This window comes from Carlito syrichta, unplaced genomic scaffold (assembly GCF_000164805.1).
Source record: "Carlito syrichta isolate Samal-C Ts95f unplaced genomic scaffold, Tarsius_syrichta-2.0.1 Scaffold143083, whole genome shotgun sequence".
Taxonomy (NCBI): Eukaryota; Metazoa; Chordata; class Mammalia; order Primates; family Tarsiidae; genus Carlito; species Carlito syrichta.
The window spans coordinates 2,572-74,660 of record NW_007087179.1 but is presented as its reverse complement, the minus strand read 5'-3'; the positions used below and the strand labels follow the sequence as shown (position 1 = coordinate 74,660).

General features: G+C 37.7%; 1 protein-coding gene across 1 annotated transcript; it reads left to right on the top strand.

The window, feature by feature from the left end:
• The first annotated feature begins 33,823 nt into the window (after positions 1-33,823).
• CYSLTR1 (cysteinyl leukotriene receptor 1) lies at positions 33,824-71,544 on the top strand. Its single transcript, XM_008050148.1, has 3 exons — positions 33,824-34,117; positions 57,562-57,649; positions 70,397-71,544. Exon 3 carries the CDS (start codon positions 70,423-70,425, stop codon positions 71,440-71,442), a length of 1,020 nt encoding a protein of 339 aa, XP_008048339.1. The 5' UTR covers positions 33,824-34,117; positions 57,562-57,649; positions 70,397-70,422; the 3' UTR covers positions 71,443-71,544.
• The last annotated feature ends 545 nt before the right edge of the window (positions 71,545-72,089 follow it).

Here is a 72,089-nt window from a genome sequence, read left to right as displayed (position 1 = left end):
TTCCTACCCATGAGCATGATTTTTTGTGTGTCTTCTTTTATTTCTTTGAGCAGTGTTTTGTAGTTTTCATTGTAAAGGTGTTTCTCTTCTCTGTATTGGAGGATGCCAAGGTGCAGCTGTTGTGAATGGAATTATGTTTTTTATTTGATTCTCTGCCTGTTTGTTGCTGGCGTATAAGAATGTGCCTATCTTTTGCACATTGATTATGTACCCTGAGACTTTGTCAAAGTCCTTTATCAGTGCAAGGAGGTTTTTGACAGACACTGCTGGGTTTTCAAGGAATAGGATCATATCATCTGCAAAAAGAGATAGCTTAAATTCCTCTTTTCCTATATGGATACCCCCGATTTCCTTCTCTTGTCTGATTGTTCTAGCTAGGACTTCCAATACTATGTCAAACAGGAGGGGTGAGAGTGGGCAGTCTTTTCTTATTCTGGTTTTCAGGAGAAATGTTTCCAATTCCTGTCTGTTTAGCAATATGTTGGCTGTGGGTTTATTGTAGATGACTTACTATTTTGAAGTATGTTCCCTCTATGCCTAATGTTGAAGGGTTTTTATCAAGAAGGGATGTTGGATTTTATCGAAAGCTTTTTCTCCATCTAATGATATAATCATGTGGTTCTTGTTTTTACATCTGTGGATGTATTGAATTACATTTATGGTCTTATGGATACTGAACCACCCTGCATCCTGGGGATGATGCCAACTTGGTCATGGTGGATGACTTTTGAGATGTGTTGTTGGATCCAATTTTCTATAATCTTTTTGAGAATTTTTGCATCTGTGTTCACCAGAGATATTGACCTGTAGTTCTCTTTCTTTGTTGGATCTTTACCCGGTTTGGGTATCAATGTGATATTAGCTTTATAAAATGATTTGAGGAGAGTTCATTTTTCTTGATTTCCTGGAATACTTTCAATAGGTCACACCTTGTAGTTGTGACCCAAGCACCACTCTCTTGGCTCATGGCAGAGGGGAGGGGACTGTGACCTCTAAACCTGTCCCCATGCTCACCATGCATGCAGTCAGGGGAGGCTACAAACAGCCCCAACTGATCCACCTGAGTTCAGCCTTTCCCTGGTGTGCTGATGAGGATGCTCCCTGCCTGGGTCACACACTTGTGAATCTCAGGGAAAAAGGAGTTGGGTCATTTTAAAATTCACCCCCACGCTTCTGCTGTGGTTTGAGTCCTTCCTCTCTAGTTCCAGTCATAGACCCGCAAAAATTAGAAGGATGAAGTGCCTGGGTCTCTTTATCAGGGTCTGACCCTCCGGGACTACTGTACTTGGGGTATTCTCTTTAGGATGGCAGTGATCAACCTCAGAGAGGTGTTGCGTTCACCCTCAGTCTCAGGAAGTAGCCCCACTATTCGTGTGGGCAGGCCGGAGGCTGTCTCTACAAAGGCAGTAGGGACATCTTTGCATCTTGTCCTTTCCTGGGACTCAGCAACTACTTCTGCCAGTGGATTATCTCCACAGTCACTACTACCAATGTCCAATCTGGTGCCAAAGGCTGTGGTGGCAGGTGGTACTGGCGGCAGGTATTTATTACTGCCTTTCTGGGTAGGGTCTGGTGCTGGGATCCAAGAAACCACACTGGAAAGCTGCTTCGGCAGGAAAACTCAGGCCACTTGTTCCCATGTCCCCATTCAGACACTCACTCACTTGCTAACACACTTGCATGCATGCTCATCCCTGTGCCCACTCATTTATGCATGACTCACCACTCTGACCAACTCCATTGCCTTCTGGGAATCATCTCAAGGTGATTCTTCATACCTCCCACTCTTCCCACCTTCCCCCTTGTGAGTCTCCAATGTCCATTATACCACTCTGTATGTCTTTGCTGATCCTTAGTTTCACTCCCACTTGTAAATGAGAGCATGTGGCATTTAGTTTTACATTCCTGTGTTACTTAGAATAATGGTTTCCAATTCCATCCAAGTTGCTGCAAAAGACTTTATTTCATTTTTTTTTTTTGGCTGAATAGTGAGGGTACATATATATATCACATTTTTATTATCTATATTTTCTTTGTTATTCAGTAGATGGGCATTTAGGTTGATCCCATATCTTTGCAATTATGAAATGCACTGTGATAATCATATGAGAGCAAGTGTATTTTTTTGTATAATGACTTCTGTTCCTTTAGGTAGATACCAAGTAGTGGAATTGCTGGATCAAATGGTAAATCTACTTTTAGTTATTTGAAAAATCTCCATACCAATTTCCCTAGAGATGGTACTAATTTACAATCCCACCAACAGCGTGTAAGTGTTCCTTTTTCACCACATCCTCACCAACATCTTTTTTTTTAAATGATGGCTATTCTGACTGGTGTAACATGGTATCTCATTCCCTCGATGATTAGCTGTATTGAGCATTTTTTTTATGTTTGTTGAGCATTTGTGTATCTTCTCTTGAGAGGTGTCTACTTAAGTTGTTTGCGCACTTGTTAATGGGATTACTTGCTGTTTTCTTGATTTGTATGAGCTCTTTGTAGATTCTATATATTAGTCATTTGTCAGATATATAACTTGAGAATATCTTCTCTCACTCTGTAGGTTGCCTATTTACTCTGTTGATTAATTTTGCTGTGCTGTAACTTGTCAGTTTAATTAAGTCCCACTTGTTTATTTTTGTTTTTGTTGCATTTGCTTTTGGGGTTTTAGTCATAAATTATTTGTGTAGGCTAATGTCCAGAAGAGTTTTTCTTAGGTTTTCTTCTATAATTTTTATGGTTTCAAGTCTTACATTTAAGTCTTTAATTCATCTTGAGTTGATTTTTTAAATTGTGACAGATAGGGATCAATTTTCATTTTTCTGCATGTAGCTATCCAATTTTCCCAGTACCATTTGTTGAATAGGTGCCCTTTCCCCATGTATGTTTTTGCCTGCTTTGTTGAGGAAAAGCTGTTTGTAGGTATTTGGGGTTGTTTCTGAATTCTCCATTCTGTTCCATTGATCTGAGTATCTGCCCCTGTATAAGTATTATGCTATTTTGGTTACCATAGGTTTGTTGTATAATTTGAAGTCAGGTAATGTAATAGTTCCAGCTTTGTTCTTTTTGCTTAGGGTTGTTTTAACTATTCTGTCTTTTTGTTGGTTTTATGCTAATTTTAGGATTTTTTTTCTAATTCTGTGAAAAATGACACTGATAGCTTGCTAGAGGCTGTGTTGAATGTGAGATTACTTTGGGTAATATGGTCATTTTAAGAATGTTGATTCTTCCAATCCATGAGCATGGATGTTTACAATTACGATTTCTTCCATTGGTGTTTTGTAGTTTTCCATGTTGAGAGCTTTCATATATATGTATGTGTGCATGCATTTTAGCTTATTGACAGCTATTGTAAATGGAATTGAGTTCTTGATTTGATTCTCAGCTTGGTCATTCTTGGTGTGTCATAGTGCTACTGACTTGTGTGTGTTATAGTTAAATCTTGCACATCTGTTACAAAATCTTAACAGCCTTCTTTCTCTTCTACACACATTTTTTCCCTCTTTATAAAGATCTACTTGGATTTTTTGTATTATTTTGTTGATTTTTTAAATTTTTTTTCTTGTGGTAAAATATATGACATAAAATTTACCATTTTAACCATTTCAGTGGCATTAAGTAGATTAGGACTATTTTGCAACCATCAGTATCACCTATTTTCATAACCTTCATTTTCCCAAACTTAAACTCCATTCCCATTTAACAATAATTCCCCATTCCTCCCTTTCTTCAGCCTCTGATGATCACCACTCCACTATTTCTAACTATTCATTTCACTACTCTAGGTAACATATAATAAGTGGAATCATACAGAATTTGTTCTTTTGTGACTGGTTTATCTCACTTAGTAAAATGTCTTCAGGATCCACTCATGTTGTACTATGTATCAGAATTTCCTTGCCTTTTAAGACTGAATAATATTGCATTGCATGCATGTATTACATGTTGTTTATCTATTCATTCATTTATTAATTCATCAGTGGACACTTAGGTTGCTTCCACCTCTAACAGCTATTATGAAAAATGCTGCTATGAACATATGTGCACAAATATCTGTTTGAGATCCTGCTTTCAGTTATTTTGAACATACACCCAGAATGGAAATGGTGGATCATATGGTTATTCTATTTTTATTTTTTTTTTAGGAAACATCATACTGTCTTTCACAGTGGCTGCATCATTTTGCATTCCCACCAACAGTGCACAGGTTTCCAATTTGTCCACATTCTCACCAACACTTATTTTCTGGAGTTTGTAGTTGTTGTTATTTTATAATGGTCATGCTAATGGGTGTGCAGTGGTATTTAATTGTGATTTTGGTTTTCATTTACCTAATAATTAATGATGGTGAGCCTCTTGTCATGTGTTTATTAACTTTTGAGAAGATATACAAATGTCTATTCCAGTCCTTTGCCCATTTTTTAATCAGGTTATATTGTAGAGTTTGTATTGTAGAGTGCTTTATATATCCTGAATATTAACCTCTTATCAGGTATATTTTTTGCAAATACCTTCTCCCATTCCATAGATTGTCTTTTTACTCTTGGTAGTATCCTTTCATGTCAAAAAAGTTTTTTATTTTGTTATAGTCTAATCTATCCACTTTTTTATTGTATTGCCTGCAATTTTGATATCTATCTCAAAAATTCATTGCCAAATTCAAAACTATAAAGCTTTTATTTCATATTCTTTTTTGATAGTTCTAAAATTTTAGATCTTATGTTTCAGTAATTGGTCCATTTTGTTATTTTTGGTATGTGGTGGAAGGTAAGGGTTCAATTTCATTATTTTCTGTGTGAATATCTAGTTTTGTCAATGACATTTGCTGAAAATACTGTCCTTTCCCACATTGACTAACCCTAGCCCCTTGTATATAGCGCCATAGCACCATATAAGTATATATAGTTCAAAAATCACTAAGCCATATACATGAAAGTTTATGTCTGGGCTTTTTATTCTATTTCATTGGGGTATATATCTGCCTTTATGTCAGTACCTTACTGTTTCTTATAGTAAGTTTTGAAATCAGGAAATGTGACACCTGCAACCTTACTCTTTCTCAAGACTATTTTGATTATTCAAGGTCCTTCAAGATTTCATATGAATTTTAGAATGGACTTTCTAATTCTGCAAAACATATTTTTGGAATTCTGATAGAAATTGCATTGAATCTACAGATTTTTTTGACCAGTACTGACATTTTAACTATATTAAGTCTTTCAATCCATGAACACAGAACATCTTTCCATTATTTGTGTCTTCTATAATTTCTTTCAATAACATTTTGCTATTTTCAGTGTACAAGTCTTATGTCTCCTTTATTAACTTTATTTAATATTTTATTCTTTTTTATTTTATTGTAAATGGAATTGTTTTCTTAATTTTCTTTTCACATTGTTCATTTTTATTGGCTAGAAACACAACTGATTTTTGTATGTTGATTTTCTATCTTGCAATTTGTTTAATTCATTTTACTTTTAATCAGTCTGTGTGTGTATATGTGTGGGGGGTGGCTTTAGAATTTTCTATATTTAAGGTTAGCAATCTGCAAACAGAGACAATTTTACAACTTTTCCAATTTATATACCTTTTATTAATTGCTCTTGCTGGGATTTCCAGTACTTTGTTAAATGGAAGTGATTAAATCAGGCATTCTACTTTAGTCTCGACCTTAACGAAAAAGTTTATGGTTTTTCACCTTTTCATATAATGCTAGCTCTGGGTTTTTAATATATAGTCTTTATTGTGTTGAGGTAGTTTCCTTTTATTTCTAGTTTATTGAGTTTTTATCATGAGTGTTGTATTTTTCAAATCCATTTATCTCTATTGAGATTGTTATGTAATTTTTTTCTTCATTCTGTCAACACTATGTATCACACTGATTGATTTGAAACATCTTCACATCCAAGAAATAAATCCCACTTGGTTGTGGTGTACACTCCTTTAAATATGCTGTTGAATTAGTTTTTCTAGTATTTGTTGAAGATTTCTGCATTAATATTCATAAGGTATATTGGTCTGTAATTTTCTTGTTTCTTTGTCTGGTCTTAACATCAGAGTAATGCTGACTTCATAGAACAAGTGTGGAAGTGTTTACTTCTCTTCAATTCTGTGGAAGAGTTTGAAGCATATCGGCGTTAGTTCCTCTTTAAATGTTTGGTGGAAATCAGTCATATTGCTATCTAGTCCTAGATTTTTCTTTTTTGGGAAGTTTCTGGTTACTGATTCAATCTCCTTACTACTTGTAGATCTGTTTAAATTTTGTTTTTTCATGATTTAGTGCTATTAGGTTTCTAGAATTTTCTAGTATTTTGTCCACTTCATCTAAATAATACAGTTTGTTGGCATGCAATTATTCATAATACTCTGATAACATTTTTTTTCTGTTTCTGTAAAATTAGTATTAATGTCCTGTTTTTCATTTGTGACTTTAGTGGAGTTTTCTCTCTTTTTTCTTTGTCAGTCTACCTAAAGTATTGTTCATTTTGTTGATTTTTCATAGACATTCTCTACTGTTTTCCCAGTCTCCATTGTGTTTATCTCTGTTCTAATCTTTATTATTTTCTTTCTTCTGCCAGCTTTGGGTTTTGTTTATCGTTCTTCTTCTAAAATGTATACAAGTAAGTTATTGATGTGAAATATTTCTTCTCTTTTACTGTAAACAGCTATAAACATCCATTTTATCACTACTTTCACTGTATCTTATAAGTTTTGTATGCTGTGTTTTTATTTTTACCTCTCAAAATATTTTTGAATTGCTGAGTTAGCTGATACAGAAACCAATCCCTCAGAAAGCCCACATACAGGTTAGAAAGTTGCAAATTTGATCTTTGCTCTTTCTAGCTTGTGGAAGGGAACAAGGGACTGAGCCAATGCTTCTCCCAAACTGTGCTGCAACAGAGTCAGAGAATGGGGAGTGGACAGACGAGGGTGAGAAAAATTGACATAAAATTTTCTAATGTTTTGAATTTTTTGTTAAATAGTCAATTGCTTGGATGCTGTATATCTTTGACTGATTTCCAGAGCTCATATAAATTATTTTAGTTAGTTTTTTTTTGTGTGTGTGTGTGTGTGTGTGTGTGTGTGTGTGTGTAATGAGGGCCTGCAGCTTCCTAGTCTGCTGTCTTGCTGATGTCACTCCTTCTTTAAGGTATTTTTTATTATTATAAGGATATGGGTTACAATTCAGGGTTAGGCATACAAACATTGACTATGCAGGTACTCTTGTTAATGAGGTGTGTTCCTTCCTCCCCTGGCAGTTTCCCTCAAATGCCAATCCACCTCGCCTCCCTGATAGTTTCTCACTACTGCTAATCCCTTTCTTATAGTATTATAAGTGTTCAAGTTCCACTTATGAGTGAGAACATATAGTACTCTGTTCTTTGTTTCTGTGATAGATCACAGAGTATGATCAACCCTAAATCCATCCAAGTTGCTGTGAAGTCCATATGTTTGTCCTTCGTTATGGCTGATGTCACTCTTATTAGGCAGGTATAACAGAAGGTAGGGTTCTCAAGTCCAGGGTTGACTATTATGACTGCTTTCTTCCTTGTTATGTAGGTTACTCAAGTAGTAGATGAATAAATGGATAACATAATACTAGGTTCAAGTATTTATTACATTAGGAACAAATAAAATTGCTGTACACTCCATCCAAGGATCAGGTCTTGTGTTTGGTGTAATGGTAGCAATATGATCAGAAAAAGCTCCAATGTTATTAGCACATATATCTGTGATTAAAAAGCTGCTTTCAAAATCAAATTCATAAACTTGAAAATTGTCTAGATGGTCTATGGCCTCAGACCAAAGAATGCAATGATATATATGTTCTTATACATTTCATTCTTTTGCTGTTAAAAAATTCCTATTAAACCAAATTCACATAACTCTCTTTTTCACTCGTCTAGTTATTCTTTCTGTACCCATCTAACTTAACACCCTGTTAATGCAAAGTGTAATTGATTTCTAATTGTTTGTGGAAAAGAATCTCAGAAAGTCTAAATGTCTTTTATACATTTCGTAATTTCAGTTGCCTCCATGAAAAAGCGAGTGTATCTACCTTCCTTTGTATTCTTTGAAAGGGCTGTTCAAATTATCATAATACTGTAAGAAAGAGCTTGGCAGTGGCGGGAAACTGCCAAGGGAGGACGTGAGATTGGCAGTTGAGGGAAACTGCTAGGGGAGGGAGGAGTACACCATATCAACAAGGGTACCTGCACAATCAACATTTGTATACCTAACCCTGAACTGCACCCCACATCTTTAAAATAAAAAAGAAAGGGGTGTTCAAAATGGGACATTTAATCTCAGTCATGTTTCATGTTTTCTACAAGATAAACTGAAGAAAAGACAAATGAATTTTACTTGAACTATTTCAGAGCATCCCTGGTGTTTATTTTTATTTTTCTTATTTTTTTTATTTTTTTTATTTTTGAGTTGGAGTTTCACTCCATCGCCCAGACTGGAGTGCAGCAGCCGCTCCCGGCCACTGTAGCCTCGACCCACTGGGGTCCGGTGATCCTTCCACCTCAGCCTTCCGAGTAACCAGAATTACAGGCGCGTGCTACCATGCCCGGCTCATTTTTATCTATTTTTAAATGAGGAGTCTTGAGAAAGTTTATTCAAAACATAATGATAAGCACATCTAGATTCCTCAATAGAGATGAAGAACTTATTATTTTTTAAGTTTTGTTATAAAGATGTAGGGTACAATTCAGGGTTAGGTATATCAACATTGGTCACGTAGGTACCTTGTTGATGAGGTATGCCCCTCCCACCCCTAGCAGTTTCCCTCAACTGCCAATCCCACCCACCCATGACAGTTTCCTACTACTGCCAATTGCCCTCTAATAGCATTATAATTGTTCAAGATCCGCTTATGAGTGAGAACATATGGAACTCTGTTCTTTGTTTCTGTGATAAATCCTGTTCTTTGTTTCTGTGATAAATCATGGAGTATGACCAACTCCAGATCTATACAAGTTGCTGCAAAGTTCATAAATTTGTCCTTATTTATGACTGCATAATATTCCATTGTGTATATGTACCACTTTTTTTTGTCGAGTCCAGCTTCAATGGGCAACATTGTTGGTTCCATGTTTTTGCTATTGTGAATAGAGCTGCAACAAACATACGTGTGCAGGTATCTTTTTTGTAGAATGATTTCAATTCCTCTGGGTATATCCCCAATAGGGGAATTGCTAGGTCATATGGAAGGTCAGTTTCGAATTCTTTCAGAAATCACTACACTATCTTCCAAAGAGGTTGTACTAGTTTGCATTCCCACCAGCAGTGTAGAAACATTACTTTTTCTCCACATCCTCGCCAGCATCTGTTGTTTGTTTTATTAATGATGGCCATTCTTACAGGGTTTAGGTGATATCTCAATGTGGTTTTGATTTGCATTTCTCTGATAATGAGTGATCAAAAGGCTGAGCACTTTTTGATGTGTCTATTGACTGCCCATATATCTTCTTTTGAGAAGTGTCTATTCATGTATTTTGCCCATTTTTTGATTGGACTGTTAGTTTTCTTCCCTTTGGGGCATCTGAGTTCCTTGTAGATCCTAAATGTTAGACCTTTGTCAAATATAAGGATGGCACATATTTTTTTCCTATTCTGTGGGTGCTCTCCCTGCTCTCTTGATAGTTTCTTTTGCTTTGCAGAAGCTCGATAATTTGATGAGGTCCCACTTGTCTATCTTATTTCTTAAGGAATGGGCATTTAGGGTTCTGAATAGGAATTGGTTGCCAGTTCCCATTTCCATAAGGGTGTCTCCTGTGTTTTCCAAGATTCTTATAGTTTGAGGTTTTATGTTTAGGTCTTTGATCCATTTAGAGTTAATTTTTTTATATGGTGATAGGTAGGGGTCCTGTTTCAATCTTATGCATGTGGTCAGCCAGTTTCCACAGTTCATTTACTGAATAGGTTCTCCTCTCCCCAAGGGTTGTTGTTGGAGGCTTTGTCAAAGATGAGCAGGTTGAGGAATTGAGGTTTTGCTTCCAGAATCTCTATCCTGTTCCATTGGTCTATGTTCCATTGGTCTTGTACCAATACCAGGTTGTCTTGATTACAGTAGCCTTATAGTAAAGTTTGAAGTCTGGAAGTGTGATCCCTCCTACTTTGCTTCTTTTGCTAAGGATTGTTTTGGCTATTTGTGGTTGTTTATGTTTCCATATGAATTTCTGTATTGTCATTTCCAGGTCTAAGAATAATGTTGGCAACTTAATGGGTATTGCGTTGTAGTATTGGTATTGGTAATCTGTAGATTACCTTTGGTAGGATGGTTATCTTAACAATGTTGATTCTTACTATCCATGAGCATGGAATATTTTTCCATTTGTTTGTGTCTTCTTGGATTTCTTTGACCATTGTTTTGTAGTTCTCGTTAAGGTCTTTCACTTATCTGGTTAGGAAGATGCCAAGGTATTTTATTATTTTGGTGACTATTGTGAAGGGGATTGTGCTTTTCATTTGGGTCTCCGCCTGCCTTGTCGTTGGTGTATAGGAATGCAACCATCTTTTGCACATTTTTTTTGTACCCTGAGACTTTGCCAAATCCTTTATCAGTGCAAGCAGGTTTTTGACAGATTCTCTTGGATTGTCAAGATATAAGATAATTTCATCAGCAAAGAGGGATAACTTGACTTCACTTTTCCTATTTGGGCACCCCTGATTTCCCTCTCTTGTCTAACTGCCTGAGCTAGGACTTCCAACACAATATTGAACAAGAGGGGTGAAAGTGGGCAGCCTTGTCTTGTTCCAGTTTTCAGGGGAAATGATTCTAGATTCTGTCCTTTTAGCAATATGTTAGCTGTGGTTTTATCATAGATGGCACTTACTATTTTGAGGTATGTCCCTTCTATGCCTAGGTGTTTGAGGGTTTTTATCAAGAGGGATGCTGGATTTTATCAAAAGCTTTTTCTGCATCTAATGAGATATTCATGTGGTTCTTGTTTTTACATCTGTTGTTGTATTTAATGACATCTGTGGTCTTGAGAATGTTGGACCAGTCCTGCATGCTGGGGATAAAACCTACTTGGTCATGGTGGATGATTTTTTTTTATAATCAATATTTTTTATTATGATATTGTGGGGTACAGTTAAGGGTTAGGTATACAAATACATTTCATTCAGGCACACTTGTTGATAAGAGGTGTTTTCCCGTCCCCAGACAGATATTTACTACCGTTAATCCCATCTCCCTCCCCGCCCATAGTTTACCACTACTGTCAGTCATTTTCTTATAGTATTACATTGGATGTTCAAGGTCCACTATATGAGTGAGAACATGTGATACTCGGATCTTTGTTTCTGTGAGAGGTCACTCAGAATTATAGACTCTAGTTCCATCCAGGTTGCTGCGAAATTCATGATTTTGTTCTTTTTTATGGCTGCATAGTATTCCATCATGTATATGTACCACATTTTTTTAATCCAGTCCTCTTTTGATAGGCAGCATGGTTGCTTCCAGGTTCTTGCTATTGTGAACAATGCTGTGATAAACATACATGTGCAGGTATCTTTTTTATAGAATGATTTGAGTTCTTCAGGATATATTCCCAGTAGGGGGATTGCGGGGTCATTTGGGAGGTTGATGATTTTTGAGATATGTTTTGGAATCCAACTTGCTAGAATCTTGTTGAGGACTTGTGCATCTATTTTCATAAGGGATATTGGCTTGTAGTTCTCTTTCTTTGTTGGATCTTTTCTAGGTTTGAGTATCAGTGTAATGTTAGCTTCATAAAATGATTTGGGGAGAATTTCATCTTTCCCATTTGCCTTGAATACTTTCAATAGGATTGGTATCAGCTCCTCATTGCACGTTTTGTAGAATTCTGCTGGAAAGCCATCCAATCCAGGGCTTTTTTTTTTTTTGTAGGTAGTTTTCGTATGACAGAGTCAACATCCTGGGTTGTTATTGGTCTATTTACTGTCTTAATGTCTTCCTGTTTTAATCTAGGGGGGTTTTGTGATGTCAGAAATTCCTCCATTTCATCTAGTTTATGAAAATTGTTTCCATATAGGTGTGCATAGTAATCTCTGATAATTTTTAGTATTTCTTCAGGGTCAGTTGTGATTTGATCTTTTGTATTTCTGATTGTGTTTATTTGGGCCTTTTCTCTCTTTTTCTTGGTCATCCTGGCTAAGGGCCCATCAATCTTGTTAATTCTTTCAGTGAATCAGCTTTTCGTTTTGTTGATGTTTTCTATGATATTTTTGTCTTCTATGTACCATATTTGGGCTCTTATTTTGGTGATTTGGTTTCTTCTACTAAAGTTGGAGTTTTGGTGGTCTTCTCTTTCCAGGTCCCTTAGGTGATTTGTTAGGCTCTTCACTTGTGATCTTTCCGTTTTCTTGATGTGTGCTCATAGAGATATAAATTCCCCTCTTAAAACTGATTTCATGGCATCCCAGAGGTTTTGGTAAGATCTTTCTTCATTTTCATTTGTTTCCAGGAATCTTTCAATTTCTTCTTTGATTTGTGTTGACCCAGTCGTTGTTCAGCATCATGCTGTTTAGTGTCCTTGTCTTTGTGGGCTTTGGGGGAATGTTGGTTTTGATATTTATTTTTATTCCACTGTGGTCTGAGAATGTGCATGGCAAGATTTCAACCTTATGGAATTTGTTTATGCTTGAATAATGGCCAAGAATGTGATCATGTGGTAATGAGTAGAATGTATATTCTGTGGTTGTTGGGTGGAATAATCTGTAGGTATCTGTTAAGTTCATTTGGTCGAGTGTCAAGTTTAGATTCTGGATCTCCTTGTTGATTTTTTTGCCTCAATGATCTATCTAGGGCTTTCAGTAGGGTATTTAAGTACCTTGCTATAATAGTGTTAGGGTCAATATCTTATTTTAGTTTATTTAGTAGTTTTTCTTAAATGCTGGTGCTCCTGAGTTGGGTGCATATATATTTAGGATGGATATTTCTTGTTGATGAATTGAACCTTTTATCATTATGTAGTATCCTTTTGCATTTGTTCTAATTTTTGATAGCTTAAAGGTTGCTTTGTCTGATATTAAGATTGCAACTCCTGCCTTATTTTATGATCAATTTGCCTGGAAATTCTTTTTCCATCCTTTTACTTTGAGTCTGTGTGCATCACTTGTAGTGAGATGACTCTCCTGGATGCAGCAAATAATGGGGTCATGGTTTCTTATCCAGTCCACCATTCTGTCTTTTCAGTGGTGCATTTAGTCCGTTCACATTCAGTCTAATTGTTGAAATGTGGGGGTTTATCCCCATCATGAGATTTTTATAGAGTTGTTTTTGTTCCTGTTTATTTGTGTTGACTCGTGTGTGTTTTCCCTCTTTTCCCTGTACTGTTGTGAAGAACATTGTCATTCTTTTCTCCTTTTCTTCTGTGTTTAATACTTCCTTAAGTGTTTCTTGTAGAGTTGGTCTGGAGATAGCATAAGTTCTTAGGGACTGGATGTCTGGAAAATATTTTAATTCTCCATCCTTGCTGAAGATTAGCTTGACTGGGTATGTTATTCTTGGTTGAAATTGTTTATCTTTCAGAACTTTGAAGATCGAGCTCCAAGCTATCTTAGCCTGAAGTATTTCTATAGATAAATCTGCTGCTATTCTGGTTGGTCCTCCCTGGTAGGTAGTCTGACCTTTTTCTCATGCTGCCTTTAGGATTTTTTCTTTTATACCTACATTGTTTAGGTGAATTATTATGTGTCTGGGAGTTGGTCTTCTCATTTTTGTCTTGCAGGAGTTCTCTGAATCCCTTGTGTTTGAATTTTTGCATCACTGATGAGATAAGGAAAGTTTTCTTGAATAATTTCATGAAATGTTTGTTCCAGTGTGGTTTCTGTCTCTCTGCCTCAGGAAGTCCAATTACTCTTAGGTTCTGTCTCTTGAAGTAATTGTTCATGTCTTGAAGGTTTTTTCCTGTCTTTTAAGCTTCTTTTCTATGTTTTTGACAGTTTGGGTTAGTTCTGTATTTTAGTCTTCAAGCTCTGAGGTTCTTTCTTCTGTTTGGCTAATTCTACTTTCCATGCTTATTAATTTGTCATTTATTTCAATCACAGTATTCTTTACTGCTGTTATTTCAGTTATCAGCTCCTTCTTATTTTCCTCTTGTCTCTCCTCAATTCTTTTTATTCTCTCTATTAATGTCTAGATGTCTGGATTTGTTGTATGTGAGCCATCATTCTGGGGGCTCTTAATTGTTTGAATTCCAATGTCTGTTTTCTCAGTGTCTGACCTCCCAGGAGTCTGTGTGAGACTTATATTCTTCTTTTAGTTTTTCTTCATTTGTGTAGATTTTACTCCCCATGTTTTCCCCCTCCCCCCCCGTCTTCTTTAATTCTGTTGTTCATGGGTGGAAGGGTTGCTTTTACTTCTATTTGTTCAATCTCTTAATCTTCCTTATGTATACCTTCTGACTTTGTTCAATTCTGGAGCTGAACTGTAGGTTGGGGATGATCCTTTTTTTCAGTTTTGAGATTTAACTGAAGGGGGAGATGTGATTCAAAATTGATCTGCAGATCCCGGTATCTACCAAGAGATGTATGGATAATCTGTAACCCACTTCCCACTGCTTTGCAATCTGTCCGTGCAGTGGGGTTAGGGTTTACTCCTTGAAAGCAAAATGAAGTAAGAAAAGGGAAAAGAATTGAACAGAGAGTGGGGGGAAGAAGGAGGTGGAGAGAGAGAAGAGTAAGAGGGAAAACAGACAAAAGTACTGACTAACAAATGAAAAAAGACACAAAGACAGATATGAGTAAAAGGAAAACCCCAACAACAAACATATGAAAAAACTAAAACACACAAGACATACAGACATACAAGCTAACTAACCTCCTTATTGGTGTACTATTTGCCATACAAACTTGGGGTCTAAAGGGAAAAAAAATAAAATAGAATAGACTAAAGTCAGTAAACTAACAGAACCAAAGCAAGTATGAAAATGGTATTGATAACAGTAAGAAGAGAGAGAAAAGGGAAAAAAAGATGGGCAAGACAAACAGAAAATGAATAAAAAGAAATTAAAACAAGGGAACGAAACACACTCTGAAATTTTTCCTTTAAGCCCAATGTCCTTTCAGCTCTGATTTCTAGCTCTCATTGCAGGCTAGAAGGACTGTTCACAGTTAGGGTCAGTTGCCCCTGGCCTGCTGAGAAGAGGGGTTCAGATCTGGGTTGCCTGCCATATCTGCCACTCAGATCTGGCCTGTGTCTATCAAGCAAAAGAGAGTGGTCTTTGTCCCTCCTATTTTGATGTTGCTACCTTGGATCCCAAGTTGGGAGATGGGCTGAGGTGGCCGGAGCTGGTCTCATGGCTCCAGCAGATCTCTTTTTCCAATGTAGCCCTAGACTGATGGGCAATGCAGGCCAGCTTAGCACTGGGGTACTCAGGCCAGGCTGGGTGGAAGTTAGAGGCCTCCCAGGGTGGGTGGAGGGAGCAGGCAATGGTAGTGGTGGTTGCAGCCGCTGTTTCAGCAGTGTGTAGGAGGAGCTCCAGGAGCCTGGCTCCAGGTGAGGGGTGAGGCATGATAGTGGCAGCAGCGGTAGTGGCTTCAGTAGTGCGGTGCTTGGAGGAGTGCTTCACGGGTCCAGGAGCTGTGGGTCACCTCAGGCAGGGATGAAGTGATGGCAGTGGTAGCATAGCAATGGCTGAGACAGAAGCTGAGATGGCAGCCAAGCAATGTGTGAAGAGCCAGCTGGCAACAATGAGAGCCGCAGTCCCTGGGGGAGAGCAAGAGTCTTTATGGGTGTTCTCTTTCACGAAGGGTCTCATGGTCCAAACTGCCCTTTCGCCATCTTGCCAGGAGTCCTGAATGTTGAACTTTAGAAGAATGCCCACAGTTAGTAATGGAGACAAAGAGCAATCAGAGACAGGAGAAATTAGATAATAAAATGGCTCAGAAAGTCAAGAAATTTGGCAAGCCTTCCTGGATTCACCTATTATATAATGTTGATTAAGGTAAAAAGGCTGATTGCAGCATTCCAGTTTCCTCTTAGCACCATTTCCAAGAAAAAATCAGCTTGCCAGAAACACTTAGTTTATTGTTTTGAATTGTTAATGGGCAACAGCAAATTTTAAACAGATTTGATTGTTTACTATTTCTAAGATGTCTGAAAGATTATTGTGTCAGATGGGGGAAGTTCCATTTGTCAGGTAGTAGAAGCACTTCAAAACTAGGTAGAGATATGAGAACATAGTCAAAACCAGATACCTGAAGGAGTATTCAACAAATAAGAGAGAAGTTCTGATGCAGATTCTCAACACCCTGCCTACCCCTTTTCCCAATACATCTAACAGCGTTAGTTTGGCATAGGATACTGCAGAGATTAAAACAGTTGCTGCCGGAGTCCAGCTCCAGCCGGGTTCAGGGTACCCCAAAGGTGGAGACAGTGTCGGCGATTGGGGAGAGGGAGAGAGAGAAAGAGACTGGACTCTGGTCTAGTGCAGAAGTGATGTGTGTGATATTGGGAATTACAATGGGTCTTTTATACACAAAGTCAAATGTGGGAGGGGCATCCCCCACCCACCAGAAACCTTAATCCATGAAAACTTAATCAATGATTACCTTTAAACCCTTTTCATATGATAATCTTAAAATCCCATAACAAAGGATAATGTAATCTGTGACTGACATATTCTGTAAACCTTTTTCATCCTAAACTGATTGATTTATGCCAAGTTAAACAATTCTATAGAAGATTAAGTATTTACTTTCAAAAGAAAGTGGCCCATCCCAGAATGTTTGGAATGTGGCCCAGTCCAAAGTTCACAGTGGGCTACCTGCAAGTAACCCAGCCGCATTCTTTCAACAAAATGGCTGTCTTCTAAAATTATATTCTACAATTTACACCTTCAATAAATCCTAAGATCATGACCCAGAAGCCTGTGACCAATACTAAGGCTCTTAAATGTGACACGAGTTTGAATTGTAAGTTATGTGAAAGCCAAAACTGCAGTTTGTGGAAGGATGGGAGCAATGAGCTTCTAAAGTTAGCTTGGGTTCATCCCAGTCTCAGAGTTTTTATGTTTTGAGCTCACAGGAGCTTAATCTGGTTAGTGCTGAGTAGAAAAGGGGAGGAAATGGGGTCAATAGCTCCCGAACGCATCCTAGTGGTCTCGGGGTAAATGGCCCTTCCTGATCCCTAACGCTCAGTGGGCCTCCATGGCTGGCTCCCAACAAGTTGTTAAATAACCTTACCTGTTTTCCACATTTCTCAATCCTCAGAATCAGTGAAAAATTTCTAATAAAGCATTTCCCAAATGAAATGTGGTCGTATACTTCTGGCATAAAATACAATCTAAATTTATCTGTCACTCTGCATTTTGGGATCTCTGCATTTTGGGATCTCTGCATTTTGGGTAGATAATGCTTTGCCAGCAGAAGCTGAATACTGAGTACACAAATCTACAAGAAACAACTTGTTTAACCATATGGATTGCTCTCAAATTCGTTCACCTTGTCTGATGATTTTTCCAGGATGCTTTTGTTTTATCATGCACCCATCAAGGCATCTTGGCCTATAGCATTAATAAAATCTTGGCCAAAGCTACACTCATATCCCTTTACCTTCTTCTAGACACATTCTGACAAGTTACTGGCATGCTCTTACTATCTTTGTACCTAAGTCATTTAAAGTGCTGTAGCATCATGTTAACAATACCAGGATTTAATGCAATTGAATGGTCACTTCTTCAACCATCTGTACTCTAAATCCAGTCAACCATCCTCTAAAGATGAATTATAAATCACAAAAGAAACATAGTATAAGTCATTGAAGAAACAATTGTAAACATGCAGCCTATTAATGAAGAATCAGGAATATCATCTCTGTACATCAAGAACAGAATACTGGTCTAGAATTATCATGTATTTATAGTTTCACTTTTCCAGTACCAACCCAGTTGTGATGTTGACCTTGGAAGAGGTAAGGGGAACACCACTTTAGCATTCTCTACTGATTTCCTGTACTCTTGGCTTCACTGTATTCTTTGTTTTTATTTTTAGAGAGCTGGCCAGGATTCCTGACTCCATTGTCATTATCCTCAGGCTTGTGGATTTTCTGTATGGCCACAAACTACAGAGTATAGCAATTCTCTTTGATTCTCATAGGCAACAACACTTTTGTACCAAACTTTGTCCCCTCAATCAATCTGTATTTATTGAACTCTTACTATGAATATAATAGCATCCTAGCAATCATAGGGTAAGAGCAAAATGTTCTTACCTTTGAGGAGTTTACAATCAAGTATGGTAAAAGTATATATGGGTCACAACCAAAGAGTATAATTTCTAGAAACTCATTCTAAGAAAATAGAAATATACACAAAGACGTGAGTACACTGATGTTGATTGCAGCATTATTTATAATAAAATTTTGAAAAAAGTCTAACTCTTCAACAATATGGACTGTTTAAATAAATAATGCAAATTTCAAAAATAAATAAATAAATAGTGATATATCTATAGGATAAAATAATAAAACATTATAAAAATTATATTTTGTGGCATTTTGTGTAATATATACAAATTTAAAATAAACAAATGTCCACAAATAGGAGACTTGCAAAATGAATTATGACATAGCTATGCAATAGAATAGACACAGCTGTAAATATGGAAAAGAACCCTTCTAGATATTGCTATAAAAAGACTCATAAGATATATTGTAATATAAATAAAAATGCAAAACAGCACATTTAGAATGCTATGTTTTGTTTTGAAAAAGTAAGATGGGACTCTGGCTCTCTCCCTGGGGGCTGCGGATCCCAACATGGGCAGCCTGCTCTTCACACGGAGCTCGGCGGTCACCACCGCTGGGGCATCACAGTGGTCTGGACAGCCACTGCAGCTGCAGACACAGCAGCCACCACACCACCGCAGCCTCCGTGGCAGCCATAGAGCATAGCACCACCCATGCCTAAAGCGATCCACGACTTCAGTCCTTGAAGCCTCTGCAGGCAAGATCTGCTGGGATCACTGCCATCTCTGCTGTCACCATGACATCCTGCCGGTCGTGGGTCTCCTCCTGTGTGCCCTGAGTCAGGCTCCCATCTCTGGCCTCTGCCCGACTCCCATCCGGCTCCACCCACTTTGGGGCAAGCATCTGAGATAGCACCACCTGCTGGCAATACAAGGTAACAACACCGAAACAGGAGAAACAAACTTGAAAAACAGACACAGGCCAGATTTGAATGGTGAACTGAGGGTGATCTGAACTGTCCTTCAAAGCAGGCCAGGGGCAACTGACCCTAACTGCGAACTAGCTTACCAGCTTGAAAAGACAGTTAGAAATCAGAGCTGGAAGGACATTGGACTTAAACGAAAAGTCTCAGAGTGTGCTCAATTGGTTCTGTTAGTTTAATGACTTAATTCTATTCCTACTGTTTTGTTCCTTTTTTGTCTTTTCCTCTTCCTTTTCTTCCCTTTTCTCCTCTCTGTAAACCATATCTTTGTATAGAGGAATAGCACACCAATAAGGTAGTTGGTTAGCCTGTATGTTAGCATCATTGTATGTTTTATTTTTTTTTGTATGGGAGTTGGTAAGCCTGTAGTCGTGGTCTATTGTTTTTATCTGTTTAAGTTTAGGTCTCTCTCCCCATTAGTTGGTACACTCGTCTGTTTCCCCCCCTTACTCCTCTCTCTCTCCATCCCCTTCTTCCCCCCACTGTCTGCTCCATTCTCTTCCCTCTGTTAACCACATTTTATTTCAGGGAGTAAACCTACATCCCCACTGCACTGACAGATTCCAAGGCAGTGGGAAGTGGGTTTCAGATTATCCATACACCTGTCGGCAAATACCAGGACCTGCAGATAGATTTTGAATCACAGATCCCCCCTTAAGTAAATCTCAAAACTGCAAAAAGGACCAGCCTCAACCTACAGTGCACCTCCAGAATTGAATAAAGTAAGAGGGCATAAATAAAGAATATGAGATTGAACAAACAGAAGTAAAAGCAATCCCTCTACCCCTGAATAACAGAATTAAAGAATATGGTGACATGCAGGGAAGGAAAAAGTAGTTGGGGGGAAAAAACTGCACAAATGAAGAAAGACCAAAAGAAGAATATAGGTTGCACACAGACCCCTGGGAGATCAGACACTGAGAAAACAGATTCTGGAACACAAACAATGAAGAGCCCCCAGAATGACTGGTCACATGCAACAAACCCAGACATCAAGACATTAATACAGAGAATTTAAAAAATTGAGGAGAGACAAGAGGAAAAGAGGAAGGAGATAATGTCAGAAATAAAGTAGTAAAGAATACTGTGATGGAAATAAATAACAAATTAATAAGCATGGAAAGCAGAATTAGCCAAGCAGAAGATAGATCTCAGAGCTCGAAGACCAAAATACAGAACTAACCCAAACTATCAAAAGCATAGAAAAGAAGCTCAAAAAGACAGAACAAAACCTTCAAGAGATGAATGATCACTTCAAGAGACTGAACCTAAGAGTAATTGGCCTTCCTGAGGCAGAAAGAGAAACAGAGGCCACACTGGAATGAAATCATTCAAGAAAACGTCCCTCATCTCATTAAGGATGAAAAATTTCAAGCACAAGAGATTCAGAGAACCCCTGCAAGACAATAAATGAGAAGGCCAACTCCCAGACATATAATAATTCACCTAAACAAAGTAGGTATAAAAGAAAAAATCCTAAAGTCTTCAAGAGAAAAAGGTCAGACTACCTACCAGGGAAGACCAATTAGATTAGCAGCAGATTTATCTACAGAAACCCTCCAAGATAGGAGAGCTTGGAGCCCTATCTTCAAAGTTCTAAAAGATAAACAATTTCAACCAAGAATAACCTACCCAGCCAAGCTAAGCTTCATCAGTGAGAGAGAATTGAAATCTTTCCCAGATATCCAATTCCTAAGAACCTACACTGCCATCAGACCACCTCTACAAGAAACACTTAAGAAAGTAGTGAACACAGAAGAAAAGGAAAAAAGAACAACAACATTCTTCACAAGAGTACAGGCAAAAGATTAAAAACACACATTATCCAACTCTAAAACCGAAAGAAAGACAACACACAAACAGGAAGAACAACAACTCTGTAAGAACATTATGATAGGGATCAACTCTCACATTTCAATAATTAGCTTGAATATGACCAGACTAAATGCACCACTGAAAAGACATAGAATGGCAAAATGGATAAAATATCACCAGGCAACAATTTATTGCCTTCAAGAGAGTCACCTAACTAGAAAGGACACTCACAGACTAAAAGTAAGAAGATGGGAAACAAATTTCCAGGCAAATGGGACACAAAAGAAAGGAGCAGTCGCTATCTTAATCTCAGACAAAATACCCTTTAAGCTATCAAAAATTTTAAAAGATACAGAAGGCCACTACATAATGATAAAAGGTTCAATCTATCAACAAGAAATATCCATCCTAAACATATATGCACCAAACATAGGAGCACCAACTTTCATAAAGCAGCTCCTAGGTAAACTAAAAAAAGATATCGACTCCAATACCATCATAGGTGGGGAATTTAATACCCCACTCACAACCCTAGACAGATCATCAGGACAAAAAATCAGCAATGAGACCCGAAACCTCAATGTGAACCTTGATCAAATGGACTTGACTGACACCTACAGAACCCTCCATCCAAAGACCACAGAATACACATTCTACTCATCACCGCATAGAATGTACTCTAACATCGACCACATACTTGGCCATAAATCAAGTATAAGCAAATTTAAAAGGACTGAAATTTTACCATGCACCTTCTTGAACCACAGTGGAATAATAATAATCATGAACACCAACAAGTTCCCCCCAAAACCCACAAAGACATGGACACTAAACAGCATGATGTTAAACAACTCCTGGATCAATGATGAAATCAAAACAGAGATCAAAAGATACCTGGAAACAAATGAAAATGAAGAAACATCTTATCAAAATCTCTGGGACGCCATGAAAGCTGTAGTAAGAGGGGAATTTATATCCCTACAAACGCACATGAATAAAATGGAAGGATCACAAATTAACAGCCTAAGAAGCCACCTAAAAAAGCTAGAAAAGCAAGACCACAAAAACCCTAATTTCAGCAAAAGAATCCAGATCACCAAAATAAAAGCCCAAATCCAGGACATAGAAGACAAAAAGATAATACAAAAAATCAATGAAACAAAAAGCTGGTTCCTCAAAAGGGTAAACAAGATTGATGGTCCCCTAGCTAGACTGACCAAGAAAACAAGAGAAAAAGCCCAAATAAACACAATCAGAAACACAAAAGATGAAGTCACATCTGATCCTGAAGAAATACAAAAGATCATTAAAGACTACTATGTACACTACTCTCCCAAAATCGTTTTATGAAGCTAACATCACATTGATACCCAAACCAGATAAAGACCCAACAAAGAAAGAGAACTACAGGCCAATATCTTTGATGAACATAGATGCTAAAATTCTCAACAAGATCCTAGTGAACCGGATTCAACAGCACATCTCAAAAATCATCAATTATGACCAAGTGGGCTTCACCTCTGGGTTGCATGGCTGGTTCACCAATCATAAAACCATAAATGTAATTAAATACATCAATAGATGTCAAAACAAAAACCACATGATTATATCATTAGATACAGAAAAAGCTTTTGATAAAATCCAGCACCCCCTCTTGATAAAAACCTTTGAACAGCTAGGCATACGAGGAATATACCTCAAAACAGTAAAATCCATCTACAAGAAACCCATAGCCAGCATACTCCTAAAAGGACAATAACTGAAGACATTTCCCCTGAAAACTGGAACAAGACAAGGATGTCCACTCTCACCCCTCTTGTTCAATATAGTATTGTAAGTCCTGGCTAGAGCAATCAGAGAAGAGAAGGCAATCAGTGGTATTCAAATAGGAAAAGAGGAAGTGAAGTTATCTCTCTTTGCAGATGACATGCTCGTGTACCTTGAAAACCCAAGAGAATCTGTCAAAAACCTCCTTACACTGATAAAGGCCTTTGGCAAAGTCTCAGGGTATAAAATAAATGTGCAAAAACAATCGCATTTCTTTACACCAATAATAAGCAAACAGAAACCCAAATAAAAAGCACAATTCCATTCACAATAGCCACAAATAAAATGAAATACCTTGGCATCTTCCTAACCAGAAACGTGAAAGACCTTTACAATGAAAACTACAAAACACTACTCAAAGAAATCAAAGATGAACAAACAAGTGGAAAAATATCCCATGCTCATGGATTGGAAGAATCAACATTGTGAACATGTCCATCTTACCCAAGGCAATCTACAGATTTAATGCAATACCTATCAAATTACCAGCAACATTCTTCTCAGACATAAAAAAAAACAACACAGGAATTCATATGGAAACACAAATGACCAAGAATAGCCAGAACAATCCTCAGCAAAAAAAACAAAGCAGGTGGTATCACATTACCAGACTTCAAACTTTACTATAAAGCTACAATCATCAAAACAGTTCGGTATTGGTACAGGAACAGGCATATAGACCAATGGAATAGAATTGAGATTCCAGAAGCAAAACCTCAATTTCTCAACCAACTCATCTTCGACAAAGCCTCCACCATCTACCACTGGGGAGTGGAGAACCTATTCAGTAAATGGTGCTGGGAAAACTGGCTGACCACATGCAGAAGATTGAAACAAGACCCCTATCTATCCCCATGCACAACGGTTAACTCCAAATGGATCAGAGACCTAAATGTAAAACCTCAAACCATAAGAACCTTAGAAAATGAAGGATATACCCTCATGGAAATTGGAACTGGCATCCAATTCCTGAACAAAACCCGAAACCCACAGGCCATAAGAGATAAGATAGACAAGTGTGACCTCATTAAACTGACAAGCTTCTGCAAAGCCAAAGAAACCATCAAGAGAGCAGGGAGACAGCCTATAGACTGGGAAAAAGTATTTGCCAACTCCAGATCTGACAAGGGCTTAACATCTTGGATCTACAAGGAACTCAAACATGCTGAAAAGAAAAAAACAATCAACCACATTATAAAGTGGGCAAAAGATATGAACAGACACTTCTCAAAGGAAGACATCCGAGCAGCCAACAGACACATGAAGAAATGTTCAACCTCACTAATCATCAAGGAGATACAAATCAGAACCACGCTGAGATACCACCTAACTCCATTCAGAATGCCAATTATCAATAACTCAAAAAATAACAGTTGCTGGAGAGGGTATGGTGAAAAGGGAACATTTCTACATTGTTGGTAGGAATGCAAACTAGTGCAGCCTCTGTGGAAAACAATATGGTGATTCCTAAAAGTTCTAAATATTGACCTCCTATATGACCCCGCAATCCCCCTACTGGGAATATACCCCGAAGAACTCAAATCACTCTATAAAAAGGATACCTGCACACATGTTTGTTGCAGCATTGTTCACAATAGCAAGAACCCGGAAGCAACCATGCTGTCCATCAAAAGAGGAGTGGATTTTTAAAATGTGGTACATATACACGATGGAATACTATGCAACCATAAAAAATCATGAATTTCACAGCAACCTGGATGGAACTAGAGGTTATAATACTGAGTGATCTCCCACAGAAACAAAGATCTGAGTATCACATGTTCTCACTCATATAGTGGACCTTGAACATCCAACATAATACTATAAGAAAATGACTGACAGTGGTGGGAAACTATGGGGGGGAGGGGAAGGGAGATGGGATTAACGGTAGTAAATATCTGTCTGGGGATGGGGAGACACCTCTTATCAACAAGGGTGCCTGAACGAAGTATATTTGTATACCTAACCCTTAACTGTAACCCACAATATCATGATAAAAATATTGATAAAAAATAAAATGAAATAATCAATATCACAAAGATGAGATGAGATGCAGTATCAATTTTCTGAGAAAAATAAATTGTACAAAATTAAAGTTAATTAATGTATTTTTTTTGGCAAACCAAAATAAGTTTTTAATAAAAATAAGTGCAAATTATACTTGAACAAAGTATGACTAATCAATTAAAATAATTGGAAAAAGCTTTTTCACCTCAGCAAGTGTAAAGTAAGCATTAAAAGTAGTGTTCTAACAAATATTTATTGCTGAAAGAGACAAAAATAACAGAATCACTGAATGCTTGGATAGCAGAAGAGATAAAAGAGAAAAAAATAGTTGCAAATAAAAGAGAAGTAAAGAAGAGTTAATTTCATTTATTCCCTAATTTTCCTCAGAGTTGATCCTTCTGAACTGACAAGACTGGAGTTAATGTCACACATTTGGCAAACAAACCATCCCTCCAAGAAGACATATACACAGTGAAAGAGATATTTCCAGCTCCTCTTCCCTATACCAAAAATATAATATCCTACAAGATACCTCATTTAAACATTTTCTCAAAGATACCCAAATACTTTTCTCAAAAAAAAATTATTTATGGTTAAAAGATGATCCAAGATGGACACCATGGAGCAGCAGACCAGCACTTCTCTCAGGATCAAGACAGAAAGCAGGGACCCAGAAACCAATAGACGCAGACACTCTGAACAGTTTTGGATGGGTGATACACCCTGCACCCAGCAGAGGTTTCTTCAAACACATAGAGACCAGAAAGCAAAGTTCTGTAATGGCAGATGTTGGAGTCTGGGTGTACCATCACCCACTGTGTACCCAGTCTTGAATAGAAACTGAAGTCCTGCCCTGTGTAAAAGAGGGATGAGTGATTCCAGCAATCTCTAGGTCTGTCCCCCACTCCCAGCCACACAGAGTCATTGGTCCCATGTGGGAGGAGACTGGTCAGGGCACAGCAGTGAGCTACCAGAGGCCAAGTAGAACAAGGATCAAAACTGTGCTTGGACAACCCCCTGAGCATGTGCCTTCTGCCAGTGGAGCCTGGTGGCCTGCTCACAGGCTGGGAAAGCTCACCTACAAATTACACTTGGCTGGCACCCACCACCAGCATCTGGCAGCCAAACCCCTCCCAGATCAGGAAGGATCACCTGTTAGTCCCACGCATCCACAGGGCATACTCCTTCATGGCAGGGAGCTCACTCTCTTTCATGTTCTGAGATCAGACTTGAACAAGGAGGAAAAGACAAAAAATACTCAAATCTTTCTTGGCAGGAAGATTTCTGGTCTGCAAATTGCAAATAACAGACAGGGAACCTATCCCCCACCCATTCCCCCATAGTGTACTTGAAAACAAGCACAACCAGATAACTGCAGGAAAAACTCTAAGGAGAAAAGTCTTTTTCAGAGGCCAGCACGGAGAAGAGGTGAATACTCCTCGTCTCTCACTGTGTGATCTACATTGAATGACAGAAACGCCCTAGAACAGAAAGACATTAACTAACTTCAAAACAACAAAACCAAAGAAGAAAAATAAAGAGGGAAGAGTTGCTTTTCACAAATGAGAAAGGATCAATGAGGAAACACAGGGTATTCCAAGAGTCTTAAAGAGACAGCATCATAAAAAGCAGCTATCAGTACGCAAACAAGGGAAGCTCCCAGAACAACCTGCCCTGGACAACAGTCACAGAATTCAGAGATTGGATGGCTAAAATAAATAAAGAGAACCACGAGAACCTAGAAGCAAAATACACCAAAGTCATACAGGAAGTAAAAGCAGAGATGGCTAATTTTAGAAAGGCCCATTTGAAAGACTAGAAATGAAGAACTTATTTTGGAATTTAAAAACATAATAACAAACATAGAAAGCAGGATCAATCAGCCAGAAAAAAGAATCTCAGAGCTTGAAGACCAAAATATGAAACTAACCCAGTCTGTCAAAACCAGAAAAAAGGCTCAAAAAGAATGAGCAAAGCCTCCAAGAGGTATGGGACCTTGTTAAGAAGTCAAATATATGCCTGATTGGTATCCTTGAGGCAGAAGGGGAACCTGAGAACACCATGGAATAAGCATTCCATGTGGTCATCCAAAAAACTTCCCATATCTCGCTAGAGAGGTGACCATTCTAGCGCAAGAGAGTACCAGAACCCCCACAAGGTATCACATGAAAAGACTATCCCCAAGACACATAGTAATTTGCCTCCACAAAGTAAGTATGAAAGGAAAAATACTAAAGGCACCAAGAAAGAAAGGCCAAAGCACCTACTGGGGAAGACCCATCAGAATTGCTCCAGACTTTGCAGAAACACTAAAAGTCAGAAGGAAGTGGAGTCTTATTTTTTAACATACTCAAAGATAAGCAATTCCAGCCAAGAATTCCCTACTCCACCAAGCTAAACTTCATCAGTGATGGAGAATTAAAAACCTTCCCAGGCATCCAGTCTCTAAGAGAATATGCCACATCCAGATCAGCCCTTAAAGAGATGCTTAAGAAGGTGTTAAACACAGAAATGAAAGAATGGTCATATCCATCACAAAAATACAGGCAATCACAGTTAACAAGGCATTTATAAAAATGAAAATACAGTAGCAGGAAACTGCCAGGGGGGTGAGATGTAGGATTGGCAGTAGTGGGTATCTGCCAGGGAGCACACCTCACCAACAAGGATACCTGCATAATGAATATTTGTATACTTAGCCCTGAATTGTATCTCACATTCTTAAAATAAAAAATTAAAAGTAAAAAAAAGGAAAAGAAAATACACACATATATAAATACAAAAGTAAAAAGGAAGCAAAGCAATACCTTAAGAGTTCTATGACAAGGATAAACTCTGACATTTCAATAATTAATTTGAACATGAATGAACTGAATGTGCCACTGAAGAGGCACAGAATGGCAAACTAGATAAAGAAGTATGATCCAAAATTCTGTTGCCTCCAAGAATCTTATCTCACTGCAAAGAACACCCACAGGCTCAAAGTTAAATGGTGGGAAATGATCTTTCAGGCAAATGGGAAGCAGAGAAAAGCAAGGGCAGCTATTCTGACATCAGACACAGCAGACTTCAAACATCACAAGTTTTGAAAGGACATAGAAGGACACTGCAGAATGATAAAAGGTTCAATCCACCAGCTAGAAATATTCATCTTAAACATACACCCAACATAGGAGCACCAGGTTTTATAAAACAACTACTAAGTAAACTAAGAGAGGACATTGACACACACAATTATAGTTAGAACCCTCAATACTTTGCTAACAGCCCTAGATATATCATCGAGGCAAAAAACCAAAACAGAGATCTCGAACCTTAACTCAACACTTGATAAAACGAACTTAATAGAAATCTACAGAACATTTCACCCAACAAATATAAAGTATACATTCTACATATCAGCAAATGGACCATACTTTAAGATCAATCACATTCTCAGACATAAATCAAGTGTGAATAAATGTCAAAAGGTCACTGTCAGGGGAGGGGGAAGGAATTGGCAGTTGAGGGAAACTCCTAGGGGAGGGAAGGGCATACTTCATCAACAAGGGTACCTGCATAATCAACATTTGTATACCTAACCCTGAATTGTATCCCACATCTTTATAATACAAAAAATAAATTTTCAAAAGGTCACAATACCATGCATCTTCTCAGATTACAGTACCATGCATCTTCTCAGATTACAGTAGAATAAAAAAAATATTACCATCAACAAGATCCCCCCAAAACACACAAATGCATGGACACTAAACAACATGGTGCTGAATGACTTCTGGGTTTACACAGAAACCAAGACAGAAATAAAAAGATTCCTGGAAACAAACAAATACAAAGCACATATTATCAGAATCTCTGGGATGTCATGAAATCAGTGGTAAGAGGAAAATTCATAGCATAAGCACATCAAAAAAATAGAAAGATCACACATAAACAGCTTAACATCACACCTAAGGGAGCTGGAAAGGCAAGATCATCTAAATCCTAATTTCAGTAGAAAAATCCAAGTCACTAAGATGAAGTCACAATTACAGGATATAGAAGACAAAAATATCATAGAAAGTATCAACAAGACAAAAAGCTGGTTCTTTGAAAGGATAAATAAGGTTGACAGGTCAGATTGACTAAGAAAAAGAGAGAGAATGTCCAAATAAACATAATAATAAATAAAAAAGGCAAAGTCACAACTGGCCCTGAAGAAATTAAAAAGATTTTCAGAGATTACTATGACCATCTTTATTCAAAAAAACTAGAAAATCTAAATGAAATTAAGGATTTTCTGGCATCATATACTCTCCCATGGTTGAAATTTTTTTTAAAAATTGAAACTATAAACAACCCAGTAACTATTCAGGAAATTGACTCAGTCGTTAAAAAAATAAAAATAAAAAACTTCCTACCAAAAAAAAAGTCCTGGACCAGATGGCTTCCCAGTTGAATTTTGCAAAACATACAAGAAGAAGCTAATACCAATCTTATTGCAAGTATTCCAGGCAATCTAGAAAAATAGAATTCTCCCTAACTCATCTTATGAAGCTAATAACATACTGATACCCAAGCCTGATAAAGACCCAACAAGGAAAGGGAATTGCAGGCCAATTTTCTTGATGGACATTCTAGCAAATTGTATCCAAAAACACATCTCAAGAATCATCCGCCATGACCACATGGACTTCATTCCTGGGTTGCAAGACTGGTTCAGCATTCACAAGGCCATAAATGTAATTCAGGACATTAACAGATGTAAAACCAAGAACAACATGATTATCTCATTAGACACAAAAAAAGCATTCAACAAAATCCAGTACCCCTTCTTGATAAAAAACCCACCACACCTAAGCATAGAAGATAGAAGGAATATTCTTCAAAACAGTGAGAGCCATCTATGATAATCCCACAGCCAACATTCTACTCAATGAGCAGAAACTGGAAGAATTTCCCCCTAAGAACTGGAACAAGGCAAGGATGCCCATCTCATCCTTCCTATTCAACATAATGCTGGAAAACCTAACCAGAGCAATCAGGCAAGAGAAGGAAATCTGGTATATCCACATAGGAAAAGAGGAAGTTAAGCTATCCTTCTTTGTGGACAATATGATTCTATACCTAGAGACCCTAGGTAGTCTGTCAAAAGCCTCCTTGAATTGTACCCCATATCTTTAAATTTTTAAAAAAAAATTTTGAGGGAAAAAAGCCTCCTTTCACTGATAAATCACTAAGTATGGTGGTCTTCAACTCCATGTTTTAATTTTATTTCATTATAGAGAAGGCCACTTCTCTTTAATGGATCTGAATTTAAAGGCATCTAAGAGAGAGCCCTCACCATGAGCTACAGTCAAATGCCTGCAAGACTTATGCCAGCAAGTTTTGAGTAGCAAGTAGCAGGAGATGAGTAACTGCAAACTTCTTAGACACTCCTAAAATAACTCTTAGTAGCAGCCTATCTCTAATTACAGTACCATTTTCACTGGGAATAGCACAGTGATTTTTCAGAAAATGTTCAACCATTTTCCTTGGAAAAACCTGAACTTGACATACTATTACGTGCTTATAGACAATCTTTCTAATTAAAGAAAGGTGTAGCTCTCACTGAAGGTCTTTGCCTAATTCTTGTATTACTGGTTCTCTCTTGGAACAAAATATGACGTGAGAGTAAGTTCAATCAGACCCACTTTCTAGGTTTGAGGTTGCTAGCAGATTCCTTGGCAGCACATACCCAAGAGATTCACTGAACTTTCAAAATGACCCATCAACCCAGCCCACTTCCCCACCCATACTCATATCCAGCTGGACTCGGGGGCAAATACTTAGTAGAGGACTGTAAATCCTGAGTTTATCATAATCATTACATCTTCTATTAGTATAACTTTTTTCTTTTCATTGGATCTTTATGTATTTCTTCTCTTTTGGTCCTGTCAGAAGAAGAAGGCAAGAACCGTACAAATTCATACAAGGGCGCTCCTTCATTCATGCTAACCAGATACTCCCCTTCCCCCTCAAAAAAACTTCAAAGCTCACACATAGAGTCACATACACTTGGCATGTTTCAGCCATGCTCATAGATCCACACTGAGTAGAAATAAATATGTAGAGAGTGGAAATAAATCTTCTTACGCTTGACTGAGAGTCCAGAAATCTGTGTTATTTTCCCAACTGTAGTTCTTAAATATATGATCCTATACTAGTGATACCCTCTATCCCAAACCAGGTATTAATTTTAACATCTGTCCTAAATCTTTGCTGTTCAATGCAGTGGCCACATCCACATGCAACTATGCTATTGAGTACCTGAAATGTGGCTAGTGTAATTAAGGGACAGAATTTATTTCATTTTATTTCTTTTACATTTAAGTTTAAGTAACCATGTGTGACTAGTGGCTAACACATGGCTAGAGGTAACAGCACAGAAAAATATAGGGAGTAATTTACTTAGATGATGTGTACCATCTCTCCTAGGTAGTCTACGATATTCTGTTCAACAGGGATCATTGAAACTCATTCAGCATTCTCTGTTAGGGTGCCCTTCCCTCACTACAAATGACAACCCAAGGTTGCTTTATACCCACAGGGTAGGCCTGGAACAGGAAAAGGGAAAGTGCTGAGTACCATATTTTCATAACTACACTGATTTTGTTCACTGTCTTCATTTTCCATATGCTGGAACTAAAATATGAATTACAGCTATTCCAGTCTCTGTGAATGAGTGCATATGTGTATATTTAACTAGACTATAGATATAATAACACTTTTTATTCACCCTTCCAAAATAGTATTAGTATTGACTGTGAAACAATTTTATTCTTGGAGTAAAAAACATGACTCATTTTGATTTTGTGGTAAAATGAATGCATCTTGAGGAAGCCTCTTTCTCTCTGGCTTCAGTTTCCTCATATATAATATGGGAAAATTTGACTAGATTTACTTACTCAACTAACCAAACAAGGCATTGAGATAACATCTGAAGACACAATAATGAATATATCTGATATCAACTATTCTATTTAATATAAAGTGTAAACAAGATGATTTTTTCATAACCCCTTTCAACCATGATACTATGTAAGCTATGAAGTCTGTGACTCATGTACGAATGCTGTGTGACTGAAAATTCCTTAACCTTCTACCCAAGTCCTAGTTCATTAAGGCAGATTCCCCATCCAACTACATGTTATCCTCCCCCTCCTTCCCCATTCCCTATTTGGTCTTCTCAACCCCAATAAGAAAGTAAGAACTGAAAGAGTCTGGAAAAATGAGCAAGAGTGGAGAGATGGCAGCAGAGAGATATCATTCAGGCACATCAGTCTTTCCTAAAATGAAAGAAAAATGTGAGGTTAGACATAAAATAAAGATTGATGGAGAGAGAAAAGATGAAGAGGTGAGAAAAGGAAACAAGTAATCTGCTGTCAGTTATAGCAAATGTGGTATAAATTGATGTAGCTATGCAAGGCAAAGACCTATTTGGGGATGTGTGGAGCATTGCCCTTCTTATAACTAGGGAACCATGTAACAGCTAACGAAGGAAACAAGTAGAGGGATACACAGGAGAACAATAGGGTACACCCTCTCTGCCATGGTTATAGTGGTGCCTTCTTCTAGTCTCTTTCTATTTTCTTCATTTATTTTAGTAGGAATTACCCTTCTACCAAAACGGAAAATGGCTATAACATTTCAGACTGGAGGGGAAGTGATAATTCACTTCTCTCCCTTATAAATTTTCCCATAGATGTCTGGAGATTCAAACCCAGTTGAAGAAACACTGGTTAGAATGTCAGTTTAGTTAATAAAACTCAAGGGTACCTAATCTCAAATCAGGTGAAATAAAGACCAAAGTAAGGCCCAAACTTTACCTGTGCAATGACAATTTGTATACCTAACCCTGAATTGTACCCCACATCTTTAAAATAAAAAAAATTTTTAAAAACTCTCCAGGAAAAGATTAGAAAGTTTAGTCTTGAATCCAAACATTAACTTCTCTAATGCAGTTGGATAGCCTTTTCCCCCAACTGTCACTACCACAACCAATAATTCTGTGAAAAGACATAAAAACTCCAAGGGTATTAGAATCCTGGTCCCAGATTGACTGTGAGGTAATTCTGGTACTTAAAAATGCAAAGTTTGAGTAAATGACCTTGTTCCTGCAGCAGGTAGCTGTTTAGAAGCCTATTGCTAGATTCACATTTTACAAGTGCATGAAACTAGTTATTAACTATGGTTCCATGTGTATAAAGTATTAAAATCAACATATTTATGTCCATCCCCATATAGATCCTTCTTAATATAACTCAATACAACTGATATAGCCAGTTCACATCAGAGTCTTATCCATTTGGTTTGTAATATCAAGGTGCTGCCCCAGGTTCCAATAAGCACATACCAGACTGCTATGCCCCTATTCTCCAGAAGCCAGACTGAGCATCCCACAACGCTAACCTTAGAGCCTAGCCGAGAGCACTTACCTTGTTGCCAGATTCCTAACATGGCCACTGATAGCAAGCCAAATTATTCCAGATCATTTTCAGTAAGACAGAGGAAAAAACACTTTTAATTCAATGGAGGCAATTTATTGTTGTGGGGATTTCAGGAAACCAAGGCTAAAAATGCATCAGAGAGGAAAAGACTTTTTAGAATGTGGAAAGTGTCATAAAGGGGAGAGAGAGAGAGAGAGAGAGAGAAACAGAGAGATAAAATTTATCTTTCTTAAGATCAAGTTTCATGTAATGTCATTTATGTTAACATATACTGGTATGATTATTTTTTTCCTTGCCTACAAATGGTCTAACCACCCTCTACCTCCACCCCATCATAAAAATCAGAGAAAACTAAGCTAGACAGTGAACACTACTCCCTGCTTCCCATCTCAGAGCAGCTGAATAATTTTCTCAGAATTCTATTGCTGGAGCTAGAAATAAAAGCTCATTTCTGCACACAACAGCATTCTCTCTCCCTTTCTGTTGTCTTTTCCCCTCCTCCACTTTGCACCAGGAAAGCCAAACTCTGGGCGTTCCTTAAACAGTTAGAAGACTAATCCGAAAGAGGAAGAAGTATCTGTATATATTGGCTAGCAAATGTGCCCTGCCCTCTTGCCTCTTGAAATAGCAATAGCACAACTTTTCAAAGAAGTTTGCCTAAGGAGCAGCCGCTCTGTGAATGACGTGCACTTTTAGGACCCTCCAGGGTATCCATATTTACCAACGAAGATTAGCTCTCCAAGGGACTGGTGGATCGAACTTACTGAAGTCTTGGAGCTTACTTCTAAGAGCAAATGCAAAAGGACCCTAAACTGTGAACCTCGCAGTTAGCAGGTAAGGAGATTTGGCATTTCAGTGCTAGGAACAAAACAGTATGTAGTAAAAATCTGCTGATGGTAGATTTTATCAAATTCTCAGGACTTTGGAGATAACAAATCTGCTTTGCCTGCTTTAAATATGTCTGCTAGCATGAATTCTTTCAGCTTTATTTATTAGTCATATATTTGATCATCTAATCAGCCTGTCAACAAATATTGCTCAGTACTTCTGCTAGGGTTCAGTGTGGCAAGATTCAGGGGGGGCACTCCTCAACCCTCTAGCTCTTTACAATGAAATCAATGTAAAGAAATATAAGATATATTTTAAAATCCTATTTTAAGGGCTCAATGGAGTTTCTCTAATGTAGTGGCAATTTCCTTCAATATGGAAAAATATGTATAGAGACTGCTAAAGGTAAACCAATGAAGAGTAACATTTTCACAAGTTAGTTTCACATTCATTATCCCTTGAACCTCTCAACATCCTATAATTTACAAAGGGTAAGTGTTACTGTCTCCATTTTACAAATGAGGAAATAGAATCAGAAAGGTTAAAAAGTTTTCTTGAAACACACCATGCAACTAGAAATTGATGAGTTCTGACCAGAGACTGCAAAGATAAAACTCTCTCAACTATAAATGAATATATAGGAAATCGCATGATCTACTTAGTAACTTAGATATATCTGGCATAGACCAGGTTTACACAGAGCCAACAATGTATACATTTGAATCAAAATCTTTGGCCAGGAACATTTTTCTACTTAGCAGCAAAAAAACTGTTTTCAAGGGTAAACAAATGGATTGATGGGCTCCACATATTGAATTAAGTGATTCTGTCTTTTGGTATTCTGATTATTTTGAAACCTAGAGAGAAGTCATGGCATCATTTATCTAGCAGGCGATTATTTTCAAAGGAACAGTAACTAAACTCAAATTTGTGTATTATTTAAAATATAAATATAGATTTGAGATATATATCTATAAATATATTATATATACAATGCGTTATAAAATACGATAGACTACACTGTATTTTAAATATATTAGTAAAATGTGTTTCTAGACAATTTTAAGTTTATATTATCTATTGCAACAAGTCTTAATCACTCAAAAATATTTTCTGGTTGGGTACAGTGCCTCAGACCTATAATCCCAGCAGGCAAAGATGGGAAGATGGCTTGAACCCAGGAGTTTGAGACCATCTAGGCAACACAGCAAGACCTCATCTTTACAAAAATAAAAATATTTTTTTTAAAAATAAATATTTTCTGTTGTCTTACTATTAATGGCTCAATTATAACTAAAAGCCACCTATTTTTACATAATAGACAACTTCAAATACTTATTTACATTCAACCCCAAAATAAAAAAATCTGCTTCATAGTTGCACTGAATATTGACTACACTAGCCAATCAGTTCCTCCAGATGAAATAAGTCAGCCTGTGAGCCAGTGAGCTTAAATATTATGATAAGTTAAAGAGAGCTTGCAGACTGCATTTAGACTGAATCTAGAATGTTAGTGTCTTCCTAACCCAGATCATAAATTCTCATTTTCCACTAGCCTATCCCTCATACCCTTAATCAAAATTTTGATGAATTTAAGAGCTATTTATCTATGATGAAAGCAAGATTCTTACACAGTACAAAAAATTCTAAATTTGCCTTTGCAGCATCATTGGCTGATAATAAGGAAGACTAAAGAGAAAGCACCGATTCCTAAGGTACATACTCAACCTTGTGAATTTGATATCACAAAAGGTAACTCTTAATCTCCCAAGTAATATTGCCCTATATGCACTTTTAGTTTGATCCAGTTTGTTATTTCTCATGCTTCTATCTAAATATCTAAATTTGTTGTTACTCAGTTAAACAAGTATTGATCAAGCTCAATACAGTATGTAGCACAAAGTTAGGTAAGCTGCCTGCCCTTGGGGAGCTTATAGTGTTTGTGGAGATACAAGACCAACAGCATGTAAGATTATGAGATAGTAAGCCAATGTCATTTTCTTAATGGCAAAGGAGTTCAGAGAAGAAAGCAGTGCACTGGGTTGAATGGAGAAGGTTTCACAGAGGATAAAAAATATAGGCTTAAAAGAATATCTAGAATTTGGGACCATGCTGGACAAACTTGCTATGCTATGCATATAATAAATAGTCCATACAGCATGTATTGCTTGAATTCTATTTTTGTCACAGTAATGATGTCAGAAATATACTGTGTCTGGAGTGAGCTTAGCACCTGCAGGTTAAATTAAGAAGCCTGGTCTGACTAGGGTAAAGGAATTGAGTTGGAGAGTAGTGTATAACAGATCTGAATAAAAATTTAAGGCCAGATTATTAGACGTTGAATTTCAGGCACTTTCTGAGGTGACACTATTAGCAAACTATGAATAAATGAGAACATAATGGAAAACAATCTGAGTAGATAAATCTGACAGAACTTTATATTTATGTCAGGTTTATATTTGGGGAAAACTAAAGATAAAGGAATCATTTAAAGGGTGGAAGTTAATGAAACTCTATGCTAGGCTAATGACAGTAAAAATGAACTGGAAAGGAACTCAATATATATTTAAAAATAAAAATAGATGTAGGTTATATGTTTAGATGCAGGCAACATAGGAGAGGAATAAGTCAGAGATGTCTCTAATTTTGAACTTGTGGAATCTGGGCACTAGTGTTACTACTATGCATAGAAATAGATAACGTGGGGTGGAAATGGCTGAGTTTGAGGCGATGGCAAGAGTTCCAAGGAAATATCTGATAGTTGGAAAACAATGGCCCTGAATGTGAGTGACAAATAAGAGATAAAAACCAAAGTTAAATCTGGAGAATATAATAGCCAAAGCCATAAAAATGCCTTAGCTTAGAGAAAGCAACTCAAGGACTGGAACTTGTGCAGTACCTACATTTTAGTGCAAGAGAAAAAAGAGGGGCCCAAAGAAGAGCAAGCCATGGAAATCCTTCTTCTCCCCAGATGAGTCTTGAGGGAAGATACTTGGTTATTTATTTTGTAAACTTCCCCGCCCAATAATATCTACTATAGTGCCTCAGACATAACATGACTACTCAATAAATGTTAAATTTTCATAACATAAGCAGCATGAATAATTTTTTTTACTTCAAATTGTCTTCCAGCTTGAACTCTGTTTATAAATTCTGTACAAATTAACAGTAACTGCTCTAACCTATTCTGCTGCATGAATTTCAATGGGAGGAAAATTGGGCCTGAATAACCGGGAATCCATCCTTTCTTTAATATCTAATTAGCAGTGTATTCTCTGGCAAATTACTGATCATCAGTATTACTTGGGTCCTTCTTGTACCAAATGCAGTAATGAGCTGACAGGCATTTTTTTTAATCTGTTAAAATAATAAATATGAAAGCAATTTGAAAATACAAACCACCGTCCAAAGGGTTTGGTTTAAAGTTCATTCATTCCAGGAGGACAAAGCATATAACAAAACTGATTACATATGGAAGAAGCAAAACCAGCTACTTTCTCCTCCCTATACTACACCTCTAGGCCAGGGGCATCACTCTAAGTCTCAGAAATCTCAACCTACTCTTAGGACCTGTCAGGAAGATCCAGCCCTCTTGCTGCCACTAATCCTACAATACTTGTGCATACCTTAATGTGAATTCTGAAAGGAACAAAATATTCAAGAGTAGTATTTAAGAAGTACTTCTGTGAATATACTATCCACCTTTTTCACTACCTACTACGTTCACTAAGCTCAGTGATTCTTAGAATTAAATACTAATGATCAAAATAGTTTTTTTACACCAAGTTCTGAATATAATACAATAATCCACTACTTTGTCATAAAGCCACTTGTTCCTAGAGAACAACTATCTTGCTTCCAAGATCCAGACATCTAAATTCCAAGAAGTTAGAGCCAGGCCTTAGAATCATCCAGGAGCAATGACCTCAGAGCTTCAGGGGATTCCAAATTGCTGGTAATTAGGTAGAGACCTATACAGCTATCCCTAGAAGAATGTAAGCCCTCTTTGTAGCGTTTTATAAAAAGTTCAGAAGTACATAGGTTGTCTGTAACATATTTTTGCCAATTAAACTAGGGGTGGAAGTATCTCCTATTGTACACCCACACCTACACTCATGTACTCCTCAAAATATCTATTGCCTTTTTGTGATTTGAATTTCCCATCAAATCTGGTCTTGTGCACCATTTTAGTCTGATTACACAGGATAAAAATATTGTGGCACAGTACAATGCAAGGGGATACGTTGTGTCATTAGCTCTGAAAGTCACAACCTAAGGTCCCTTTGGGATTGTGTGTGGATTTGAACTGTTTGACCACAGAGTGGCCTGATTTGATATGATGTTATCCCCTTAAGGAGAAGTTACTGAAGAAGCAATACCTGAGAGTTGTCAGCAATAGATTATCATCTCCCCTGTAGTTTTAAATATCAGTGAGAATACTGCTAAGCATATCCCTGGAAATACCAAGTAAGAAAACTACTTATTGTAATTATAGGGCTACAGTGATGACAAAAGGATCTTTTTTCATCCTTCCTCATGATCTTTTATTATCATGGAGGAAGACCAGTGGGATCATTAATACAAGTCTAGTGATTTGTAGATTAAATCTCCATAAGGGATGGATAGCATTGCTCCAGTCAATCAATAACCAATGACTCAATAAACATTTATTAAATGTTTTCTCTGTGCAAAACACTGTGATAGGCTAGACTTTGGAGTTACAGAGCTAAAGGGAAAAAATGTTAGATTTTTTTCTCCTGCCCTAGAAGTGTTCACAATCTACCTAGGGAGACAAAATTCCTAAGTTGCATGTCAAAAAATGCAACTTAAAGTAGTGCAATAATGATTGCCATATTATTGGTACATATAATAAACAGCATATAAGTTCGAAAAGAAAGATAAGTGTGGGATGAGGTAGTCAAAGTAGGTGTCAGAAAGTAAGACCGGAACTAAGCCTAGTATGAGTAGAAAAGAGAATAATAAAAATTTACATTTGTATAGAGCTTTACAATTTACAAAGCACTCATATTTGTTAGCTGTCATTAATTGACGTATTCATTCAACAAATATTAGTAAGTGCTTTCTGTATCAAAAAATTAATACAGCATTGTCCCTAACCTCTCTGAGCTCAGACTTACAGAATGAACAGCACAACTAACTTTTTCCATTTGATAATAATAGGCTACATGAAGAGGAGGAGAAAGAACACTGGGGAGTTAACCAAATAAAAGTGGGGGCCCACTAAGCTGAACCCTCATAAAATCTGCTTCCTGCATCTTGCCACTGCTCAGCAGAAGTAGAGGAAGTATCTGCCTTGGGAGGTTGAGCCCTAAGTCGCAGCCTCCCCCACTTCCTCTTCTGCTTCGATCCTGCCTTGGTCACCTGACCACTGTTGGCAGTCCTCCAACACAGACCATCCGGTGAATGCTAATATTTACTAGAAAGGTAAAGGAAATCTTGGGGACACATTCAACTTAATAGAATCATAAAACTACATCCGGATACTGATTTAATCTTTCAGACTCTCCTGTTCGTTCAGTTCAAAATCACCCATTATCAGTCTCACCCAGACCACAAATAGCCAGATAGTCAAATGCATCTTTGAGTCTTTGAATTCTCTTTAATCTCTTTTGTAGGCCACTTTTGAATTCTTCTTTAGCCCAGTCAGACCACTTTATGTCTTGTTTTAAGGTCTTTGCCTTTCCTTCCAGCCCAAATGTGTGGATTCAGTCTACTCCACTCCCTTTCTTTTCTTACCCAGTATTAGTAAAACGTCCATCCATGAGTCATAGTACTCTGCATTCTTTTTTATTTTTCAGGTTTATTTTGTTTTATTTTATTTTAAAGTTGTGGGATACAAGTCAGGATTGGGAACATAAGTGGTTTAGGTACAGGTGAAGTTTTGGGCCTCCCATTGGACCTCATTTCACCTGGATTAGGATCAAGTCCTTTTACTGATGTTATGTGCCCTTCTCCCCTGGCAGTGTCCTGCTACTGCCAATCTCTTTTTTGTAGTATTATGACAGGTGTTCAGGGCCCACTTATGAGTGAAAATATGCAGTGCTCAGTTGTTTCTGTGATAGATCACTGAGTATAATAGACTCCAAATCCATCCAAGTTGCTGTGGAGCCCATATGTTTGGCTGCATAATATTCCCTTGTGTATATGCACCACATTTTTTTATCCAGTCCAGTTTCGATGGGCAGCACAGTTGGTTCCATATTTTTGCTATTGTGAATAAGCTGCAACAAGCATACGTGTGCAGGTATCTTTTTTTGTAGAATGATTTGAGTTTCTCTGGGTATATTCCCAAAAGGGGGATTGCTGAGTTGTATGGAAGGTCAATTTCTAGTTCTTTTAGAAATCGTCACACTGTTTTCCATAGAGATTGAACTAGTTTGCATTCCCACCAACAGTGTAGAAGCATTCCCTTTTTTCCACATCCTCACCAGCATCTGTTGTTGTTTGTTTTATTAATCGTGGTCATTCTTACTGGAACTAGGTGGTATCTCAATGTGATTTTCATTTGCATTTCTCTGATGATTAGTTAGGTTGAGCAATTTTCATGTGTCTTTTGGCTGCTATATGTCTTCTTTTGAGATGTTACTATTTGTGTCTTTTGCCCATTTTTTAATAGCGCTGTTTGACTTTTTTCCTTTCGGCACATTGAGTTCCTTGTAGATCCTGGATGTTAGGCCTTTGTCAGATATACAATTGGCAAATATCTTTTCCCATTCTGTGGTCTGTTTTCCCACTCTCTTGATGGTTTCTTTTGCTTTGCAGAAGATTTCCAGTTTGATGAGATCCCACTTGTCTATATCTTATCTGTTATGACATGGACATCTGAGGTTTTGATCAGGAATTGGTTGCCTATTCCAATTTGCATAAGGGTGTCTCCTGCGTTTTCTAAGATAGACCTGGAAACAGTAATACAACAATTCATATGGAAACAAAAACAACCACAAATAGTCAAAACAATCCTCAGCAAAAGAAGCAAAGTGGGAGGTATCACACTCTCAGATTTTAAACTTTATTGTAAGGCTACAATAATCAAAACAGCCTGGTATTGGTACAAGAACAGGCATATAGAACAATGGAACAGGATAGAGATTCTGGAAACAAAACCCTCATTTCTCAACCAACTTATCTTTGACGAACCTCCACCAACAACCACTAGGGGAAGAAGAACCTATTCAGTAAATGGTGCTGGGAAAACTGACTGACCACATGCAGAAAAATGAAACAGGACTCCTACCTATCACCATACACAAAAATCAACTCCAAATCAAAGACCTAAACAAAACCTCAAGTTTCTTTTTAATAGACTCTACCCTCCTAGAAGTGTTAGCATCTTACTACCACTTTATACCATTATTTTTATTCCTACACAATAGCACCTGTATTTCCACACCAAAACATGCTCCTTCCACCACCCCCTAGACGCCCACGCTGGGGAGTTAAATGCTCTGTTACTTAAAAGCATTTAAAACCACAGAGTTACTCTTCCATTGTTGCCCAATTAGGAGAGAAAAAGAGTAAAAATGAATAAAGCATGTTCATTGCCATTAATGAGCTCACTGTCTAAATGAGTGTTATAGTCATCTAAGCATAAAGAGTAATGACAGCACTGTAACAAAGAAAAGAATAAAACTATGCACATGGGAGTATTCATAGAAAATGATAACCATCCTGAATCTTGAGACATAAGTAGAAATTCACCAGGTTCACCTCTGATTATGTAAGGCTAAAAAAGAATGAATACATCATCTTCAAGTAGCCAAGGCATGACAAGAGAAGAATCCTGAACTAAATTGGTAGAAAAGAGAAGGTCAGGAGGTACTGTAAAATAAGAATTGACAGAACTTGATGGGGGATCAAATAGGGGTGGGGTGAAGTCAAAGATGACTTCCAGGTTCTATGTCTGAGTGATGAAAAGACTATTAGTGCCAATGGAAAAAAAAAACAGAACCGGCTCGGTGGCTCAGCCTGTAATCACACGCCTTGGGAGGCTGAGGTGAGTGGATTGCCTGAGCCCACGGGTTCAAGATCCGCCTGGGCAACTTGGTGAGACCTCATCTCTACAATAAATCAAAAAATTAGCCGGGCGTGGTAGCGTGCGCCTGTAGTTCCAGCTACTTGGAAGGTTGAGGCGGAAGGATCACCCGAGCCCAGCAGGTCAAGGCTGCAGTGGCCGGGAGCGGCCACTACACTCCAGTCTGGGAGACGGAGTGAGACTCCAACTCAAAAAAAAAAAGAAAAAAAAAACAGAAAAGTCAGTTCAAGAAGGTAATTTGGGAAAGAAGGATATACTTGTTTTTAAACATGCTAAAACTAGGAAAAGGACAAGCAATCTAAGTAGAACAATCTAATAAGCAGCCGAAAATAAGAGACAAAAGTTCAGATATGTAGTTTGTGACTGAGATGGAGTTTTGAGTCATTCACATGAAAGTGATCTTTTTAAACCATGAAAGTTGATAAATAATCCAAGGGAAAGAGAGAAGCAAAAAACTAAAAACCAAACCTTGTCATTTCACAGATTTTGGCTGCACTGAAGGCCTCAATTGGCTATCTGAAAAATACTTCATTGATGAAGGAAGATGAAAAGGAAGAGTGAGAATGAGAGCAGCAGTGTGGTTGTAAAACTGGTCTTATGGTCATTAATGTCCACGTTTTAGTCCCAGCTCTGTAACCATCTCTGTGTTCTTGAGCAATTCATCACCACTACACTTCCATCTTCAGGTTTGGTTTGGTTTTGTTTTTTCACATGTAAAAGTCCATTAGAACAGGATTGCAAAGATTCCTTCTGTCTCAAATTGGCACCTATTCTCAGAATAACAAAAGGCACTTCCTACTGACATTGATGAAAAATATAATTTTATTTTTTTTTAAATAACATCGAATCTCGCTAGCTGTTGTGTTCCTGCTGTATATGCAAAGTACTTTGTTAACCACTCTAAAAGAAAAATGGGGAAGTATAAGGGAGAGTAAAATAGTTGAATGAGAAGATATGAAGATATAATCCCTGCTTTCAAGGAACTTGGAATCTAGTTGAACCTACTGGCCTCACTTTCAACTGATCCACAGTAAATCATAACACAGCTGTCACACTTACAATTTTAGTTGAATGAGAAACAAGCAACTTAAATTTAGCTCTCATACAGAGTTGTGCTCATTAATTTTTTGCTGTGGTAGATTGTTCTGAAAAAAAAAACTGTCACTTTTTCAAGACTTATACCAGAGGAAAATTAAGAAAATAATGCTCTAATGTACCTTAATAAAGCAACTCTGATATGATTTAGTCAGGCACTAAATATAAAGCTCCATGCTAGGTTCTGCAGAAACTATACATACTAATTAGTTCTGAACTTTTTCTTCAAGAATCTGTAATTCAGTAGTAGATACTAGGCAAATACATAAATTATTATTTTTAAAAAAGTAAAAAGAAGAAGTAGAAATACAAAGTTAGTAGAAAACAGAATGCTGTACTCTGTATTTGAACCATCAACCTCCCTCATCAAGTGTTCTCTGTGGTTCTAACATCCTGAGAATACACTGTCATTTTCCCTCCTAATTCTTCTTCCACATCTGACCTTTCTACTAACCCTTTCCTCACAGTGTCCTCTGAAACTCCCTTGCCCTCTGGAACTCCCTTTCCTACATCCTAACCCGCTTCAAATAATTCTCTCACCAATTCCTTGTCTTTAATGAAACTTGGTCCTTCCCATCAAAAGTAAGCTGCTTATTTTTCTACATCCCATGTACTGTGAGACAAAGAGTCTGTTGTCTGTCTCCTGGCTCCCTGGTGCCATTTCTAAACCAGTACTCTTCTACCATAATGCTAAATACCATTCATTCATGTCACCCTCTAACCTTCCTTATTAACACCATCTATAAACCTCCTAGTTATTTTTTCCTAATTTGATGAATATTTGGCACTTCCCTCACAGTCATTTATCCTTTCTACCCCACATCCTATTATCACCTTGGTAACTTCATCTTCCGTGTGAACAATCCGGCAAACTGACTTCAGATTTTCTTGATCACCTTATCCAGAACAACGTCCATTCACATTACATCTTGGTTACTCATTCCATGGCTGCACCCAGGGCCTTATTCATCACCACAGAACTGAAATTTTAACTCCAACTTACCACACTCTGACTACAGCTCCTAGTCTTTCAGTTTTCTCACTCTCCTAGTCCCACTACACCAGTTCTTACATCTCAGTAAGTCTTCAAATCCCTCCCTGTTCTGCCAAGCATTATTTTAACTCTTGACTTTTTAAATCCATTGTTCTTTCATATCATTTGCTCTGTGGCCTCCAGCTTAGATCAATTTAAGCATTTGTATTTTTTCTCTCCTACACCCAGGCTACTGCTGAGCACTACCACAGAATCATGCAGACTGTAGCTGTTGAAAATAACACTCTCAAACTTCAGTTGTGCCTTCAGTCCCTTCTGAGTCATATTCCTCTCCTGTTCCCCAGAGCTACTATTCAAACCATCAACCTTCAGAATTGCTAAACCCTAATGTCCTCTTTTTCTCATCAGACAACATTGTCTCTTACTTCATCAAGTAAAAGAACATTAAGCCACTCAAAGATGAGCAACCTCTATCTTAGTGGCTCCAATTCCTCTTTCCCTTACATGTCAATGTTCTTTTCTCACTCTGCATCCTCTAGTAATTCTTCATTCCTAAGAGTATAAACTCAAATTCTCTAGAATGGCAAATAACATCCTTTATGATACAATTACTATATTTCTTTCCAACATCATTTCTAACTTTTAAACTCCATACTCCAACCACACACGAACATACACACCCAAATACACACACATGCACACATGCATACAACTTCCATCTTATATTTCAACTTATCAATATGTTCCCTAAATATGCCAGGCTATTTCACCCCTCCATGCCTTACTAATTCCACTTTCTTCCCCTGCCTAGAATGTTCTTCCCCATCTGTCCGACCCCTCTCTCTTTTATAAAGCCTTTTCTCACATACATGCATCATTTACTACTTCCACTCTTTGTGTCCTTTATATACTTCTATTGCAGCAGCTGTAATGATGCAGTGAATTCATATATTAAAATAACTGTGTCTCCTTCCAGTAGATGTAAGCCCTTCATGAGCAGGATCTGTGTCTTATTTGCCAAATATCTAGCACAGAATTAACACATATTAAGTAGCTAATAAATATCTATCAATATAACTAGTATTTCAAATTAGCACAGAGGATCAGCAAACTTTTTATGGAGGAGGTGATGTAAGCAATTGTCTTAAAGATGGTTAGAATTACATCTGATAGTGATGAGGACAAAGGATGTCTTACATATGACAAAATGGCCTGAGCGAAGGAAAAGAGACTAAATGAGGGATGCAACTCATCATTGGTTCATTTATATGATATGCATGTAGCAAACAATAGAAAAGCAAGTCTATAAGGTTAAAATAGAATGTTGTTATAGTCTTAAATAGTTCTCTAAGCTTAATTAATTCACTGGAGGCCTGTTTCTCCATTTAGTCTGTTTTATCACTTATATTGGATTATTCTTCTTAAAGCACAATGCTAAAGAAAGTTGTAATTTCTAATATTCAGTAAAAAGTATTCCCATTGGTAAACAAAAAGACAGCAAAAATAATGGATTCATCCTTGACTTCTACGCACTCCTATGCACAACAGTTTAACTGCCATGATTTGTAGTAGAATATGAATTTGTCTTATGTCAGCGTTTAGTGAAAGGCCCTGTGGAATCTGCAACTTAACAATGTGGTATAATGAAAATAGCACTCGACTATGAGTCAGGTGTTCCTGGCTCTGCCACTAATTCTGTGAGTTTCTTTCAGCAGTCATTTTATCTTTCTGGGTCATAGGGAAGTAAGGTTGGATTAGATGTTTCCTAAGTGTTCTCTGGCTCTAACATTCTATAAAACCAAGTCATTCGATCCTAAGCAGATATTTTTATAGCCACTTCTGGTAGTTTCCTTTCACTGAATAGCTCTGTTTAAGAATTGTTTTCAGTATCCTGACATATACTACTTTTTATTGACCTGGTTCATCTTACAGTTGTGTGGGGACATAGCTTTCACTCATTTTCATATTATTCACTCTGTGATCATATCTGGTCTCAAATCCTCACAAAAGCCTAAACACGGAGGACACTGATAAGTTACTCTTTGTCATACCATTTCTTGCCCGGGTAGCACTGGTAGAATTTTTCTAAGAATTCAATACATCTTAGGGAAGAAAATTCTATATAATTCTAACAGATTTACAGTAATAAAAGGGAACCTGAGAAGTAATTCAGTACAGTCTAGTGAGATGAGATTTATATTTATACTTTTTCTTATAGATGATCAGGAGCTTCTTAAGAGGGAGAAGGTGTGATCAATTGCCAATATATGAACAAGTTGAAGCTTGCTTTCCACATTTATACCCAGTTTTTATTAATTCTCTCTCTCTCTCTCTCTCTCTCTCTCTCTCTCTCTCTCTCTCTCTCTCTCTCTCTCTCTCTCTGTCTCTCTCTTTCTCCTTGCAAATAAACAGTACATTTCTTGCATTTCTTGACTGGTTTTTGACAAACTATACAAACTTATTTGGCATTCGCCTTAGTTACATCTTCTATCTCATTTAATTTTTCAAAGTTATTCTAAATCCTGATCCCAGTTACCAGTTGGGTATATCTGAATGAAATAATGATTCTTTTTCTTTGCCTATTATTGAGGATATTAATAGCACAATAGTAGGCAAAGGCCAACTCTGTGAAATATGGCTATATCACTTCCAGACCAACATGGACCGGGCATCATCCTCACACATGATTCCTGGAACCAATTCTATGCCAACTAGTAACACCTATTGCGAACTCATCATGTCCAAGCCCTGGGTTAAGCTTGCAGAAAACATGAAGTTGAGTGAGGCCTGATCTCTGTCCTAAAGAGCTTCAGTGAAGAAGAGCTGAGTCAAATACATAAATAGACATAATAGAGGCTTAGAAAACATTTTTAATGAATGCATATAATACTAAGTAAAAGTAGTAAGTTTTATTGTTATACCAAATTTTCCTGTGCTATGAAAGATAAAATTTAAAGTTGTGATTCAGGTTGGTGGGTTTTTCTCCATAAATCCATTTTAATTTTTCTTAATACTTCTTAGTACTTAATATGAACTGATTTTGTGAATATCTTTATCAATATCTTTCTAGATATAAAAGTTAATTTTAGAGGCTCCATTTCAATCCTTATCTTTTAAAAATTTCAGTTGAGCCTCAGTAAGTCTAACTGAATTAATTAAATTAATAGTTTTGTATAATTAGGACAAGACTCAGTGGACATTTCATTGTATTCTATTTACGAAAAACCATAAACCACTAATCATGTAATCAAAATCAATTTAATTCAATACACTTTAGTTCACTTAACAACTTTTTATATATCATTTACTTGCTTACATAATCATAAGACCACTTCCAATTCACTCTGCTCACTAAGAGCAGATACCTGGCTGTGTATCCCTGAAAGAAATGTAAGTCCATTACTGTTTTCTGCAAATACTGCTCCACATCAAAGGTACCAAATATCAGGCAACTGGATGTTATACGGTTTCCCCATTGGGTGCTTCTTTAACAGCACCATGTGCCCTTTTTCAAGAGCTTCTTTCAGTACTGCCCTAACTTGCCTTTACCTAGGAAACTCCAACTACATTCCCAGATTTTGCTATAATTTGGCCTGGAAACCTCTCCTGGACTCAAGTCAAAGGTCTCTGATAAACCCTTTCTGTTGGAGCATTTACATGAAGACCCTACACTTTTTCACTCCCATCTTGCCAGAAAAAAATGCCTGAGATGAAATAAACATCCACCTGAAGCACCTTAACAAATGACCCCCACATTTCTATTTATAAATCCATGCTTCTACTGCTGCCACTCTTGCAGATTTTTCTAGGTTGACTTTGAACTTCATTTTCCTCCTTAGAAAATCCCTCTTAGATATTCCTTCTTTGGTAGGCAGAATTATAAGATGGCCCCCAAATTTCTTGATTAATTTACTAATTTATTGATTTTTAAGTTAATCAAAGGAAAGATTACCCTGGATAGGCCTACTACTCAGATGAACTCTTTAATAGGAGGTCTAGAGGTCAAATAAAGAAGTCAGAGAGGTTTGTAGAACAGTTGTCTCTCCTGATGATCTGAAAGAAAGCAAACAGTCATGTTGTAAGAAAAGGTCATGTGTCAAGGGCCTGAGGGTGGCCTCTAGGAGCTCAGTGTTATCCCTGGCTAATAGCCAGTTTTAAAAAATGGGATGTCAGTCATACAACTGCTAGAAATAAATCCTTCCAACAACCAAGCATCTTAGAAGAGGACCCCAAGCTTCAGAGGAGATTGCAGTTCTGGTTGACGACCTGATTGCAGTTTTGTGAGACCATAAGTACAAGATCCAACTAACCTTTACCTAGACTCCTGACCCATAGAATCTATGAAAAAAATAAGTGAGTGTTGTTCGAAGTTTGTGATAATTTGTTACACAATAGAAAACTAGCATACATTCTTTCTTTTTTTTTCTTTTTATGAATGATGATTGTCTAAATGGGGGCCAGAAAGTGTGGTTAGATGCTTAAACTCTTGTGTTTTGTTTATAAACTCAATATTCTATTATATATATATTTTCCTAATTACCTAACTAGACCTCTTAATTACCAATCAAATTGTCATTTTATGAACTTCATTCTCTTTGGTCTTTTGGAAAATTTCAAACCAATGGCCATATTCTTTCTTAAAAACTACTCCTATGGCTTCTACAATACTACATGTCTGGACCAGCCGGGGTTATTGGGGTACCTGAAAGAGGGAGTGGAGACATAAAAGGAACACAAGACTCCTTTTGCTGCAAAGGGAGGGCACCAGGGCTAGTCCCCGAGTGACCCCATTTCTCTTTATTCTAAAGTTTTTATACAAGCACAATACAATCAGGCATTCAAACTTCCCCAATCTTCAACATTAAGCTTCCTCTCTATCAAGAAGTGTCTGTACCCTGACTCAGACTGTTCTGCCCACATTTCATATTAGTTTTGTCCTTGGCCAGCATTTTCTGTACTTTGTAAGACACATACTGTTCTTATCTGGACTCTGCTTTTCTAGGTAGACTGTTTCATGCTTTAACTATTTAGTCCCCGACATCTACACATTTTTCATTTTTTAAAAATCTCTTTTACTGTTTTGCTGTCTCCTCTCCTTTATTATCTTCATTCTACAAGTGAAGAAACAGTATAAGAAAGGTTAAGTAACTTGCCCAAGGTCACACAGCTAAGTGAAAAAACCATGATTCAAACTCAGACCTAACTTGATTCAAAGGCTGTTGTGTTTTTTGCCACTATATCTACATTGTCCTTGCCCTGTTAGAATTTTTTTTACACTTATTGGTTTATAATAAAGAATATTACAAAGGATACAGATGAAGAGACATGTTCGGCAAGGTATTTAAAAAAGGAGGGAACAAAGTTTTCATCCCCTCCCTGGGTGTGCCACCCTCCAGGCACCTCCACATGTTCAGCTATCCAGAAGCTCTCTGAACACAGTCCTCTTAGATTTTAATGAAAGCTTTATGATGTCAACATTTTCCCCCAGGATATGGGACAGACCCTCTAGAATAAGGATTTTTTTGACCCATGCTCAGATAGGCAGGGGAAGATTAGAGTCCTATCTTGGGGCAAATGAAAGGAGGGCAGGAGAAAGTGAGAGAAGTTCTGTTTCCTGAGGCTTAAAACACCCGGTATTACAGCAGAAGAATGCAAGAAGGACCACAGGAGTAATGAGACAGGAACTATGGGGAAGATATATATATATATATACATCTCACAGGCCGCACCTTAGTTTTTGAACACATATCATTCACATCAAAAAAATACATACAACCATTAATAATTAGCCCAGTCCATCATGTGATATGAATGACACCCAGGAGGAGACCACTCAAGTTTGTGGGCTTGCTTTCAATCTTGTCAGGATCCAAAAGCAGTAGTCTCAGCAAACATTTAGCTTCACCTTTTCAGACATTTGGAATAATTGAGCTAAGAGACAAAGTCATCTCTTGCTTTGAGACTCCTTCAAGATGTAATATTGGATTTCCCTCAATTTATAGCCCATTTATTCATTTATCCTGAGCTATTATTTTTCTTTCTTTTCATTTATAATTTATTTTTAACAAAACTTTTTATTTTTTCACCTTTGGAAGAGACAATAGGCTCAGCCACTGTGCTGATTAAGATTGCTGGCAGCAACTCCTCAATCCATTTTCATTCATATAGGGTAGGGTTACATAGGTTTCAAACTAGTGAGTCATTTATATCACCAGGCAATATAGCTGTATTCACTCTTAGCCCCAATTTTGCCAAATGGAGTGAAGGCACAATTCACCCACATCAGACCTTTAGGAATTCTGACATAAAGTTTAAAAACATAGTTACAGACTGGGCACGGTGGCTCACACCTATAATCCCAGTGCTTTGGGAGGCCAAGGTGGGAGGGTTGCTTGAGGTCCGAAATTTGAGGTCAGCATGAGTAATTTAATGAGATCCCATCACTACCAAAAAAAATTAAAAATTAGCTGGGCATGTGGTATCTGTAGTCTTAGCTACTCGGGAAGCTGAGGCAAGAAGACCGCTTGAGCCTAAGAGTTCAAGGTTATAGTGAGTCATGATTACACCACTGCACTGCAGCCTGGGTGACAAAGATGCCTGTCTCTTAAAATACTAAAAAATTAAATGAAAAAGAAAACAAAAATTAAAATGTAGTTACAGTTGCTTGCTTAAAATTATCCCTGCTTCCAACACTTTTGGTTGCATCCCTGGTCCTAGAACCACTGCATCATGTAGGGAAGAAAGAAGAAAATTTTCAGGTGATCTGAGAAAGAAATAAAATATTATAGTCATTATACCAGTATACCCCTCACTTGACAAGAATGGCATAGTCATACCAACATCCTCCACACCTCCTCCTTCCCAAATCAACTTAGAAAAACAGAGAAAACCCTAGTGGGTACACTCCTTTAGTCCCATTCGTGTTCAGCATGAGAGCACATTTGTGAAGGCCTATAAGCCAGCCCTTTATGATTTCATCTCCCCCTGTTTTAGACAACCAATGTTTTATTTGCTCATTCCACTTATCTATCAAACTATTTTTCTGAAGAGGATATCTCTTTGTGCATTTCTAGACATTATGGGCTATACAGTGTGTTCCTTGGTCTGAAGAAATGACAGTCACTGTCCAAATTCATGCAGTATCTTCTGTTTAGGTTTTATTATGGCCCTTCCTTAAGTAGAAAATCAAGCTGAAGTTTTCTCCTTTCTTGAAACAAGAGTGGTTCAGTATAACCAATAATAAATTTTCATTTATAAAACAGGGCACTTGCTATAAATAAGAGATGATATAAAACTAAAAACCCAAATACCGATCAACAGATAAATGGGTAAAGAAAAGGTGATATATGCATACAATGGAGTACAATTATGCCTTCAAAAAGAACGTAATTCTGTCACATGCAACAACGTAGATGAACCTTGAAGACATTATGCTTAGCAAAGTAAGCCAGTCACAGAAAGACAAATACTCCATTATTTCACTTAAATGAAGTATCTAAAGTAGTCAAATTCATGGAATCAAAGAGTGGAATGGTAGTTTCCAGGGGCTAGGAGACTGGGGAATGAGAAGCTACTAATCAATGAAGTTTCAGTGAAGCAGGATGAATAAATTTTAGGGTTTCTTTTGAGCAATGAAATATTTATTTTAATGTTGCTATTTAATTTTAAAAATAACATTTTTTGCTTTCTTTATGAGTAATATTTTGGGAGATAGTCAAATATACCTGATGTCCTCAACAACTCTCATGAGGAGAAATGTCAGTGACAACTTTGATCAGCAGGGTAAGAGGTGGAAGTTTGCTTTTAGGCATTTGGACTCTAAAATGACCTCAAGAGATATCCTTAATTCTGGAATTGTGGTTCCCAGAAAACTATGAGAAAATTTCCAAAAATATGCAAAGATAAATATGGGAATTTTATTGATTACACCTTGTTTGAATAAAATAAATTATAAACCTTTTTACTTGGGGGAAAGGGACTTATTTGTTTGGGTTATTAAGGGACCAAGGAAGCAAAATGGACCACATTAAGGAAATATATACTTTTTCAGAAATCAAAACCTGCTAGAAACTTTACAGAGTAGATTTCAGATATCAGCTAAGCTATGAATGGATGAATCATTGGTCCTGGAATCCTGATGCCATATGATCAAGCAGGACAGGCACTTCATATAAGAGATGAGAGATGATAGCAATGAACTAACAAATATGATTTCAGGATTTTCTCTCTTAAAAGACATGAAAAATAGTAGTGCTTCTGTCAGAACAAGAATGTGGTAACTTGTAAAACAAAAGGAGTGAGGCCGGGGAGGAGGCCTGTGAACCCTGGTAAGTGAAGCAACTTTAAATCACAAAATCAGCACTTTGTTTAGAAATCAATGTCAACTCTAGAATTACAATTCTACGCCTGCCCAAGCCTGTATCCTGAGCACAGCTAATACATTCAAGAAAGAATTTAGACTTTCTCTCAGATGCTTACCTGAAAAACCTCAGGGAATATCTAAGTCTTATAAGTCAAGCTTGCAAACAACTTATGTCCATGTCTCTCTTTACTGAAACTATAGATCTCTTATCCTACTTGCTCTCAATAAACAAAATACCCTGATTGTCACAGATTTACAGAATGGTAGACTAGAAGAGACTTTGACAATAGTATAATCCAAACCCTACTGTAACACAGATAGGTGAAGAGATCACAAAGTGTAAGTGACTTGTTCAAGATCATTCAATGAATCATCCACCATAGCCTGAAGTATGAGCCAGGTCTTCTGCCTACCAGTCTTATGAATTTTCCACCATGCACAGTGACATTCCCCATGCAAGGATTCCAGCTGATTTTGATAAGACATCAATTAAAAGATACAGAAAATTGATTACTTTAAACCAACCAGTATCAAAAGGCACTATACTATGTACAGCAGGAGATTAAAAAAGAATAAGACTTGTTTATCATCTTGTCAGTCTAGTAGAACTGGGGTTGGATTAATTGGGAAGTTTAAATTGAATAACCACAGAGATGACTAATGGCAAAGCAGTAAATGAAAATTATCAAGAAAGATACAAACAAAATATTTCATCACTTCAAAGGAAAAAAATATGAAATTGAGTTGAGAGTATCAAGAATGGCTTTTATTTAGCTAGAAACGAAAAGGAAGTATTATTACCATTTCATTTAGTAAAAGAGGCCAGGCTAGGGATTACCTGGGGACACTTGTGGATCACCAACTTTATCAGGATTACAGTTAGCACAACAGTATATAATTGATTCTTTTCTATATGTAATTCTCTTGAAGCAACAACGAAGTTGTATAGTATATAAATTAGGACCTTATATTCTTAGAAAATCTCTGGGTCATCTAATTTATCTTGTTTACTAGCGTTTGACCAGATTACAGGCTCAATAGACAGTATCCTCTTCCTTTTAAGAACAGAAGTTCCACAAATATTTGTGGATCTGAACTGAATTTGACTTAACATGAGCCAGTTAGAAGATTTAAGTATCTCCTGAATTAAACAATTGTAATTAAAATAATATATTCACACTTTTACTTCATTGCCTCACCTTCACCCACACAGTCACCAAGATAAGAATGGTAGAGTTCAATATTGCCCAAAGCTCCTATCAGAGATAAGAGTCCTCAAAGGAACTGAAAAGGAAGGAAGAGCAAGGAGTGAAAGTATTAAGTGCCTGCTATGTACAAAGTTAAGAATTCCTAAAGAAATTATAGAAGACTGCTCAGAATCCCAAAATTGAAAAAAAAACACTACACTGTTGCCCAAACAATGTGACATTTACTCACTGTGCGTTTAAAGATTGGACTAAATTGTAATTGCAAAGTCACCACAAAAATGGATAACTAGATAGGTAACATTACACTTCTTCTACATGGGTCTTATAAATCCTTAATTCGCTGTGGATTTCTTTATAAGAAAAATAAGCTTTATCTAAACACAAAACTGTGACAGAGTCAAAGTTAATTTTCTTCACAAATAAGTGGAATTATAATTTCAGGATCAGAAAAGATTTTTATACAATCAACATTCAGTCACTATGGGGGGCCAGACCCTGCAGAGAGATTTAGAGGGTCCCTGGAAGGTGGGGTAGCGTTGGCAATTATTCTGGAGAAATAAAGAGAAAGAAAGAGAAAGGGGGAGAAAGAAAGAGACTGGACTCTGTCTAGTGCAGAAGCCGATTTAATGGGGCAAACTGCAAGTCTTTTATCCTAAAGTTTCACAGGCAAGATCACAAGATTTTCACATGAACACAAAGTCAGGTGGATGAGGGGCATCCCCACCCACCAGGTGTTTCCTCAAGCATGAGGAAGGACAATCCCAATATTATTTCACTGTTCCTTATGCTTGATTAATGTTCCTCACAAACAATACAATAATTCTAACATCATAATATTCTATTAATCAATAACTTCTAAAACTTATGCATTCCCAACACCTAATGACTGACTTAAATCCTAATACCTTTCTATTCTGTGCTAATTTTACCTGTACTATAAAAAACTCTTAATTATAGCTCAAACCAGTTCCTGAAGAATGTGGCCCAGTCCAAAGATCACACTGGGCCATTTCCAGGAACAATTGATTATAATCTCTTAACAAAATGGCTATTCTAAAATCCTATGTATCTATCTTAATTTCTATAAAAGTTTCTAATTCCTAATCCTAATATATGAAGCTGATCATCAGCAATGAAGCTTCTAAAATAAGACCCAAATACAAACTGTAATTGTAGTAAAACCAAAACCACAATTAGTAGAAAGTGGGAACAAAGAAATTTCTAAAGTTAGCTGTATTCTTATAAAACCTCAAAATATCATGTTTGATCATGCTTGAACTACATAATTCCCTGACGTAGCATAACCTATTCTATAATACTTTCTATGAATAAAATAAATTCAGTTTCTATTATAAGTAGAAAAAACCTACACTAATTGTAACTAAAGAACTGGTTTAAAAGAATGTAGCCCAGCCCAAAGTGGATGCTGGGCCCTTAGGAATGTGGCCCAGTCCAAAGTTCATGCTGGGCCATTTCTGGTAACTCTAGATAATCATCTATACCATCTAAAGCTGGAAACAGCTCTCTAAATGTATATACTAATTCAACAAATATACTTTTAAATCTTATAAAGAAGCTTGTACCATATAAAAGGCTCCCAAATGTGACCTGGGTTTGAGCTGTGTTAAGTTTAAAGCCGAAACCGCAGTCTGTGAGAAATGGGAACAATGGATCCCTAGAGTCAGTCATGCCTGTCATACTCTCAGAACTTCATGCTTAGATCATCAAAGTCCCTGCTAGTGGGTCATGCCAAACAACAAAGAAGGGAGGAGGGAATGGGCCTTCAGCTCCTGAACCCAACCTGGTGGTCTCAGGGTCCGCAGCCCACCTGGATCCCTAACACTCAGGCGGGCCTCCACAGCCGGCTCCCAACAAGTCACTACATCTTTATCAATGTACAGAGACCCAGGACAAGTTAAACTAACTTAAAAATATATATGTTTACTACCTGATGAACAAAATATAAAAGCCAACTCTGAGTAATTTCCCACCTGCAACCCACACTTTATCCAGACTGCAGTAGGTTATTTATGTCAACTCTTCACATGAAAAAGAGAAGACAATCTGGAGAGGGAAAAGAAATTGGAGGACTAAAAAATGATTATCTGAGAACAGGGTGGATTCAAACTACAATATTGTAGCCCTAAGTTCAGGCTCCTACTTTTTAAAATAAACTATGGCCAAGCACGGTGGCTCATGCCTGTAATCCCAGCACTTCGGGAGGCAGAGGTGAAAGGCTTGCCTGAGCCCAGGGGTTCTAGATCAGCCTGGGCAACTTGGCAAGACCTCATCTCTATAATAAATCAAAATAATTAGCCGGCAGTGTTGGCGCGCACCTGTAGTTCCAGCTACTTGGAAGACTGAGGCGGAAGGATCGCCTGAGCTCAGCATGTCGTACCTGCAGTGACTGTGAGCATGTCACTGCACTCCAACCTGGGTGACAGTGAGACTCCAATTCAAAAAAATACAATACAATACAATAAAAAGCTATGCTGTATATTTTTGTTGTTATTTTATTTTCCTGCTGGTGTCTTTTTTTTTTCAGTAAGATTCCCAGCCTGTTTCTACTTGTTAAAAATAAACTGAAAGAAGGCATTTATTTTGTTAGCACTTGGAACACAGATAAAGGAAACGTGACCAGCCTCGGGGGACCTTGCAGATAGGATTGAAAGTTTCCATAGGACAACACAAATTTAGAATAAACAATGTTCAGGTTGCTACTTCTTCAAGGAATTCTGTCTTTGCTCATTTGGTGGAGATTTGCTATGCTTTGTTAGATTCTTGGACATAATTTAATTAAAGAGAAGAGATATATACACTTAGGAAAAGTTAAGTATATACAAGGTTTCAAAACAAGCTGATCTCTGAAAGTATGTAATATATGCCAAGTTAGTGATATTCAATAAATGCTATTATAAGTTTATAGGGAGAAAAATCCAAGGTTTTTTAAGACAGTGGTCCCCAGCCTTTTTGGCATCAGGAACCGGTTTCATGGAAGACAGTTTTTCCACGAATGGGGAACTGAGGGGCTTGAGGGAGAAGTGCAGTCAAACTCCTAAGGAGTGGACAACCTAGATCTCTCACATGCACAGTTCACAATAGGATTCGCGCTCCTATGAGAATCTAATGCCACTGCTAATCTGACAGCAAGTGGAGCTCTGCTCACCTGAGTTCACCTCCTGCTGTGCAGCCCAGTTCCTAACAGGCCACAGACCGGTACAGGTCCTTGGCTCGGGGTTTGGGGACATCTGCTTTAAGACATTCTTTCTCCAAGGAAAACTATCTCTAAGCCGTCCAAAAAGATATACTTGATATTTTCAATGTTCTAACTCTTACTCTTAGCAAACTAGGTTCTTGGATGTGAACTTCCACATTATTTCCCCTTTGACCTCTATAACAAACTGTTTAAAAGAGAAAATAGGGGAAATGTCATGGTTTCACAGGAAGACTATTTTTTAATACTATGTTCTTTTTTAGATACAGAAACTACATGCACACAGCAGCAAACATCTGTGCTTACCCCTGGTCTGTGTCCCAAGTTTTTCCCCTTGGGAATGTAAAAAATGGATGAAGGAAATAGAAGGAGGCATGGAATCTGATGACTAGCCCTAAATCTGTCAGTAAAACTTGAATGTCCCATCACACACTCTGGTTCTGCACTTAAGACTGCTAAGCTCTCATGACCCTTCTGAACTGCTTCTAAGATTGTTGACTTCCTTTTCAATTTTATAATTTCAGCTTGGGCTTCCTCAGATATCACCCCACAAAAAGCACTGACCACCGTAAGAGGGAAGATTTATAAAGTGTACTGCTGTGACAGATAGAGGTATGGCTCCATTTCAAAAGGAAGCTTGATTTTTCAACCTGCAATTATCTTAACAAAATAACTTCCTTTATCATCTTCACTAAAATAAAACTAATTCCATTAATGTTTATTGCTCACTTTCATTAATCAACTAATGGCTTATTTGTTTTGTGCTAAGATGGCTCTTACTATACTGTATTGCAAACTTTTCACACTTCTGAGCTATCATTCCTCTCCCCCACCAGACTTTGAGCTGCTTGAAGGCAGGGATGGGGTCTTAGGTAGCCGAAGTTTCCAAAGAAACTCTCTGTAGTCATCTACTGCAAGTCACATTCTTGGAGTACTGCAGTAAATTCTATAAAACTGAATTAAATGCTTTCTCAGAAAAAATAAAGCCATCATCAGTGAAATGAGTGGCTTGGACTAAATTGTCTCTACACATCTGTAATTTGTTACTTGTTTGAAAGTTTTGCAATCTTCTTTTTATGGCCTAATATAAACTTTTGACTTGACTTAATTATAAGTAAACAATTGAATCTAAATATTGACGTTTCTAAGAAGGCTTATTTTGGTCGATAGGGTCTAGAAAGTTTACTAATGTGACTAGAGATTTTCTCTGTATGTTTTTACTGTTACTTATCAGTTTTATTTGGAATCTTTCATTCAAAAGATCTAAGAATGTCAAATTCAATTATAACACATAGCAGACAAACAAATGATTAGTCTATGTTCATGATATGGGTAGAGTTTTTTTTATTTTTTTTAGAGCTGAGGGGGTCTCACTGTTTTGCCCAGGCTGGTCTCAAACACCTGATCTCAAGTGATCCTCCCATCTCAGTTTCCAAAGTAGCTGGGATTACAGGCATGTGCTGCCATACCTGGCATAATGGGTGTTTTTTAACTTTATGGTTAGCTTTATGATTTAGCGACTTCCCTAAAACTTGAGGAAGCAACTTTAATTACACAACCATAGACTCTAAAACTGGGAAGGTTTTAAATCATATTGGAGCCAGGCTTGGTGGCTCAGCCTGTAATCCCTGCGCTTTGGGAGGCTGAGGTGGGTGGATTGCCTGAGCCCACGGGTTCGAGGCCCACCTGGGCAACTTGGCAAGACCTCATCTCTACAATAAATCAAAAAAATTAGCTGGTCGTGGTAGCGCGCTCCTGTAGTTCCAGCTACTTGGAAGGCTGAGGCGGAAGGATCACCAGAGCCCAGCAGGTCGAGGCTGCGGTGGCCAGAAACGGTCACTGCACTCCAGTCTGGGCGGCAGGGTGAGACTCCAATTCAAATAAAAATAAAAATAAAAAATAAATCATATTGGAATGAGAAGATAACTCAAAATGATTTTTAAATTATAAGTAACACCTTCAAATGATAAACTTGTTATATCATTAATTTACTCATTCACTCAGTTAACACATACTGAGTACTAATAGTCAAGGTACATATGTACTAGGGTCCTGTATGGAGTGCTTTCTTATATATCAGCCAGATAGTCTGGGAGGGAAGATAATACAATTATACAAATAATTGATTTGTAAGGTAGATGTAAAGTTCTTTAGAAGTTTACCAAAGACAGAAATTATTATAGATAGAGGCTGAAAGAAGAAGGTGTGATTTTAGCTGAATGATGCATATGCTACATGGAGAAAAGGTCATTTCAAGAAGATGACATACCATGAATATAAAGACAGGCAGGTGGAAAAATGTGCAGTACATGTCCCTGGTGTACTAAAATAGTTGTTTCCTGGAACCATACAGTATACAAAGAGGAGAAGTGAGAGAGAAACGGGAAAAGGCAAATTGCAGTCAGGCTGTAAGGAGTCTTAAATATCAGGCCAAGAAGTCTGAATTTTATTCTGAATTATTATGTCATAATTGAAAATTACAATGTATACAAAATTATTTGGAAAAGTGTTTGCAGCAAGATGATTGAGAGTTAATGGTGGTGGGAAGGACTGCTGGTAATCATCTAATATCTTTCAAGTATGATTCTTCCAAAGGCTGTATCAGTAGCCTTCGGGGAGGTACTAGTAAAAGGGTAAAAAGTTTCTGTTGTAAGATGAATAAGTTCTGGAGAACTAATATACAGCATGGTGACTATAGTTAATAATACTGTATTGTATACTTAAAATTTGTTAAGGAAGTAGATCTTAAGCATTCTCACCACACACATAGCACAAAAAGGTATGCGAGGTGATGACTGTGTTAATTAACTTGATTAAGGTATTATTTCACAATGTATATGTATATCGAATCATTATGTTGTACACCTAAGTGTATGTAATATTATTTGTCAAGTATATCTCAGTAAAGCTGGAGAAGAAAAGCTATTATCAAAAAACTCAACAGCACCATCTAGTGCCTCACAGCATAATACTGTCCAGTTTGGGAAATATGCCTAATAAAGGGCTAACAAAAAGATTAACTTTCCCTTTCTTCCATAACTGCATCTGCAACCAGAGAACCAATTGTGAAAGAGTCAGGTAACTTGAAAGAAAACTGAGAAATAATGCAATGGTTGGGAATAGTGGTCTCATTTTTCTCTATGGCCTCAGAATGATTCCTCTTAGATTTTTTTATCTTATACTAACAATTCTTAATGAAGAATTATGACATCGTTTAATGAAAGGGAAAAATATAGAACAACTAGCTGAGATGGCTAGATGAATGGATGACAACACATCCTCAACAGCAAACATAATTGTTAGTGGTAGTGAATCTGGGAAGTTATATCCCACCTGCAACCACTAGTGTAGCTATCTGTTCTGTATCCCTGGTATAGATCAATCCCCTCCATGGCTGGCAGTTTTTGCATGCTTGAGCAGTCTCCTCATCTTACAAACCCAAACTCTTTTTTTTTTTACCAAGGAGTGGGAGTTGTATAAAAGGTCAACATCAGATTTCAATCAAAGATTATCTACCATATTATATATTGATCAGTTGCTTCAACCTTTGTAATGAAAAAAAAAAGGAGAATCTGGAGGGACACTAAAGAAGTCACTATTCCACTACAGTATCTCATCCCAAGCTCTCTCTGATCAGAGCTTGTTGACTGCCCTGATAGATAGGGCTGAACTAGGCTAGACCAAGTACAACTTCTCACTATAAGAAAGTTTCAACCACTTATCATACTGTATATTGCCAAACAGTAAGATTTTTTGAGTAAAAGTATGGGAAGAAAATAAGAATGAACAACTACAATTCCTCACCTAATAAATATATTCCAGCTGGTTTTATCATATCTTTCCTCAGAGTTTAAATAATGGTGAAGATTTAGGAAATGTATTTCACCTCTCTGGAACGTTTTTCTCATCATTAAAATAACTAGATGACTTCTAAGGTTTCTCCAGCCATGATGTTCTGTGACTCTATATAGAGTCAACCATGTCTTAGATTTTTTTTTTAGATTCATGTGTCCTAGATTAATAATAGGTGAGTTTTGTTAACAATAAATTAGATTATTTTCCTAAGGTATGGGCAGCACCCAGCAGATGTTACCTAGGAAGTTTTCCTCTTCGGGGAACCAAACATTTTCATCCAGACCTTATTCACAAAAATAATTTAAAGCTATTCCAAAAGATGGTTGATAGATAGACGGATAGATGATAGATAGATAGATAGATAGATAGATAGATAGATAGATAGATAGATAGATATCTGTTAGGTCAAGAAGATGAGCAGATAGGAAAAGAGAGACAGGAGACAGGTGGCTCAACACCAACACAGGTTTATTTCAAGGCAGAGAACCTGCAGAGGGGACTCCAGAAATCTGAAGCTCACTACCACTTACAGACTAAGGCGGTTATAGAGCTTGGGGAAAATTTTTTGTGGTTGGAGTTGCTGAGGATAATTACATCTGGTGGTTAAGTAAGTTGAAAGAAGTCTTGTTGTTAGGCTAGGTGTTAGACCGAATGCATTTTAGCCTAGCCTGGTTGATAACGTTCCATCCCGGGGCAGCTAGCAAAATGGAGGGAGTCTTTAAAGTGACAATAAGAGGGCTAACATTCTTGCCTTTTTGCTTAGATAGATAAATGATAAAGAGAGAGAGAGACAGACAGACAGACAGACAGGAGAGGAAGGTTCATAGGTGTGGAGAGAAGGGCGTTGTAAGTTATCTGGCTACTTCTTGCTGATTGTATTCGGGGTTAAAGTTGTGAGGTGCCCTCCTTGGAGTTGAGGCTGCATACTCGCTGATATTGAAGGGTATGAGATCTGGATTGGCGAAGCAGGAGGATTTTGTTGACATTTTTGTGTGTGTGTTAGCTTGAATAAAGGCATTTAGTTGTTGGGAGGCAAAATGGGAGATAAAGTTAATACAGGTAAGGTTTAAAAGTGAGTAAGAGAAGGATGAGGAGTAGAGGCTTGAGAAATGGGGTTATTCAGCATCCAGGTAGAGAGGAATGACTTGGTTGGCCATGACTCGGTAGCCTGTCATTTGAGTTCTGTTGTCCGGTTTTGAAGTCTATGGACTGCATCCTAAACTATGCCTGACTTATTAACAAAAAGCAATTGTTTTTTGAAGATATATATAGAGATATCCCTTTTTTCAGTTGTTAGGTTAAGCACTCTCTTATTTTGGAGCCCCTGCTAAAGAATTTAATCGTAAATGTTTAATCCTGCTAGTAAGAGCAGGAGTTAAATTGTCCTTTTGGATTTAATTGTAGAGGAAGGGATTGAAGCTAATAGAGGGATTTGAATAGTCTGATTATCAGGTAGAATACTGATGTTTGAAGACTGGTGCATTAAAGTATAAATATCTGGCCAATTGGCAGGTAGACAGAGATAGGAGAAAGTGCCATATAGGAAGATAATTTGGGGGGCAGAGGCACAAAACCTATAGGTAATAGAGGTTACCTATGTGGCATCATCTTTTTTACATTTTTTTAAAAATTATATTTAAATATGTGGAGTACAATTCAGGGTTAAGTATACAAATGTCCATTATGCAGGTATCCATGTTGATGAGCTGTGCCCCTCCAGCAGAATCCCACTACTTCCAGTCTCGCCCACCCACCCCCCAGCAATTTCCCACTACTGACAATCCCTTTCTTATAGTATTATGATAGCTGTTCAGGGTCCGCTTATGAGTGAGTACATGTGATACTCAGTTCTTTGTTTCTGTAACAGATCACTCAAGTATTATTGACTCTAAGTCCATCCAAGTTGCTGTGAAGTTAAATAATTTTGTCCTTCTTTATGGCTGCATAATATTCCATTGTGTAAATGTACAGTTTTTTAATCCAATCCTCTTTCGATTGGCAGCACGGTTGGCCCCATGTTTTTGCCATTGTGAACAATGCTGCAATAAACATGCATGTGCAGGTATCTTTTTCATAGAGTGATTTGAGTTCCTCTGGGTATATTGCCAGTAGCGAGATTACAGGGTCATATGGAAGGTTGATTTTTAGACCTTTTAGAAGTGGCCAAACTGTTTTCCACAGAGGTTGTACTAGTTTACATTCCCACCAACTGTGTAGAAGTGTTCGCTTTTCCCAACATCCTCTTCAGCATCTGCTGTTTTTGGAGTTATTTATGATGGCCATCTTGACTGGAGTTAGGTGGTATCTCAGTGTGGTTTTAATCTGCATTTCTTTGATGACTTGTGAGGCTAAGCATTTTTTCATGTATCTGTTGGTTGCTCATATGTCTTCTTTTGAGAAGTGTCTATTCATATCTTTTGCCCACTTTGTAATGGGGCTGTTTGTTTTTTCTTTTTGGCACCTTTGAGTTCCTTGTAGATCCTAGATGTTAGGCCTTTTTCAAATATACAGTTGGCAATTTTTTTTTCCCAATCTGTGGGCTGTCTCCCTGATCTCTTGATGGTTTCTTTGGCTTTAAAGAAGATTGTCAATCTGATGAGGCCCCGCTTGTCTATCTTATCTCTTATGGGTTTTAATCAGGAATTGGTTGCCAGTTCCAATTCCTATAAGGGTGTCTCCTGCATTTTCTAAGGTTCTTATAGTTTGAGGTTTTACGTTTAGGTCTTTGATCCATTTAGAGTTGATTTTTATGTATGGTGATAGGTAGGGGTCTTAGTTTAATCTTCTGCATGTGGTCAGCCAGTTTTCCCAGCATCATTTACTGAATAGGTTCTCCTCTCCCCAGTGGTTGGTGGTGGAGGCTTTGTCGAAGATGAGTTGGTTGAGAAATTGAGGTTTTGCTTCTGACCTTTTTTATATTTTTTAATGAATTGTTTATCTAGAAGTATAGCACTGGCAAGGACCTGAAAGTGTATATGAGTAGGAGAGATTGTAAATTCGTCTTGGTTAGATAAAGATAAGAAGAAATTGGAGTTATTAATAACATTGGTTGTGAAGTATTGAATTGTGAGAGGTTTTTAAATGTGTAGGCTGGTGTGCTTGTAGTTTTCTTTCATGGAATTCCCCATGCAACTATATCTGGTAGGTGGCATTGACAGAAAGATGACAGGAGAATGGCTTGATAATTTTTTATGACAATGGATGTAGGGCTAGATAATTGTAGAGGGTATGTTTAGGCTTTGAGGTGTTGGGACTGGTGGTCTTGTGAAGGTTGGAGAGTGAGTATATGTTGGCAAAAGTTAGAGTTTCTAAAAGGAACTTATGAGAGGGGTTAGGGAATAAATGCCAGAGACAAAGAGGTGTTGGGGGTGGTTTGTAAGGTTTGAGAGGTAATGGGTTTGGGGATTGGAGGTTTAGAGTTTTTTGGTAGAGAATGGGTTAGGAAAAGCTGCAGTTTTTTAATGTGATGTTTAAAATAAAAGCATGGCCGGGCTCGGTGGCTCAGCCTGTAATCCTGCGCCTTTGGGAGGCTGAGGTGAGTGGATTGCCTGAGCCCGCGGGTTCGAGATCCGCCTGGGTAGCAAGACCTCATCTCTACCATAAATCAAAAAATCAGCCGGGTGTGGTAGCGCGCGTCTGTAGTTCCGGCTTCTTGGAAGACGGAGGTGGAAGGATCGCCGGAGCCCAGCAGGTGGAGGCTGCGGTGGCCAGGAGCGGCCACTGCACTCCAGTCTGGGCGACAGAGTGAGACTCCAACTCAAAAAAAATAAAATAAAATAAAAATAAAAAAAATAAAAGCATGTACCTGATTGGGTGAATGCCCTTTTGCAGATTCTGGAATGGATTATTAGGTGATTACGGTTACTAAAAGGTTTTTAAAAGGGGGTCTGTTTGAAATGTGAGGTGTAAATTCATGGTACTTTGGGCCCCAGTAGCTAGGTTGGTTGGGATGGCTATAAATCGCTGGGTTTGGGCTGACAGATAAATCTAGTAGTTAGAATTAAATGGAAGCCATGTGCTGTGTAAGAACTGATATGTGAGATTGATGAAAGAAGTTTAACTGTTAGAGGACAATGTATGTGGTAATGAAAGTTATAAGGAAGCTAAGGCTATAATAAGAGGCTAATGTAGGAGAGTGTTGAGCTTTATGGTGTGGTAAAGGGGTTGCAAAATAAAATGAATGTTAGGAAGAAGTACCAAGTGATAAATTGGGGGAGAAATCCTATAGGTCTCCTTGTAACTAAAGATTAGTAATTGTTGAAAGTAGTTGATTTACTGAGGCAAGGAGATTATCAAGGGGGTAAAAGACAAGGTTAAAGTGAAGGATATCATGAGGCTTATTAGTTTAAAGAGGTAAAAAAGTTTATGAGGTACTACAGGGTGGAGGTTTTTGACAAAAATATCTGACAATATAGGCAAAGATGTATATTATAGCAGCAACAATTGATAGTATTATTAAAAGAATAGAACATCTATATGTATGGAGTTGGTATGGGCTCTTTTTGGTGTGTGATTTAGGAGGTTTTGGAAGTTAAGAAATTTTTTTTAGCTGAAGAGAGGTAGGTAGTGTGGGAAATGAAGTATATTTAGGAGGCTTTTGTGTGGATAGAGGCTGTGAAGTATAGAATTGGGAGACCTTTTTAATTTTGAATTGTGTATTTAGTGTATAAGGCCCGTAACTGGCTATTGTTTGGTGTGGAAAATGAGACAGTTATGCGGGTAGAGTGTTAGTTTTAGTGTTTTAATTGTGAATACAGTGGCAGCACCTAGAATTCGGAGGCACAACAGCCAGCCTTGGATGACAGAGTTGAGTTGTTTTGACAGATACGCTATGACTCGTGGAGTATTGCCATAGGACTGACATAAAAGTTCAAGGGCAATGTTGTGCTCTGTGTGAACATATAAGGTAAAAGATTTGGTAGGGTTTAGTAGTTTTAGGGCTCAGGCCTTTTGGAGGGCCTCTTTTAGTTTGTAAAAAATGAGAATTAATTGGGTATGAGGGGTTTAAAGGTTTGTGGATAAGGTCTTGTGAAGTTAAATAAAGAGGCTTGGTTAACAGGTTAAAATTAGGTATCCATAATTGAAATTATTTTTTGAAGTCTAAGAAAGAAAGGAGATTTCTTTTAGTGGTGGGTGTGGGCATGGCTTGAATGAGGTATTTTGTGGGAGGGGAGTGGCTTGGGTTGTATGAGTTATAGTGAGTCTGAGATAGGTTATTTTTTTGTAGAAATTTGGGCTTTAGTAGGAGAGACTTGATATTTATGTTTTCCGAGAAAGTTGAGTAATTGAGAGGTATATTGAATGTAAAGATTATATGAGGGACTGTACAGGAGAAAATTTTTAACATATTGTAGAAGGATATTGGGGGTTAAATTTAAATTATATAGATCTTGAGAAAGGGTTTGTTTAAAGAGGTGAGGATTGTCCTTGAAACCTTGTGGCAGGACCATCTAGGTTAATTGGATTGAATTTTGTGAGTCAGGGTCTACCTAAGTGAAGGCAAAGAAATTTTGACAGGCTGTGTTAAGGGAAAGTGTAAAGAAGGGATATTTTAAGTCTAGGACGAAGAAGTGGGTGGTGTGAGGAAGGATATGAGAGAGCAGAGTGTAGGGGTTTGGAACAATGGAGTGGATAAGAATGACAGCCTGATTAACAATATGCAAGTCTTGTATAAGTGGGCTTAAATTATCTGGTTTTTTTGACAGATACTATGGGAATGGTGTGAGGAGAGTTGGTTGGCTTTAGGGTATTTGCCTGGAGCAATTTAGAGATAATGGTTTTGAGTCCCTATTAAGCTAGTTGGACTTAAAGGGTATTGAGGTTGGTTAAGGTAGAATGAGAGGTTTTGTAGATTGACCATGTTTGGGGTATTTATGGTGGCACACAACATTGGGTGCTTTCCACATGTTTTAGATTATAGGATTTATAAGGGGAAGGAGGGAGGGAAAGGAGAATATAGAGGAATGGGGAGAGAAGCATCTGGGTGGCAAAGTAAAATAAAAGGGGTAGAATTGTAAGGGGGATTGTGAGGGGTGAACTGTATGGAAACCTGAAACTTTGTGAGGATATTCCTTCCTAGTATAGGTATGGGACACTGTGGAATAGCTAAAAAGGAGTGAGTAAAAGGTGTGTTGAATAGAAAGCAGAATAATGGCTTGGTTATTTGGGGAGTGAAAGATATTTTATCTACTTTGACAATAGAGATAGAGGAGTTAAGGAGGGGTCCTGCGTATTTTGGCAAGACTAAGTACAAAGCCACCATGCTCAATAAAAAAAGAGACAGGCTTACCAGATACTGACAGTGTTACCCTAGGTTCTGCAATGGCACCAATGGTGAGAGTGGTGAGGGCGGAAGACCCTGGGCCCCATCAGTCTTCAGTAGCCAAGTCAAAGAATTTAGCCAGTCTCACTGTGGATGAGGAAACCTGGGAATGTTCAAAGTGACCGAACAGGAGGGAGAGGCTTGCTGGTCACAATCTGACTTCCAGTGCCCTTTTTTTCACAAATAGAACATGGGTTGAGAGCAGCCTAGAATTTGGGCATGCCCTTGACCAGTGTCCTGGCTGGCCATACTTGTAGCATTGTCCTGGCAATGGATGGACGTTTGTTGGGGATTGGAAGGTTTTTTTGGAGCCATCAGAGAACCCTGTCAAAGGGTTGCTGCCAGTAGTTGGTGTCTAGTCTGATTTCCATTTGGTTTTTGAGCATTTGGTTCCTCACTTCTATTATTAAAACCTTAGAGGCAGTTTTGATAAGATCCTGACATTAAGTTTGGGGACCATCCTCTAATCTTTGAAGTTTTTTATGTATGTTCATGGCCAATTGAGAGATAAAATAAAGATGTAAGTAAATTTTACCTTTATTAGAACTTGGAGTAAAAGTAGTATATTCAAGCATGGCCTCTGAGAGGTGAGAGGAGAAAAGGGGAGGGTTTTTGTCAAGATTTTGAGTAATTTCTTTGATGTTTTTCATAATTAACTAGCTTTAGAGCCACCTTGCTTTTTTGCTTGTTTGTTTGTTTTCTGTTTTTGTTTGTTTTTTCAGCTAATAGGCAAGTTATTATGTAGCCCTTTTTCTGTCTATATGGGGAGTTAATTTGATAATCCCAGGAGGCCTCTGTGTAGGGCACTGTCGTGATGCCTATGGGATTATGGATTGGGTCCTGATGCTGAAGAGTGCTGGCATGAGGTTGAGCTGCTGCCCATATGTGCTCCCTCTCTTCTGGGGACATTGAGGAGGAAAGAATAACATACAGGTTGTGCTAGGTTACATTATAGGATTGGGTAATATAAAGGAATTTTTATGGTAAATAGCAGAGTTACAGGTAAAGGCGCTTAGCTATTTTTTTAATTTGAGAGACATTACTCAGGGAGAAAGGAACATGAATACACAGTATGCCCTCTGTCCCAGCCACCTCTCTGAGAGAAAGGATAGGAACAGGACTTTGGGGACGGAGGACATTGGGTATAAAAACAAGTGAGAGGGGAGGGGAAGGGAGGTGGGATTAACGGTAGTCAATATCTGTCTGGGGACGGGGAGACACCCCTTATCAACAAGGGTGCCTGAACGAAGCATATTTGTATACCTAACCCTTAACTGTACCCCACAATATCAAAATAAAAAATATTGATGTAAAAAAATAAAAATAAAAACAATTGAGGGGGGAGAGGGAAAAGGAAAGAGGAGGCTGTGAATAAGGAGGATTTGAAAAGGATTATAGATTTGATAAAAGGAGGGGTTGGACAGAGATAGAGGAAAGTTTGAGCATAGGGGACCTCAGACAAGTTTCCATTGCATTGGAGTGAATTGTTGAGGTTACAGAGAATTTGGAAGTCAAATTGTTAAAAATACAGAGATTTTGGAAGTTCAAATTCTATTTTGGGACCATTGTTCAATTGGTATTGGAGCCAAGTCGCATTTCAGAAGAAAATGAGATGCTTTGGCCTTAGAGTAAGGTCTAAATTTTTGAGACATTCGAGAGACGTTTTGGTTTAGAGTAAGATCTAAATTTTGAGGTTGTGAAGGAGACATCTGAGAAGGGTGTCTCAGATAGATTTAGAGGAGGCTTGACACATATTGGAGAAATTTGGAGGAATGAGCAGCCTGATCCCCAAGGGCATAAGAAACAGTGGAAGGGCGGGACATTCCCCTAAGGTGACAAACACAATCACCACGAGTAGGGTGACCAGAGGAGACTTCTCACCCAGCGCTGGGGTTTTCAGAAGGGTTTCTGGAGCATACAGAAATGAGTGAAAGAGAGGAATCAGGAGTTTGGGTAGGAAAACACCCACTGATTAGTGACCGGTGTTGGAGGAAGTGTTCCACAATGGAGATGGTCCTGCTGGAGACACCCAAGTTGGAGAGAGCGGAAAGACAGAAAGGGTGAGAGAAGAGAAAGGATGGAGGAGAACAGGGCTAGGCACGTAGAGAACTTAGGAATTGCCCCGCGGTGGGACCTTGAATCCCATTCCAGGGTTTCGGCACCAAATGTTAGGTCAAGAAGATAAGCAGATAGAAAAAGAGAGATGAGAGATGGGCGGCTCAACAGCAACACAGGTTTATATCAAGGCAGAGAACCTGCAGAGGGGACTCCAGAAATCTGAAACCCACTACCACTTATGGACTAAGGTAGTTATAGGGCTTGGGGGAAATTTTTTTGTTGTTGGCATTGCTAGGGGGTATTTACATCTTGTGGTTAAGTAAGTTGAGAAAAGTCTTGCTGTGAGGCTAGATGCTAGACTGAATGTGTTTTAGTCTAGCCTGGTTGATAATTTTCCATCCTGGGGAAGCTAGCAAAGTGGCAGGAGTCTCTAAAGTGGCGTTAGGTAGGCTAACAATATTTATAGATGTGAAGCAACTAATAGAAAATCAAACTCATTTAAAAGAAAAATTTACAGAATCATACTTAGAGTAGTATGACTTCAAATACAAGAGAATTGTTTTATCTAGATCTTGAAGATTAAGAGGAAGTTTATCAGAAAAACATGGGTGGTAATGGAGAAAAAAATAAGTTTTCTGGAGGTGGGAGTATTGGCTCATGCCTGTAATCCCAGCACTTTGGGAGGCAGAAGCAAGAGGATTGCCTGAGCTCAGGGGTTCAAGACCACCGAAATAACTTGGCGAGACCTCACCTCTACAATAAATCAAAAAATTAGCTGGGCATGGTGCTACATGCCTGTGGTTCCAACTACTTGGAAGGCTGAGGAGGAAGGATCACCTGAGCCCAGCAGGTGGAGGCTGAGGTAGCCTTGAGCATGCCACTGCATGCCAGCCTAGGCAACAGAGTGGGACTCCAACTCAAAAAAAAAGTTTTCTGGATGCCTGTAGGACCCAAAACCTTCTTCTGAGGGCAGGGTACAGTTGAATCTCAATTCGTTGCTTCTCCACCCTTTCTTCCTACTGTGGTCAAAAAGTATACATAGTGACACTATGGAATAAAATGTTAGTACTTCCTGTAACTTATGATCTGGTTAAAATTGACAAAACAATTTTTATATATTGTAGGCACCAAGCAGATATTTCTAGAGAACATGGATGGAACCGGAAATCTGACAGTATCTTCTGCCAGCAATAACACATGCCATGACACTATTGATGACTTCCGCAATCAAGTGTATTCTACCTTGTACTCTATGATCTCTGTTGTAGGTTTATTTGGAAATGGCTTTGTGCTCTATGTTCTCATAAAAACATATCATGAGAAGTCAGCTTTCCAAATATACATGATTAATTTAGCAATAGCAGATCTACTGTGTGTGTGCACACTGCCTCTTCGTGTGGTCTATTATGTTCACAAAGGCATTTGGCTCTTTGGTGACTTTTTGTGCCGCCTCAGCACCTATGCCCTGTATGTTAACCTCTATTGTAGCATCTTCTTTATGACAGCCATGAGCTTTTTCCGGTGTGTTGCAATTGTTTTCCCAGTTCAGAACATTAATTTGGTTACACAGAAAAAAGCCAGGTTTGTATGTGTCGGCATTTGGATTTTTGTAATTTTGATCAGTTCTCCATTTTTAATGACCAAGACTTACAAAGATGAGAAAAACAATACCAAATGCTTTGAGCCTCCACAAGACAATCAAGCTAAAAATCATATTTTGATTTTGCATTATGTTTCATTGCTTATTGGCTTCATCATTCCTTTTCTTATTATAATTGTCTGTTACACAATGATCATTTTGGCCTTACTAAAAAATTCAATGAAAAAAAATCTGTCAAGTCGTAAAAAAGCTATAGGAATGATCATAGTCGTGACAGCAGCCTTTTTAATCAGCTTCATGCCATATCATATTCAACGTACCATCCATCTTCATTTTTTACACAATGAAACTAAACCCTGTGATTCCGTCCTTAGAATGCAGAAGTCAGTGGTCATAACCTTGTCTTTGGCTGCATCAAATTGTTGCTTTGACCCTCTCCTGTATTTCTTTTCAGGGGGAAACTTTAGGAGAAGGCTGTCTACATTTAGAAAGCATTCTTTGTCCAGCATGACTTATGTACCCAAGAAGGCTTCCTTGCCAGAAAGAGGAGAAGATATATATAAAGAATAATATAAACCCATTTCCAGTACAAATCAATGAAATAACTTTCCAAACAAGTTTTCTCAAATTATTTACAATAAAAAATGTCATTAATAATTTACAAGTACTTAACTATGTGTGCCTATAAGTCTATCTCATTTATGCATTCATATTATATTTTAAGTGTTTAAAAATCAGACCACAACTGTGAACTAAATTACAAGTAATTTCTTGACCATTCACTAGAATGTGGAGAATATTTATGTCTTTGCATTGTAAACCATGGGTCTGAGAGCAGGTTTATCCTTTTCAAATAAAAGCTTTACAAAATAATAAGAACTAGACTTGTAAGATATAAAAGTAGCAAATTTTTCTCAACCATCCTAACATATCCCTTTGTGTGCATGTCATCAGATGAGAATCGGATATAACCCAATTCAGCCTCCTTTTCAGTACAGAATGGCTAGGCAAGGTAGGGCCATTTCTTCCAAAGGAGAATGTACGAGTGTTAGAACAGACTAATATAGACTAGTATTCAGTTGAATGACCCTAAAGACTTCATGAAATTTACAGTCTGGAAGCTGAGAAAGATAAACCTAGTCAAAGGCCAGTTTGTTTCCAGTTTTCTTCTACCCTTGCCTCAGGCCCCCAAAATAGACAGTGGAGGATTTGCAGCT

What these genes read in the sequence shown, in the direction of transcription:
- CYSLTR1 (XM_008050148.1), top strand. Translation starts at nt 70,423, where the DNA reads ATGGATGGAACCGGAAATCTGACAGTATCTTCTGCCAGCAATAACACA.